A 70,492-nucleotide genomic window follows, 5' to 3' on the forward strand; every position below is an offset into this window, starting at 1 on the left:
TAGTGTTCAAAAGTTTTTGATCAAACTCAATATTGTAGATTATTGATTCCAAATTAAGTAAAACAATGGGTTAATTCCATTTTTAAGCTTGCTCTGTATGTTTATCAACAAGAAAGCTAAGTCAGCACAATACATACATAAATCATAAATTAAAAAATACTAAACTATACTAGTGTTCAAAAGTTTTTGATCAAACTCAATATTGTAGATTATTGATTCCAAATTAAGTAAAATAATGGGTTAATTCCATTTTTAAGCTTGCTCTGTATGTTTATCAACAAGAAAGCTAAGTCAGCACTTTTAAAGTTACTTTAAATCAAATACAATTTTCATATCAGTCCGGTATTAAATGAATAGTGCTTTTCATGTATTGCTATTTTTGTACATAAAAGTAAGTATTGAATGAATTTCTCAATTATAATAATATTTAGTTGAAATACAATTTTAAATATTACTAATCTGTTAAAATTACTAGTTAGCATAGGTCTTGCCTATTTAATTTCAGAACACACATAAATTGTAATTTTATGTGTATACTATTAGTTTAATATTGACACTTGTTTTTATAGAATTTGTTCTTACATGATCTGACATATGAAAATAAGAAAGTAATATTCAACGGAGATGAAGGCAAAGATTCAAGTTTATCCGAAAAAGTTTACATCTACGATTAAATATTAAGAAGATTAAAAGTTTTAAAATCTAATGCAACATATATGTTAAAAAAAATGAGAAGGTTGACCAAAAACCACTGCACGCCAGAGTAAATATTTCAAAATTTTGTCTCAAAAGATATTAAGAGGAATATTTACGAATAATAAGCATTCATTCCAATATGCGTCAATGCAAAATAAGCGCATTTTCATTTATTTGCATGCATTTGTCATCTCTTTGTAATTCAGATTGCACGCTTAAAAAAATATTTTTTTTTTACAAATGAAAAATTATTAAAAAAGTTATTACATTTTTTTTAAATTAAATTTTTCAGTATTTTTGTTTTGTAGTAAAAATTACATAATTTTTCAGCTAAATTTGTCAGCCATCGTAGTTTAAAACAAATGACCGAAATAACGTGTTTTACTTTGCACATTATCTGTTAGGTTTTCTGTTCCATTCTGTCTTCTTAATGCAGATTCTTGGCAAGCCTTTCACTCTTTTGTCACGGAAGTGAAATAAGTATACAATGGAAACAAACAGACTAGCTGTTCTTTGAACCTTGAACTTCTGCTGTCTTTCACAGCTTTTGTCGTGTATCATACTACATCACGCATCGTGTATTTACTGCATCACGTAGTGCATCATCACTTCTAAATTGTGAACCGAAATTAAATTATTTTGAAATCGTGGGATTACTGAACAAAAAGTTTTATTTAAGTAAAGTTTTTAAAAAAAAGTGCTTTCTTATTTTTATCTTTCTTTCCATTCTTTTGTAGATCCCTTTCTCTAACTTATGTGCCATTTGTTATCCGTCTTATCTTTTATTTCTGCACCTTTTATTCATACATAAACAAGAAAAGAAAATAGATTAAACGTTAATTTAAAAAGATATAACGTTTTTTATATGAATAGGATAATATATATGAAATATGAAAACGTATTTTATATGAAATATGATAATATATTTAACTAATCCATGTAATAAACATAAGTTATAATCCATGCCTTCTTCTTTTTACATTTCATGGATCAGTTAAATATATTATCATATTTTATTATATCATATTATACATTGGTGTTGCTGTGAAGATTTGAGAAATTAATTTTTTTAAAGAGTCTCTTGTATTATTAAAAATGTAGCTACGATTACCATCAATAAAACTTGATATTTTATTGCCTCATTGAAAAGTGCTTGGTATTATTTTAAAGAACGACGCACGTAGAAAATACTTTTCCAAAAAATAGATTTTGAGATTAGGAAAATAATTTTTCAAGTGAGATAATAAAAATAATAGTAAAAATGCAGCAATGATTCCCTCCATAAAACTTGTCATATTCTTGCTATCTGTGAAAATTTTTACATATTAATCGCAAAGTATATGACATTTAAAAGAGCGATACTGTTAAAACATATTCCTGCTCCAAGAATGTAGATTTGGCGGTACAAATTTGAGAAATTAATTTTTTAAAGTGCTCATTGTAACATTAAAGATGAAACTATGAGTTCATCTGTAAGACGGTATTTTATTTGAATAGAGGTACACTACGGATTGCACAGTGTATAGTAAAAAAAAAATTAAGTCTCAAGAATATAGGTTTCGCATTACAAATTTTCAAAACTAATTTTTAAAGTGCCCATTATAACATTAAAAATTTAACTATGATTCCCTCTATGACATCATATTACCGATCGACAAGCGAAGACATATTTTTACCCAAACATTTCGTGATACAAGTTTTCAATATTAAAAATTATGTGAAAGCAATTTTATTCTCTTTTATGAAATATATTTTTATGACTACCAGCATGTATTATACAACACAAATTAAATTTCTGGTTCAAAATTTATAACTTTTTTTCAAAAACTATATTATTTTTTTTAAAAAGGAGAATAAAGGATTGTCCAAACATAGAAGAAAATGTCATTTTCAGTTTTTTCTCCTTTATTCACAAATTTGCTCAAAAAATTTTATTATCTGTTTTGGCGCTTACGGCATTATTTTAAAGATTGATGCCAGTAGAAATAATGTTTGAAACCAACATGTCTTGGAAATTTAAGTTTTGCGATAGAAATTTGTGAAATTATTTTTTAAAGTGTGCCGTGTAACACATAAAAACTATAGCCACGAATAATTACATAAATCAGAGGAAAAAACTAAAGTTGAAATCCATAATGTATGGTGCCATTTTTATGAAATGACATTCTCAAAAAATAATTATGTCCCTAAAATACATATTACGCGCTACAAAGCAGAGCAATTTAATTTAAAATGTTAAAATAGAAGGCCCGTTTTAATTCTGTAAAATTCTATATAGATAACTCTTATAAATAATTATTATTAATATGCAAGTTACTAAATAACTCTCTTACTTATTAAGGATTTCTCTGCTTCCTTCCTTATATATATATATATATATATATATATATATATATATATATATATATATATATATATATATATATATATATTCTAATGAAATAATATTATTTTATTAAAATAACATTTGATAGATTAAATAACATCATTTTTGTAAAATAACCATAATTTTATGAAACAAAAAAAGTTGAATAAGAAAACGCATAGAATAACGATTATTTAACTCAATAAAAGAAATATTTAACAACTCGTACTTGTTCCATGAACCAGATGGAGAAAATAGAACAAAACTTTTCGATTGATCTAACACCAATATTAATTGATATATACACTAAAATTACTTAACAAAATTTGTATTAAATAATGAAAAGAAAAAAAATTGTGAATTTTTAGAGATATTTATTACGTTGAAATAATCAATAAAATGCCTTTTTTTGCCGATCTGGTGTTGTGTGATTCAATTTACTGATAAGAATCTGAAAATCTTTTTTTCCCCACACTTGTTCACTACAAAAGAAAAAGCGTTTCATTGAACAACTTTTAAATTGTAGTCGTCAATTAGAAGGAGTCAATGCCCGTTCATCCGACAACTATGTGCCCATAATGACAAGGTTTGCAATGACAACTTGTAATTTGATTACGTTTACAGTCGCTTACCATAAGGGACCGTGTACAGCTGCTATTTTTAGATGCCATTGTTCATTCAAAATTGCTCTATATTTCTTTACATGTTTCACTTTTAAAATGCAAAGCTTTAATGCGTATACTGTTATTTTGTTTCACACTCTTTCCTCCTCAGTAGAATGCAGAAAGGGGGATAACGGCGCCAGTCATCCAGAGAAAGGGGACATCCATTTGACCACTAATAGCACTAAAACTTCAAATCCATTACAAAATTAATTTTATTAATAGATAACGTATAAATCAAGAAAAATATTTAACGAACAACAAACTATGAATTTCAAACTAATATAATAGTGAAGTTTTTGGTCAGTAAAATTCAAAAAATCTCGACACTTATGAAAAACTTAATACTTTGTTTGAATCAATAAATGTTGTAATAAAACAAAACAAAATAAAACAAAAATTTAAAAAATTTAAATAAAAACTAGCTTAAGATAGAGATATCTTTCTACTGTTCTATTTAAAATTTAATTTATTTCCTCCTTTTTTTTAAACTCTTCCAAAGATAACATTTTTTTTTCCAGGGACTATTTTTTTTCAGGGAGATAGACCTAGTCATCACTGCAGGCTACTGTTCCGCATTCATGCATCAAAGCATAAAACAAACATCAAATATATTTATTTGTATATCACCTAATCTGCAAAGCTCAATATTTTTTGATTTCGTGTAATACATATACGATTAGTTTTCATTATAATATGCATACACCGTATGATTATCGTTATAACATAATTATGTGAATCATGTCATATCGTTATGCATATCGTGTTATGCAAACACGATATAATTTGATTAAAATATAATTACACATAACTCTGCAACTAACCGTGTGGGACACCTATTGGTTGGTTTTGGACTATACCTAGACTATACAACTCTGAAAACAAGACAAAACAGTAATTTAATAAAACATACTTTCTTTAAAACTCCTATTTTAAAGTTAATTAGTTTTACCATTATTGCCAGGAAATGTTAATTTAATCATTAAATCATTAATTTGAAAATGAATATCAATTTTGAAGTTAAAGTATTTTCAAGGGATTTTTATTACTTCCATTTTTTGCTTTAAAGTATCAGTTAATTTTGATAACTAAAATTTTACGTTTTCGTTTTAATGAATTTTAACTAAATGATAATAATTAGAAAACTTGTCATAATTAGAAACTTCATTTTTGAGTTTCAAGTGCGTTTTTTCCCTTCTCTTCAACTTCGATTATTATTCTTAGAATTACCTATTGAATTATTTTCATTGCTATTATTAATATTATTATAATTATTATTGTACTCATTATTATAGCTACAACTATTATTATAATCATTATAATTATTATTGTACTCATTATTATAGCTACAACTATTATTATAATCATTATAATTATTATTGTACTCATTATTATAGCTACAACTATTATTATAATCATTATTATAGTTATAATTATTATTATAATTATTATTGTACTCATTATTATAGTTGCAACTATTATTATAATCATTATTGTAGTTACAATTATTATTATAATTTTTATTATATTTCAAATTTTCTATCATTACAGTTGAGTAGTAATTGAGATAAGTGCATGACGTTCTTTAAATAACTGGTATGATAAATTTATAATGTTGACTGTTTATGAAACATTTTTTTCTTATTTACAATTACCCTACTTGAAAGAATTGGCATCAAAAACTAATATTCTATGATTGCTTTAAATTAAATATTAAAGAACTACAGTGGTTCAAGAGATAGAGCGTTCGCCTCCCAATGAGGTACCCTTGGTTCGAATCCTAAAGGTGGCTGATCGGTACGAATTCTTCTCTCGGCTCACATCGACCACATTGCTGAAGCAAAAATATCTTCAGCGGTAGACGGATAATTGGTAAGAAATCCCTTGCCGTCGAACTAACCATGGGTGATTTCCATGGTTTTCCTCTCAATGTAAAGTAAATGCTAGCTAGTTCCATCAAACAGCCCTCGATGATGACTATTTTGTCCAGAAGTTCCCTTGTTTTCTGAGTCAGGGTCATAATTACAAATCTACGGAGTTGAACATTGATAGTCGTAAATTTAGAATCATGTCTACTATTCAACACTGGTAAGAAAAAGAAAAAAATTATGTATTAAAAATTTACAGAGATAGTAATACAATTGTTGATTTGCACGTAATTAAACCAAACTAAACCTTGCTCAAGAAATTATTAATAAGTTAAATTTTAAGAAAGTAATAGTAATTACCAATTAATTAATGAAAAATATATAAATTAATTTATTGATAAATAGAATTAGGCTTATATCCTCAAAATTTTGAAAAATTCATTTTAAAGGTTCACTGTCTCCTTAAAAGAGCTAAAAAAGTGATGCTTATTTTAAGTAACATTACATGATAATTTTTTTTTTGATTACATGATAATCAACTATTCTATTTGATTATCCTAATTTAAAAAATTGGAAACAAATTCAGACCCTTTTTTTTTTTTAAGAAAGTTCGAATACAAAGTTTTTCTATACTTCAACGATACAAAAACAACCTTAAGTCGACTTTAAAATCAAACCGGATTTCATTTTACAACTTAAAAGGATAACCAACTCGATTATCCTACCGTTCCCTTACATCCTTAATCAGTGGTACCCAACATTTTTCGACCACGAAACCCTGAACGATCGAACTTATTTTGGTATAACCCTGACTTTTAGAACACTTTCATTTGCAGGTGTAATTATGCAAACGAAAAATTAACTTCAAATTAACTCAAATTCAGAAACACTAACGTGAATGAAGTGTTTCATTGTTTCGTGAATAAGTCTCAAAATTATGTTTTATGCTAGGCAGTTAAATTCGTAAGTCTACAGAGGATATGTTTTTGCTGTATAAGTTAAGTTTAGTAGTTTTTCCCGTTTAAGTTAAAATTGAATAAAATAAGCTAAATTATAATTTTTTGAAAAGAACTGTTCTAAACTGGGAGGAAGGTCATCAGAAAAAAATAATTCTCCATTCTTGAATTTTGTTATTTTATTTTGAATTTCAAAGTTCGCCTAGAAATTCTGATGCAATAATTTGTAAATACATATCGTTTATTCAATGGAATTATTAGAAAAAGTATATTTTTTAAAATTTCCTATTGCGACTTTACGTAAATAATTTCATAAAATAACTTTAATGTTAAATAAATATTGGATTATTTATTGGAAAACAAAACTATTACAGGTTTCAAAAAATCACTACTGTTAAAAAAAAAAAAAGTCCTAACTCACGGAACCCTAGTATTCCACGGAACACCATTTGGGAACCGCTGTCCTAAACATTCCCAATTAACAACTGACCAATTCCAATGAAGAGAAATAATTTCTTCGGAGTCATATAAAAGAGCGAGAGAGACGCACCCACGCCTTCACTCTCCCCATAAAAGGTGTGTATGACGGAGCGTCTTCTGAAAACAGAAACATGAGAGTGGGGACTCAACAATTTGGGATTTAAGCCCAAACAGAGGTGTGGGGGAGTTTCACTCCATCTTCCGTCCTTTTCACTAAACTCCGACTCGGAATCTTGCTCCTCACATTCGTTGTCCTCCTGCATCACACGTCCTCTTGTCAAGAGCCTGTGCGATTACAAAACCCCGCGCTGATTACAGTTTTCTTCTTCTCGACTTGACCAACACACATCCACCGATGTCTTCCATTAAGACTTCGAAATACGTGTATTCGTCCACTGCTGGAGGTCGGGGGGACCTCAGCATCGAATATGGAACCGATATCGGAGCCCTCACCAGATTGGAGGTAAGATTCCCATATTTGGTGTTATTTTGTCGAATACATGGTGTGGATAAAAATATATGGATACTTAGATTTCAATTCAATAGAAGAACCTTTGAGGTTTGATTAAAAAATTTTTTTAACATAAAGTCTTCCTTTGTCTAAATTTTGTATAAAAGTTGAGAGGCAAGCTCGCCCTTGGAAATAAAAATAAGTGTCTAGACTTTTCAGAATCAGTACTAAAAGTAGTTTGTTTTGGTACTTATATAGTACATAGTACTGCCAAATATATTATTGTATATAATACTGTCAAATTTCGAAATCGCTACTTTTTTTCTGTACTTCGAAATAGTTAATGTTCAGTCAAACAGTACTTATAACATAAACAGAAGTGGTTTCATTATTGCGCATATTTGGAAGATACTAAAAATAAAGGCTTCTAAAAGGATTTTTTGTAATGACTTTGTTTTATAAAAAATATATATATAAAGCAAAGTGCGGAACGAGGAATAACCAAATTTCTTTTTAAAAAAAGTTTTATATCTATCTATCTATTCATATATATAGTATTACATCTACATTTAAGTATTCTATTTTATTCAATCAGTTATTTAATGCCATTATGACTGAATTCGAAATTGATATGAATTAAATTTTTATACTAAAATCACTTAACTTGTTTTATTTTACATTTAAGTTAAAATCTTACCATTTTAATCAGTTTTCTTTCATTATTCAGTTTAAGTTGAGTTTCAGTTAAGTTGAGTTTTGTTAAAAATTTAAGCATGCATTTTTATAATTTTCAAGTATATTAATTTTTGATTATGTCTGTCTAACATTTTGCATTCTCTTACTCATATAAAATTATTATTATGATTTTGAAAAAATAATTTTGAATTATTTCTGCTGAGCCCAAGTTTCATTCTACGAAGTGAACCAAAAAACAATATATGTATGGTATAATTTATATTTTTTAGCAGCTCATTAGAATTTTCTAGTGTGACGTCTAGTGTAACCAAATTAAACCCAATAATCATAATTTTTTTTACTTTTATTTATTATTTTTAATAAGAGCTATTAGAAAGCATCATATTGTTGTGTGAGTCAATATATCGATAGTCATATTTTTAAAAAAATCAACATTTTAATTCCTATACCTCCAGAAATAGTTATTAATTGTATCTTTATTTTTTGTTTTATTTCTTCTTTAGCAAAACTATGAGGTAGTAAAACAGAGGGTTTGACAAGATTTAGTTATGTATGACGCATTTTCGTTAATCTCGCTTCAGGCGGTTTCATACATTTCTGCGAATCTAATATTACTGCTGTTATTATTCAAATAAAAAAATAATAATTTAACTATTATACTAATTTTTTACCCATTATTGAAAACAAAATTATTAGTTTATGGCTACACCACAAGTTTCCTAAAGTTATAATTTAATTATTTTATAATAATGTCACTATAAATTAGCATAATTTGAATTTATATAACATTTCAATCATTCTTGATGTAAATATTGTTCTTGCGCAAAAAGGAATCAAGTTTAAATTTTTTCCTATTTTGCGTACTCGTACAAGTTTGTGAAAATTAAAATGTCGTCATGTCACATTTTTGTCATTTTAGAAATATTTTAGTTCTTTCAACCAAATGTACGAAAAAAATTTATATATAAGCAAACAAGAAAGTTTTTCAGGTTTGGCAAATATCAAAATTTTCAATTTTTAATCCATTTAAAAAACGTTAAAAATATACTAACGTTAATAATATACCATTAATAATATATCCATTTAAAAAACGCTGAAAATATACTAACTAACGTTAGTATGGTTGGCTTATGGTACTATGGTTGGCCCGCAAGAGTATATACTAACGTTAATAATATACGTTATTGATATACTAATTTTAATTTATCAAATAAGAAGTAGTCATTCAAACTTTAATGATCTGCGATTTCTCGATGAAGTGCCTCGAATCGATTAACTTTTGTCAATACTTAAATATTTTGATATACATAAAAAATGTATACAAAAACAACGTCTCAATTATTACAGATAAGAATATTCTTCGCATGGCATTTTTAGTTCACCCAATTAAACAAAAATAAGTTTAAAGTGGTCACTTTTGATTTAGTATTTTTTTACTATCAGGTTTTATTACTCGCTTCCCTGTCTGTGCGAAACAGACAATTAAAATTTAGATCACTTTCCTACGAACTTAAGTGCCCAAATTTCATATGGAGCTTTGTTTCTGTTGGCAATTTAAGTTTAAATCCTCTTCTGAATGTTGTAAGAAGAATTTTTCACCAATCGAATACTTTTCGACTGTAATTAGAAAAACTTTATTTGCTTCAAAAATTATAAAGATGGAAAGAAGCAAATAAAAATTTTACATTATCAAGTACAGTCGGATTTCTATTTAACTAACTTTTCTTTTAGATTCACTTTCCCTATTTCTTAAAATATTTAAGAACATTTCAAACTTGTTAACACATTTCAAGGGGAAAATGAGCTTGAATTGATCTTCGCAGCTACTTAACTTTTAGAGAAAGCAGTAAAATCCCTTTCCCTTTTTGTTTGCATTTCAAACGAAAAACTCGGACAAAATTAACTGATTTTATCAGTAGCAATTAAGCTTAAGAACGCATGTGGTAATGTATGTTTAAAATTACTTTGATAAAAAATGCAACTATACATAAATTTAGCTTCTTTTAGTTGAAAATGTATGTCGCATGATAGTGTAACACTGGATAATGTTTTGCTCTATTCTTGTTTTCCATGGATATTTCTTCTATGATTAAGATTTATAAAATAAATAGTATATACCAATTTACAAGATAAAGGTGTATCAATTGCTATTTTAATTATGCCTAGTGTTTATGAATTTAAAACTTGTTTTGCGTTGTTTAAATATTTCAAAAGGTGATTTTCCATTTAATGAATTTTCCATATAACGAACTTATTATCGGGATTTAGCAACTTCGTTAAATAGAGGTTCAACTGTATATCTTACCGCTACAGTTTCTTGGGATTATTTACTTTGCTTTTCGATTATCCAGAATAACGACATTTTCATTGAAGTTCTTTACTTATTGACAATACAAATTACAACAGTTTCCTGATAGCTAACATTTGTCAACAAATAAAATTTATCATCGATTTAAATTTCGACCATTTTCTGACTTAAATTAAGAGATACAAAACTAAAATGTAGGAAAAATTAGAGGGAAAAAACCATATTTCTGTAATTTATAAGGAAAATGATCAAGGTAAATGACTTAAAAAAAAAAAAAACTGAATTAGGATTATATTTGTCATTCTTACGGTATTATTCTCATCTGATAAATTAACGAACATAAACACAGATAAGCAAGAAGTTATAAGCTATTAAAAGCATCACAAAACATTAAAAAAAAGTTTCAAATGTTCAAACTTTATTTTTGGCATAAACTTTGAAATTTCTGATTTTCTTGTAATTCAAAAGAAGGAGAAAAAATAGAATTATTCAGAGTAAATAAGCATTAATATGTATATGAATTGGTTGATTGGTTGGTCATAATCATCATTCTTTTATAAAGTATCATTTATTTGTGCCACAGATCTCGAAAATTTACTGATTTTGATGTTTTTCAAATTTTAGACACAGAGTGTTTGGGATTCACCTCTCTTACTATACATTTTCAAGTATTTTATACATTAAATAATTTTTCTTGACAAAAATAATGTACTAATAAAATTACATCCATTGGGTGTCGCAAATTAATATTTAGGCGAGGAGAAAAAGGTAATAAGCTATCGAAATTTGATGAATCGCATTTGAGGAAGGCGAGCGTAAAAATAATAAAACTTGTTTGATTTGCAGTTGGAGGTGGTACTAATAATCAATTTTTAATTCTTCTCTGTTTCGTCCGGCATTCCAAACAGGTTTTGATTTGATGTTCTTAATCAATTCCAACTCAGCAGGGATTTGTGAGATTTCGATAATGTTTCTGTTCTTTTTCCTAACAATATTTATTGTAAATATTATTTCAAAATTTGAAGTAAGTCGGTTGAAAATTGTACGAACTAGCCACAGCAAGTAAGAGAAATATAGTTTTGAGTTAATTGCATTTAAAGTTTTGTGACCAATTATCCTTATATATATATATATATATATATATATATATATATATATATATATATATATATATATTTTCAATATATATATATATATATATATTATTGAAAAAAGAATTCAAAATATTAATGCAAACAATTAATATAAATAAAATTAACAAAAATAAAAATAACATCCAAATGGAAAAAATGCACTAAGCAGCAGAGAAACCAAGAGGAATAAAACACATAAGACGAAGAAAAATTAGTAAAAATTGAAAAAATTAAAAAATATGACAATCAAGGCTGACTGTCACAAAAATACAAAACTCTTTCTATCGACACAAAAGCTTTTTTTTTTCATTTATACTATGAAAAGAAAAAAACGTAAGAAGTCGGCGTAGCTCGGTAATCAGACGCGTAAATAGATAAATATTAAATAACTGCACTTTTCATGCTAGATAAAATCTTAATAATTTCTAAATCATTATTCTTTTCGACTAGCATTTGATTGCATTCGATTCAGTATAAAAATACATTGTAAGCACTAGCTTACTTGTCTAGATAATAACGTTTAAATGTCCTCCCTTTTCTATGAAGCAAAAAATCACTAAATCTATAAATAAATAGACCAAAAATGGAGTGAACCAACAGGTCAGCGAACTAATCAGTGAATATATCAGAGATTCAATGAAACTAATCAGAGAATCAATGAAAAAATGAATCAGTGAGCAAAATAATCAATTTACCAGTAGATGAATTAATCACTGAAAAGTGAATTCATGACAACGAATCGGTGATTTTGAGACTTCCTGTTTCGAATTTTCTTTACTCTGCTTCAATAATTTGTTGACCCCTTGATTCATTGATTCTATTCATTTCATCAATCGTTAACCTGCTAGTTCGTTTATTCACCTATTCGTTGATTCAATGATTTTTAATTCAATTATTAATGGATTCTTTGACATGTTGATTTATTTGTTTGTTTTTTAGCTACTTATTCAACTATTCGTTTATTCAACTATTCGTTTATTCAACTATTCGTTTATTCAACTATTCGTGAAATCATTAATCCTTGGTTGACACAATGATTCACTTATTCATTGATTTTCTGAGTATTTGATTCGATCCTTAATTGGTTGAAGTTCTATTCCTTTTTTCTTTGATTTGTCATGATTCTCATTCGTTTATTCATTCATTCACTAATTTTCGCCTTCAAAAATTCGCTGATTTGTTGGTCTTTCTAAACTCATTAGTTAGAAAATTTGATTAAATTATTAAATTATACATTTCAAATTATCGACTAATTCGCTTATTCGCATTATTCCACATCTCGTAGTCAATTTTATGTATTATTAAGTTTTTAATCTATGCACTAAGAACGTGTTTTCGCTGAAAGTTACAGTTATAACGGAAATAAAACTTTAATTTGGGTCTTTCCTAATCCTCGTAATAAGAATACTAATTGACTAATACGAACACAAAATTAAGGAGGCTTCACAGTTACTCTCGACAGTTACGCGCAAAAACGAATTTTGCCTATTTATAGAGACATAGATAATTCTGAAGAAAAAAAAACTATCTGTCTGAAACATTTCTTTTAGAAGCTGTTAAGTATTTTCTCCTGTTCAGTTTTGATTGCTAACTTGCATAATAAGAAAAATTGAGGACACCCCCAAAATAAGAAATAGAATATTTCTTCCCTTCTCAGTAATGTATTCTTGGTTCAAGCCTAAACAGTTTACATTCTCAGAGAAGCCATTAAGGGAGGACAACACAATAGAAGCCTGTGAAAAAGAAGGATATTTTTAGTGAATTTTGAAAACAATATTGATTAACTTAATGCATATTTATTTGACTTATTGTATATATTTTAACCTTTATTTTATCATGTTACAAATACAAAAATTTAAAAAATCAGCGCTTATGTAATGCAATGTTTGTAACTTATTTTTTAAATTATCCATAACTGGCTGTACTTATAAGTTGAACAAAAATCATTCAAATTTAATTCTTTTATGATTTTTTTACGCTACATGAATAAAGTTTTCGTTGCACATAGGATGTTTTAGAAATATTTTTTCTTCACAAAATGGCGACGTTATGAATTTTTTTTTTAAAACTGACATAAAATAAGTTATATGTTTATGGCCATCTGAAAACAAGCCAACTTAATTTTTTTAAAAAATCGTTCGATGTAATGAAAACAATATTTTTTGTGAATATTGTGTCAAAATTTGAAGTAAATTGGTTGAAAATTGTACAAACTAGCCACAGCAAGTAAGAGAAATATAGTTTTGAGTAAATTGCATTTAAAGTTTTGTGATCAATTATCCATATAACTAAAAAAAATTGCAACTAACTATAATGCATCAATACCAAATCCATAAGCTACTCTATCATTTTAAGCAATCGCAAGCTTTTTTCTTATTGATCTACCCTCATGTGACCCCTCATATGTTTTTAGAGTAGCAGCCGAAATTCAGCGATCATCTTTATTTTGAGCATATTCTTTGACTGCTTGCCCTACATTTACTTTTAATTGTTCATAACTGAAAATTATCGTGTTTAACCATCATTAAAAATTATTACAGCTAAATACGTTGCAATTTCAACTGTTTATATTCAAGATACTATCAATTATTTTTCTTACATAATTTAAACAAATTATTTCAGTAAAATGGTTAAAATAATAATATTTCATTAGAATATTTTGATAGGAGTGAGCAAATCCACTTAATCAACTGAGAGCACAAGTTCACATGATCTAACATGTCACAGCGTATCCTAAATCTCGCGCTGCGCTCGACATATTATGCTGTAACTTTTACATTTTTTACGAAAATCAATTCACTATTTAGATACAATAATCTAAACTATCGAATAAGCTTTCATGATAAACTTTTTTCTCATTTTTTGAAAATTTTAATGTGTTGTTCTCTCTTAAAACAACTTTCCTTAAAAACGAGCAAAACTTCCTAAAATATTTAAAATGTTTTTAAATATTTCAGACAATTTTCGTATATATTATTGTTCGCTGAGAGCATTCTAAGAAAAAATAAATTGATATACATTCTGTATTTGAGTTTACGCAACAATTTGCTGCAAAATAATAAAAAAGAGGAAAATGTTTTGAAAAAAAGAAAAGGGAAAGAAAGGAATTACACTGTTGAATATGGCACTTGTTATTATGGCATTACTGAATATTTTTTCCTATGATGTTATGAAAGTATAATGATAAAAACTGAGAACACCGCATTCGTAAGAAAAAAACATACCACCCTACTTCGAATCTTTTTTTAACTTAAAGAAACTATATTTTTCAGAGAAATCATTACTTCGCAAAACTTTTTAAGAGATTTTGAATATTTTTGATAATTTTCGCGCATCTCATAGTTGATTTTAATAACATTCCAAATAAAATAAATAGCTGTGTCACGGAACATTTGTTCTAAACCGATGAAGAAAAATGGAGAAATGTTTTGAAAGAAGGAAAAATGTAGGGAAAGAATTTATTTTGCCAACGTCAACCATGAAGCTTATTGGATGTTTAAAATTGGAAAGTAAACGAGAGGGTACAACAGTTACCCACATATACAGGCATGTTCTTCAGCTCATTCTACGTGGACGTATTTCATCCTCCTGTTTCCAATTTCGGCTCAGAAAGAGGAAAATTTTTGCTTTATTACCGGAACTTGGAAGAAAAATGAATATTGCTCTAGAATGAGCAACCCTCTTTTCCTTGAAGCAAATAATGCGAAAAAAAAGTGTTGTTTGTGTTTTTCTTTTACTTATCACAATTACCTCACTCTCTGAAAAATAGGTTCAACATTACGTCATAATAACGAGCAAAAATGCTGCAGCATTAATTGAGTGTTAATTTAAACCATAATTTAATTCAAGTTGTCAAGTGTCATCAAGTTTACGCAGTACTATCATATATAGTTCAATTTGACACCGTTTTAAAGTTACAGCGAATTTGAGGGATATAATTGTTCAACCCGTAACGAAATATCGAGCAGTATTAATCTGCGAATCATTATTTAGCTTTTGCTCTTTTTTGTGCATGAATATAAATGATGAGTCTGATGCGTAACATTTATATTACTGATTAAGCTTAGCTTCGTACAGTCATTTGTATATTTGCAAATACGTAATTTTTATAGTTGTAAGAGCTGGTAGATGTTAGCTCAGAACTTACATAGAAAGAAAAAACAACTAACTGATGAAAAAACAACAACTTAACAAATGTTTACTAAATAAAATATAAGTTATTAAACTGAACATTTTTGTGCTATCTTAAACTATACTAGTACTGTTAAAATTAACAACACTTTTGGTAAAATTACTAAATCTTCAGGTAAAATTACTAAATCTTCAGGTAAAATTACTAAATCTTTAGGTAAAATTACCAACGCCTTAAGTAAAATTACTAAATCTTTAGGTAAAATTACCAACGCCTTAAGTAAAACTACCAAATGTTACCTCATCAGCATGATAATAAAGCTATGTTTTATTGTTAATTTTTATCGAAGTCACTATCAAAGCGCTTTGGCAAAAAAAAAAAAAACTACCGAATTTTTTGGTGCTCCACTAATGCCAGAAACACGGTAAATTCTACCATATTTAGTAGTTTTGGCCATACTTTTCTTCTTAGAGCTGAACTAAAGTACTATTGGACTATCAAGCACTAACTGGGCTATAGATTATAATAAAAGATTAAGCGCAAAAAGAAGGAACAAGTATGCAAGTGCGCAAATTTAATATGGAGCTCTGTTCCAGTTGGCAATTTAAGTTTAAAATCCTCTTCTGACCGTTGTAAGAAGAATTTTTCACCAATCGAATAGGTTTCGATTGTAAATGTAAAAACTTTATTTTATTTGCTTCAAAAATTATTAAGATGGAAAGAAGCAAATAAAGATTTTTTTTATCAAGTGCAGTCGGACTTCTATTTAACGAACTTCCTTTTTGAGAATTTCCTTATTTTGCGATTTTTTTTCCGAAGAATTAAGAACAATTTGGAAATTTCTTCGTAAAAATAACTTCCAAATAGCGAAGTGAATTTTCTATTCAACGAACATCTCTTTTAGATTCATTTTCCCTATTTCTTAAAATATTTCAGAACATTTCAAACTTGTTAACACATTTCATGAGTGAAATAAAATTGAATTGATATTCGCAGCCACTTAACGTTTAGAGAAAGCAGTAAAATCGCTTTCCCTTTTTGTTTGCATTTCAAACGAAAAACTCAGATAAAATTAACGGATTTTATCAGTCGCATTAAACTTAAGTGCTCATGTGGTAATGTATTTTTAAAATTACTTTTATAAAAAATGCAACTATACATAAATTTAGCTTCTTTTAGTTTAAAATGTATGTCGCATGATAGTGTAACACTGGTTAATGTTTTGCTGTATTCTTGCTTTCTATGCATATTTTTCTTTTATGGTTAAGATTTATAAAATAAATAGTAGATACCAATTTACAAGATAAAGGTGTATCAATTGCTATTTTAATTATGCCTAGTGTTTATGAATTTAAAACTTGTTTTGTGTTGTTTAAATATTTCAAAAGGTAATTTTCTATTTAACGAATTTTTCATATAACGAAATTATTATCGAGATTTAGCAACTTCGTTAAATAGAGGTTCAACTGTATATCTTACCGCTACAGTTTCTTGGGATAAATTGGGGTAATTGGGGTAAATTCTACCATATTTAGTAGTTTTGGCCATACTTTTCTTCTTAGAGCTGAACTAAAGTACTATTGGACTATCAAGCACTAACTGGGCCATAGATTATAATAAAAGATTAAGCGCAAAAAGAAGGAACAAGTATTTTCCTAAAAATTGGTGATTTTACATGATGTTTTAAATTATTATAATATTTTGAAAGAAAAAATTTATTTTTTATAATTTTTAACCTTTTGCATACGGTATTTAGTTTGCCAACAGTTGTTGTACTAGCCGTAAGCATGAAGTTAAATATTCACGTTTTTTTTAATGTAAGCTTATTTTTATAATAACAAATATAAATAGCATTTGGAGTCATTTTAGACCATGGTAGAGTAGGAAGAAATTCAATACCACTGTACTGTACAATTTAGTACCACTATGTCCGACAGAACTAATTTTTTTTAAATTTTTGACTCTTTCACCGGCTCTGAGTAACTCTTAATTTTTGCTGCATTTCATTTAAGTAATTAGTTTCTTGTATAAAATGGATAGTCAAAGATGAAGTAGGACTGAAAAGATGCACCAATTTATGCACTAAAACATGCAACGTCACGGGAAAAAGGCCACAACCTTGTACTAAAAAAAATTTATAAATAAATAAAATTAAAGAAAATAAAGTTTGAGAATAAAAGTCGATTGACAGCTCTGAGAAAAAAAGTGCGGTCGAAACTGCCAGAATATGGTAAAATTTAACGTGTTTCTGGTTCTATGGAAACACCAAACGAGCTCGGTAAATTTTACTGAAGCGCTTTGGTAATGATTTTGAAAAAATTAACAATAAACTATAGTTTTATACTAATATGTGATGAAATTTCGTAAATGCAGTAAAATTTAGTAATTTTATTATAATATCTTAGAGCATAACATAAAAACACTTATTCGATTAAATTTACTTCTTAGTTTTGTATTTTTTACTTAATGGGTGATATTAAGAACTGTAATTTTTCGAGATCCGACCTGGTGGCCGAGTGGTTAGCGCGCCTGACTGCGGAGCCGCTGGTCGCGGGTTCGAATCCTGCTCAGGGCATGGATGTTCTCCTTTGTGTGTGATTGTGTGAATGTGGCCAGCCCTATAAACGGGTTTGTGGGTGTGTGACGTGAGCGACGCTGCTCCACCGCCGTGGCTTCGCCACAGGTGCCCACTGGGTAACGAGAAGAGAGTAGCAGTTCTGGCATTTCTGTGGCCAATGGGACAACCCCCAAGTGCCCGCCATTTAAAAAAAAAAAAAAATCGAGAACCAGGATTTCCGATAAAACACTACCGTGTGAACCGAAAAAAATATCAAATGAATTATGTAAATACCGAATATTTTGCTTTTATTAGTCTGAGTTGTACTTATGTTTTTTTTTCCACCCAGAAATGTCATTATCATACAGTACGATAATTTTATTGGAATTTTTTCTTATATGTGGGATAATTTCCCCTGTAGGGATAATAAAATTAAATACAATTTGAGTGATAATTAGCCCTTCGGAACTGTATATTGTTGCAAAGGCAACGAAAAGGGCAAATATTAATCACTGTTCGCAACATTAGTAAAAAAAATTAAACATACGTACTAAATACAAATGTAAGATCTAAGAAAATACCCATCTAAATTTTATCTAAAATTAGTATCTAAATCAATCTAAAATTAGTATTAAAAAAAAACTATACTTTATTTTGAAATTTACTTTCTGTTCATACAGATTTAATCAACAATAAGCCTTATTTTTATTTCAAACATTGCCAGGATCAACAAATAAATTTTAATACTTCAGCTATTTTACCACTTAAATATAAATACAGAATGAGATTACTTTTTATACAGAATAAGATGAATAAAAAATAAATTTACAAAAAAATAAATACTGATTTTCCCAATGTACTGCAAAAGTGATATGGATAAAGTTGTATGATCAATGATCACATAAATTTAATGATTATATAAATAAATTACTGTAAAAAAGTTCAATTTAAAATGTAAAATTAATGTTATGTAACATATGAAAACTCAGAGTTTTTTTCTATCTGAACTGTAGAATAAAAATTTCATTTTGAAATGTCTTGTGTAATTAAATATTTATTTCACTGAACAGTTTCTATTTGCCCTTCAAAAATCTTTTTACACTACGGTCGAACATTGTTTTATGAAAAATGTAAGTGCACAAATTTATATTAATGATAATTTTTTCCTTTTATTCATCTCATTTAAATTTTTTTTTTTTTTACAGGATAAAATTCGACTTCTTCAAGAAGATTTGGAATCTGAAAGAGAATTTAGACAAAGGGTTCGTACAAAATTATATTTTTCTTTACAGTTTGCAAAAAAGCTGTTAAATGTAATTCTTTAAATTTAAGAACTTGCAATAATGTACAAAATGCATTTAGGAAATGCATTCATGTTATGTCATTAATGCTTTGCATACAAGTTGTTTATTCAAGAAAAGTGTGATGATTTTTTTTATAGAACATATAAATCTATTGGAAGTAATATACAATAATCGGTAGAAATTATTTCGAAAAATCTAATGATTTTTATTTTTTGCAGTAATAGAAATGGCAAAAAATAATCTAATTCTCCATAACACTAATTTTAAATCAGGAATGACAGCTGTATTTTTATTAAAAGGTATACGTAGGCAACAAAGGAAGAAAAAAATATTAATTTTATTTTTCATTGATTCAATTTAATGAATCTATTTAATATACTTCGAATACATTAAATTTATTGACTTTAAGTTACTGTAAAATTCCACAACTTTTTAAAAAGGCATAAATCTTAAATTTTTAAAATTTTTAAAGTTGTAGTTATTTTTTTTTATTCTATTAATTTTTCATTTTTACTTTAAATTCTTTTATTGTTTATACTATTGTTTTTGTATTGCCAGAAGACCGAAAATGTTTTAAAATTTTTATCTACTGGCATTTGCGTCTTCAGAGGTGATGCTTGGGGTCTGATCTAAGTTTCGGACTTCTTTAGCAAGGGTGTCTGTGCTCCCTCATTTTCCATCCATTCGAAGGTGCAAGGCTTTTTTATATGTTCCAGGAAGTAGTGGATGCTCTGAGTTAAATTTGAGTTACAATGCATAAATAAATAATATAAATCTTACGATTAGTTAATGAAATATAGTTGATGCATATTTGCAAAGACTCATAACATAATATTAATGTATAAAGATTAAAAAATAATTTTAAAGAGCTCAAATCACTTTCCTACAAAGCAAATTCTTTTTCTTAAAATTTGTTAAGAAAAAAAATTTAAAGTTAAAGAGGATAGCAACTTTATTTGTCTTTTTGACTTCACTTTTGATATCCCTTTAGGTGTTTAAGTAATAAATAAACAGCTTTTTTTCGAATATTAGACTGCGTGTATCAATTATTATTATAATAGAATATATAATGGAACTTAAATAAATGACCTTGACACAGTTTTAAAATATCGTTTTTGTCTGAATATATAGTTCAGACAATTAATGATTTTGACGAGAAAGGCTAAAAAAGAAATGTAAATATTTCACAATTTATAATTCTCAGAATTGAATGCGAATTTGAAGCTTGTCTTCATGAATTGCTCCGATTTTGACATTATAATATTTTCACTTTACTTATATTGATATAATACGTTCTGTTTAAAAATCTGAAATTTCGGCAAAGCTCTGGACTATATATTTTTATGAAATGCGATATAAAAAAATTACGATCGCGAAAAATGTCAAAGACATGAAAATGGAACAATAAATCTGTTAGTACATTATTGTAAAATCGAAAATAAGAATAAGAAGCTTGTAAAATTTGGTTCTGATTATTCGGATCGGAATAATATTCACGTGAGTCCATAGTAAAAGAAACTAAAAAGTTTCCGCCCCTCGATGGCATTTTGCATCATTTTCATAATCAGCATAGAGGGCGCTGTCTAAAAATGGGCGCAATTTAGCTAAATAGTTATGAATAACTGTTACAAGTTTACCACAGCGCATTTATTGGCATTAAAAAAAGTTATTTCATAAGATAAAAGATATGATTCGTCTTACATTCTTAACGTTTTTCTTGTAGAAAGAATGTAGGATTTTTCAATGCTCTGAGCCATGAATTAGTTAAATATCTTAAACGTTAAACAATGTAACTAAACAAAAATTATTTGAATTTGAAAGAGATCACAGGGAACAAAGCAGCAAATATATCTGAATATGAAATTTTACACCGAAGTTAGGTGACAGTAAGCTTTTAATACGAAATAAGCGGAGCTTCATCAGGAGCACAAAAAGTCGCCATCCCCAGCTGCTTTATTTGATGAATACTAAAATCTCTGCCAAGTCCTGATAATGTAGCAGAATTGGAAATCCAAGCGTCAAAATGATGCTCCTTCATGCTTCAAGAAGAAGACAGACAATTTCTTTTTGCTCTAATGATATTACAGTTGTGTGCCAAAATTCTTATCCTCGGAGAATGTATTCTGGGATGAGATGTCATCAACAAGTCTGAAACATCGGTGTTGGGGGAGGTAGGGAACACAAAATGCCTTGAAATATCTGATCTCCACCCTCATAGAGCCAGGTCATATGACCAAAATTAGAAGCAACGTTAGGAACTGGAAGTGATTTTTTGACATGTTTATTTTTCTTTTTTTTCCCCGTTCGAGCCAATAAAAGCAAAATTGGGAGCTTTTCCAAAATGTTGTGAACCTATTTTGTAAAAGGAAACATTTCAGGAAGTTTAAAAAAAATGAAGTTGATCAAGATTACTCACTTCTTTAAGCATTCCTCTTAAAAATGATTTCACCTCTCTTCAGACACATGAGTGATTAAAGAGGAAATAAATCAAATTATAAGCTTTTAAGAACCTCTCTAACTATTGACGTACAAGGAAAATAAATTTCATAAAATTTTTTTTCACAAAAATATGCTTTTTTTTAATCTTTCTTAGGGGGAGAGTTCAAAGACCGTAACTCCCGATCGTTTCAGTAGAGTTCAAAAATATTTAAGCAATCAACAACAGAAAAACGCTTCGTCTTGAAGATGAGAGGAAGATATCATTAAATCCATACCGTTTCTTGTAGAATAGAGGGTGTAGTGGGGGGAAAAATAACATAAATGTGGTGTAAGTGTCCATGCAAAAAGGTAACTCTTAATTTGGTAATTACAGTACACATCGTTTAGTCTTGAGGAATGCGTCAAGAGCGAAGATTTTTCACGTAGGCTAGTTTACAATCCAACGACCTTTAACAACTCGCCTTCTTTTTGGTGATTTTTCTCCTGACTGTAGTTGGTCGCAATTATAATTTAAGCTTTTGTTTCTTTTAAAATGTGTTACCTAAACTGAAAAAATAACCAAAAATCTTGTTTTATTTATTTATTTGTTTAAAATTATCCCAAACAGAAATGCGAATCGTTAAAAGTAGCTGGATTGGAATATTGCTTCCCAAGGCTTGGGCATTATGTAAATTTTAATATGTTATCTTTATTTCTCTTTTTATTACGGCCCAAGGTCTTTTGTTGGAGTAACAGTAAGTTGGTTGAGGGAAATAACTTATTTAAAATTTATTGTAAAATGCTAAGGGATTTTGTCTCACTTGATAATACATGCCATATAACACTGTGTCAAAAGCACAGTTCAGAGATTATAGCCAACAAATACGATCTGAAATCGAGTCTGTTTTTTTAAAATAATTTTATTTTATTTATTTATCGTTGAGTGGCTTCGAATTTAGAAGGAATTTAGAAATACTTCAAGCATCGAATTTAGAAATCGACAGACTAGAAAATAAAATAAAAATATTTTTGCAATTCTGCACCATTTTAAATTATATATTCTCCTCTCTTTCGCGTGAGTAAAAGAAATAGTTGGTGTTGAATTTGCCCATCAAAGAGTAGCATCCTTTAAAAATGATCCTTGAATTGCTTTAAGCGATTAAAAGTGACAATCTATAGCAACATAATGATTAATTTATTATCATTTATATGGGTGAAAAAAAGACACTCTTCTAGGACAAGATTAAAAACGTAGTTGAAAAGAACAATTTTGTTCTATTTAATAGCAACTTTACTAGTTTAAAACGAAGCATATAAATTTACCACCCTTTTGAAAACTATAACTGTAAACTTTTAACCATAAACTTTTAATTTTAAACTTTTAACTGTAATTTTAACTACAACAACAAATATTGCATTTCTCTAAAAATGCTAAAATGAAAGAAGACTAAGCTAGATAAAAGTAGAATAATCTACGCAACATATTACGGACTACATCGAAACAAAATATTATAACCAATGAAAAATCATATATTTAGCTTATTGAATGCAACTTATCAAAGATAAGTAGCCTCATTATTAGTTATATATTTTATTCTCTATGTGATTCTATTGTTCGTTTTCAGATTGAAAGAGAAAAATCCGACCTTACAGTCCATCTAATGCAGATTTCTGAACGACTTGAAGAGGCCGAAGGGAGTAGCGACAATCAGGTATAAAATAATTATGTTCTCTTTGGATGTATTTTTCAATTCATCAGCAAAGTAGAACATATACTGTTAGAAATTTCTCGAAAAATTAATTTTTTTATATTTATTTATTTGTTACTTTACCACATTCAACCAAAGCAGTAAAATAACCATAAGAAAAAGATGGTATTCAAACTGTTAGATGTAAAAAAAAAATCGTTTATTGACTGTTTTCCCTCAATACTATAAAGCAACAGAAATTTTATCCGCCTTAACTAGGCCCACTTTATGAAGCCTTTTAGTTTATTGCATCCGGGTACATAGGATAGCCGAGAGGGCGAATCTGCCACTCTTACGACCAGCTAAACGGTGGTTCAAATCCCAACGTTGACGTCACAATATTTCTCCCTTTCCTTCAACTCATATAAAGTTTTCAGCATTCCCAGTTGGTGACTATTGGAATACTAAACTCTCATAAACTCTACTTCACGCATAGATAACAGCACCACGGAGCTGCTTAATATAAAGAAGTCATCACTAATGATATATAGTACCACCAGATAAACTTATTAAGTCACATTCCAATGTTCATTTGACAAAACACCCTTATTCCAGTTTTCATTGCACAATGAAAAGCCTTACATAAAATAACTTCAATGTCTAGTTAAATTTCATTTTTACGCTTTTGTTTGAGTCATATTATAGTTGCACGGTTATAAAACCACTTAATTTTTTTCGCGGTTTTTTAACCATACCAGATGTAAATGGTTCCAAAACCCAAAACCGTAAAGGTAAGGAAAAGTTCCCAACCGTAAGGTTTACAATTGATCGTTTGGGCAGACTACTGTCTGTTATTTTAGGTTAATTTTAGAACGAAAATTCTAACAGTTTATATCACTAAATCCAAATTATGTATGTATGATATTTCGCATACTGATACATAACCAAACATGTGAATTTAATAACCAATCTAGCATACATCTAAACCGTATATACATAACCAAACGCTTCAGAATTCTTTTCCCCTTAAATTTATAGCAATTTGGAATGAAAATTATTTTTAAATATTTGTTTAATAACCAGAATGTGACAATGTGTCAGTTGATAGTATTTTAACTCTGAAATATTTAAATTTCTTGCAGTTTTTAACCATTGCATAATATTATTTTCGTTACTTTCAACGCAATAAATTGTTATTAAGATGAATACTTGGAACACTTTATTCTTGTTTGAAAATACATTAATATCTTTGTAACTTTTTTTAGTTCACAATATTTCTTTGTTAAATTTTTAAAATAAATTTTAGGAATATAGCGCATCTGCAAATAGTTGACGGTAATTTCTTTATAAAGTCAAATATTCACCGTTTTGACCGATTATTACTTTTGAACAAAAACAAAAATCAACCCCTGAAATCTCTTTCATTAAAATGTTCTTATTAAAAATAATCTTTAGTAACTTCAAGTTTTTTTTCAGGTTTAAATTTCGTATAAGTTAGTCCCCATTTTGGTCAGAAAATATTAAAAAAGACAATCACCAACTCATTAGAAATTAACACTATCTGTAATATTTAGTTGAACATTTACAGTTATATTGTAACAGGATTATATATTGAAACATAAGAAACATCATTTAGTTATCAACTATGCACTAATCGCAAGTTTGTGATTCGCGTGTACAAATCTACTCTTGAATATAACCATTATTTAAATTTTGTTTTTCTTTTGAGTCATGCTATTCTAATGTTGGAGTAGTAATTTTTTCTTAAGTTCGAAATCCCTTTACTTTAGCTCGAAATGAACAAGAAACGAGACACAGAACTATCGAAGTTGAGAAAGTTGTTGGAGGATGTTCATCTGGAGAGTGAAGAAACAGCACATCATTTACGAAAAAAACACCAAGAAGCCATTGTTGACTTACAAGACCAGTTGGACCAATCCAACAAAGCAAAAGCCAAGTATGGAACTTCTTGAACTGGATTCATTTTAAATTTTTACTTTAAACATTAAACTTTTGTGCATTTGCTATTTTTTATGAACTTTTATATGCAGTACAGAGATTTTTTAAAAAAAGGCATACTTTTATATGTCATTTTTTAAAAATATTTTTTAATTCTATAATATCTACTGATATAATTTAAAATAAAAACGTGTAATACAATTGTCGTTGCTGATAAAAAGATAAAGAAAATAAAAGTTATCAAAATGGCATATTTCAAGTAGAATAAGAAGGAGAAATAATTTTATTAAAACCAAAAGCATTGGTCGCTTTATTTTCGAATGACATGGAGAGTTTCGGCGTTACGCAACACCTGCCTTATCTCAGATATGACAAAAATAACTCTCTCTATTTTTGTCTATTTGAATAAAGTGGTTTTCAAAATTTTCATTTCATTTTAATATTCTCTTCATTTTAGTTTTGTGTCTGTCTATTTTTTTATGTCATTAAGTGACCGAAATTTCGATTGGGGATACAAACAGAGATAAATTTTACCTAGCACCATTTTGAAAATAATTGGATATTTGCAAACAATGACACGCGTTGGTCATCAAATCAGGTTCGATGCACATGCGTGACGTCGCTTGTAGGTATCCAATCAAATTTGATCCGAAAACTGATTCAGCGGGATAATAAATCCAAACTTAAAGCTGTAATGTTAACACCTTATGCACAACCAATGAGTTTCGGATATTGATTGAATATTTGATTGAATACCTACAGGCAACCAGGGCCGTAACTACGCCGGCCCCCTTGACCGTCGGGGCCCCCATATGAAGAGACCACATCATGTTTTTTCAAAATACAGTACTCTAATTATATATATGTAGGAAAAAAATTGTGTTAAGATAGAGTTGCTGAAAATTTTCTTTTTTGTAATTACGTACCTACTATAACATAAAGGAAAGGGTAAAAAACGGTATAACAGCTTTTCGCGAATTATTTCCCTTTCTCATAAGAACAAACACGCTTGTGGCGTGCCAACCAGAGGGAGGCAGAGGGCCCCTCTAAAATTTAAGTGATGGGGCAAACGATGCGTTTCGCCCCTCCTGAAATTTAGACACTCACAAAAATAAAGTAAAATTGGTAATTTAAAAAAAAAATTCAATTTTGAAGCTATTTTTGAAATAAGAAAACTTTATATTCCACTAACATTTATGTGCTTTGCCTCTTCTGATATTTAGTTATTCGCCAAGACGAAATCCATTAATAGGTAATTTTAGAGAAGAAAAAAAAGCTATTCTTTCTCAGCTTTGAAGTTATACATCAAGTAGGAAACTTTATTTTGTTATGGGCGATTAATGTGTTTTTTGACTTTTGGAAAAGTAAAGTGAAAGTGGAAAATGAGGGGGCGAACATAGTGTTTCGCCACTTTTGAAATTTCAAAGTGAAAAATAATAGAAATTGGTAGCTAAAAAAAAATTGATCTTTGAATCTATTTTCCAAATAGAAAACTTTATTTTCTTCTGAAATAAAAGTGAAGGGGGTGGGGAATTTGCTTCTCATCTTCTGAAATTTAGACATTAACATTAATAGAATAAAATCAAGTGAAGTAGGAAATTTTTTTAGAAGAAGAAAATTGCTTTGTTTCATATCTTCGACGATATTTTCCAAATAGGAAACTTAATTTTCCTCTTAAATTATAGTAAGGGGGTAGGAAACTTCATTTTCTTCTGAGATAAAGTAAAGGGGGCTAAAATGTGTTTTGTATCTTCTGAAATTTAGACATTTGAAATAATAAAGTCTAGTAATTTTTTTTTTTAAAGAAAAAAAAAATTTGAATCTATTTTCCAAAAAGAAAATTTTATTTTCCCCTTAAATTAAAGTGAGGGGGCGAAGAATATACTTCGCCCCTTTTGAAATTCAGACATTCGCAGGAATAAAGTCAAGTAAAATTTATATTTAACTCTTATTTTCGACTTTAAAGCTATTTTCCAAATCGAAAACTTTATTTTCCTCTGAAATTTAATTGAGATGGAAGATAATGTGCGCCACCCCTTCTGAAAATTTGACATTCGCTACAATAAAGTAAAGTAGAATTGAGAATTTTAGAAAAAGAAACTACTTTTTTTCCAATTTACTAGCTATTTTCCAAATTGAAGTAGAAATTGGTATTTTATGATTAGCATTATATTTAGAGAAAAAGGAGGCTACTGTGGACATGGGGGACAGGATTAGACAGCATGAATATTTTCCCCCTGGTCATAATTCCTCAGTGAGATATCGTAAATTGGTAACATTTACGTACAGTGAACCAAAAAGGTACCACCCTGAATAACTTTTGATTTAATGATCGGATCTTCACGTTCTAGGACTCCATCTTAATAATTCGAGGGTGTGACACCAAATATGCAAATTAATTAGTGCACGATATTTTATTTTAAGTTACGCAATCAGGCGCAAAAACATACTTTCTCTGAATAAACATAACTTTTGTTCAACAGATTCGATTTTCTAACCCCCGTAATATAGGAGGTAACTGTAATCTGGGGAATATGGTCCCAATAGTTGGGTCGGGTGAGCTATCCAAAGTTTGGACCCCCAAATGTTAATTTTATTTTTTTTGTATTTCACTACAGATCGAGAGCTTTTTAAGGGAATTGAAAGAATTTTGCACATGATTATAAAATTCTGTTATCTAAAGATAATTCCACGCAAGAAGTAACTTTTAGTAAATATTTATTATTTTTTATTTAATAATAGTCTGATGTTGATCATTTACGTCGCACTAGTGCTGCACAATAGGCTATTGGCGACGGTCTGGGAAACATCCCTTGAGGTTTGATCCTTTGTAGAGGGGATGGCTCCCCGCTTCGGTAGCCCGATGACCTGCACCCGAAGTCGAGCAGTCGAAGTCCTTTATCGTAGAACAGTTTAACGAAGACCAATACCGCACAACCTCGGTCCCTACGCGGACTGACCCAAGTTGTCACCCATCCGCACACTGACCGCAGCCAGTGATGCTTGATTTCGGTGATCTGCTAGGAACCGTGTCTTAACGATCAGTCCCTTTTGGGACAATAATATTCTGAAAACTTTTGAATCGTAAGGCATATAGTTTTTTTTTTTTTTTGTATCATTTTAAAGTATCTAATTCCACATGGAAAATACAAATTTGAGCGAAATTGGTTGAATAGTGCATTAGTTCCTGAGAAATCGAGTTTTATAAGTACGACTTTTTTAAAATTTAATTTCTCAGAATTAATCGATTTCGCTGAAATTTTGAATTTTGTCATGTTTAAAACTTACAATGTTTTGTAATCCAATTTATATGCGAACAAATAACTTGTTTTCATAAATATATTCACTAACATAATACATAAATAGCTAAAATGACAGTTAGAGATGAAGTACGGAAAGTTTTTGAAAGGGCCCCCGCCAAAAATGTTTGCCCCAGGGCCCCGAGGAGTGAAGTTACGGCACTGCAGGCAACGTCACGCTTGTGCATCGAACTTGATTTACTGACCAACGCTTGTCATCGCTTTCATATATCCAATTATTTAATACCTATACTAGTTTAAAACGAAACACATAAATTTACCTCCCTTTTGAAAACTTTAAATATATATATATATATATATATATATATATATATATATATATATATATATATATATATATATATATATATATATATATATATATATATATATATATATATATATATATATATATATATATATATATATATATATATATATATATATATATATATATATATATATATATATATATATATATATATATATGAGTAAAAGAGTTTTTTGATCCCATTGAACAAAGATTTTTTTTTCGTTATGAGTTCGGATGAATATATTAACAGACTTATTCCATTACTATCTTGTTTGATTATTTTCGTTTCTAAACATAAATATACATTAAAATGACATAAACAATTTTCCATACACTTTTATTTTGTGAGTTCAGAATTCAAAATAGGAAGAACGATTTTTATTTCAGCAATTTTGATTGATTTTGTTTCCATTTTTTTTCTATTGAACTTCAATTTGATATATAATTTTATCAACTTTAATCGATACAAAATCTTAATTTTCAACTTAAATGTTTAGATGTATAATAAAGATATTTTTTTCAATTGTTAAATAAAATAATCATGTTTTTCTTTTGCTCTATTTAATAGGATTGAGAGAGAAAAACAGAAATTTCAAGCTGAAGTTTACGATTTGCTGGCACAAGTGGACAATGCTAACAAAGACAAAGTAAGTATTTTAAAGTTAGATTATTAATAACGTGTTAATCCTCTTTCTACATTGAAGAACACAATTAAGCCAAAATTTATTGGAATACATGTGAGAACATTACTGATTTTATTTTGAATGCTTTTCTTTTAATTTTTCAGTATTACTTGATCTAAGTTTGTTAAGTTGACACTAAAATTTTATAATTTTATAATTTGATTCTCTACCATTGACATCAAAATTGCTGCTAGTATCATTTCATGGATGTATTCGTTTGCTTTTTGACATTTGTTGTTCTTAATCTTTTATACTTTTCTTATTTAAGAAATTCCATAAAAAAATTTGTTAAATCAAATGTATAACTAATAGCTGTGTTGTAGTTTAGCTATAAAAAAGAACGTGTTAAAAAAATTTAAATTATAATTTTATTTAAGAAAACAAAAAATAATTATTCGACATTGAAGAAAACTGAATAGAATAAAAATTATTCAGCTCCTATTACTATGATATTGATAAACTATTTTGTGTCATCAACATATGTGATCCAGTATGTATGCTGTGACAGAAAAGGCTTATATCTCAGCTTTCTATCTTCTTTTTTTTTTTAAATTTAGTAACAAAATAATGTTTTTTGACTTAAAATTAACCTCGAAAATAATTTTTAAATTTATGAACTAAAGATGTAGATTTGTGGAATTATTAGCAACTATACAAATCATTTAGAAATTAATATTCGCTGCAATGTTGAAAATCACTAAAATCGTTCATACTTGTGTTTAATAAATCATACTATCTATCATTGCAACAGGTAATTGCTCAAAAGACAGTTGAAAAGCTGGAAGTCTCCATCCACGACTTGAACATTCACATTGAGGAATTGAACAGGCAGGTGACAGAAGTAAGCTCCCAGAGGGCCAGGCTTAGCTCAGAAAATGTTGAGCTCATGAAGGAAACTCAGGAATACAAAATGCAGTTAGACAATGCCAACCACATCAAAGGTCAACTGGCCACTCAATTGGAAGAAATGAGACGACGACTCGAGGAAGAAGAAAGGGTATGTTTCGAAAACTTGCATTCGACAAAGTTAAAAACAAAAAGACAACTTCACTTTTCTTCAACCATTGTGCTTTTCCATAAAGTATTTAATAAAAAAAGAATGTCATAAAACTCTAAAACAAAAAAGTAACTGCTTTTTAAACTTAAACTCGACCAAAAAATTTAAGATTTGTTAAAAGCAAACAATTATTGTAAATATTCGATTTCTGAAGCATTTAATAATTGAAGAGACCATCGTGGATTTAGGAGCGCTAAGGTGGAAAGATTTCCGCCTCAACATCCTTTGAATTGCTTCTCAATTTACCATAAATTGATTTGCAGTAATTAGTTTACTGTTTGATTCTTAAAGACCTATTTTAAGGAAAACATTCTAAACGCAGCAAGAATCTGGTACCAGAAAAAAATAGGTAAAAAACTTATCCCTCTTAAGAAATATGTTATAAATAGTTTCTCTCTTATTCGATCAGTAAGTGCAAATATTTTACAAATATTTCCCAAAAATTCAGCTCTTTTGGGTGTTGCATTACTGAAAAATCAGGGACGTGGTAAAGGTTTGGTTTTGCTTCAACTTGTATTTAAAGATAGTTACGCTAAGATCTTAAACTACAAAAAAAGATTTTATTCAAAAGATCATTTAACTTACTATAAACAGTTTTTCAACATTTTAAACATTTTAAACGTTTTTTTTCTACTTATCTCTTTACTATGAAATTTTAGAGGAGATCTGCCTTGGAGCAGCACTCTCACACTTTGGAAATCGAAGTGGAAAGCCTGAAGACACAACTGGACGAGGAATCTGAAGCTAGGATGGACTTGGAGAGACAGTTGTCCAAGGCTAACGGAGAAGCTGCAACTTGGAAGTCTAAATATGAAGCGGAATGCCAGGCTCATGCTGATGAGGTCGACGAACTAAGGTTAGGATTCCAATTGATATTTTCATAAGATTGGAAGAAAGAGTTACTTCGACAGCATAATAACATTTCTGTTTCATGAATAGTTACTGCGATTAATGCAGGAGAGTAAATCAAAATGTTAATTTTCGTTTCATCAGAGTGTGTCTAAAGGTCGATCAAAACTAGATCGATCTTGGAAATAGGAACATCCACTAATGCTTTCCTGAACGTTGTGGTCTTAAAAGTAAAACGGTCATAGAATCAGCCCAAAAACAGCTTGGTTTAGTGACATATATGTAAATAAATCGAGAAAATAGGCTTCGTACGTTTCTTATAAACGTTATAAAGTAGTACCAATATTATAATAAAAAATTAACTAATATCTTTTCATTACCTTTCATTTTAAAATTTAAAATTTGAACCTACATATTTCAAAACAAGATGTATGTATTTGGAATTATCAAGCTTGGTGGTGATTACGAATTTGTTAAGATACATCTCTTTTTTTTTAATTTCTAAGTTTTCTAAGGACCGTAAGAGCCCCGGTAAAACAGGCAGTGTAGATTTATGAGCTTGACTTTGACTACTTTGACTTGAAAAATCAAAAACATCTTATTAAAGAATAATCATAATGGCCCAGTGTTCTCCGATGATTCGTAGAGCAGTATTTTCATACCTTGTATGTAGTTTTTGATGCAGAACATATAACTGAATGGAGGATTGAATATTCCTGTAAATGATTTACACTCAACCTCAAGAAAATAAAAATTGCACGTGGCTTTTAATTTGCACGGATAGTTTTGAAGACGGTTTTCGGTAATATAGCCCAGTGAGCAAAATTTAAAAATATAGTTGCGTTCATAAAAAAGAAATTCGTATTAACATAAAATGGATAGGAAAAAATTGCTTCTTCATTAACTTATTGATTTTTCAATTATTTCAAGTTTCAAGTATATAAACTGTTGATTTTAAAGCTTGGATAATACTATTTCAGTCATTAATGTTAAGTGCGATTTTTTTGCACATTAGCAACACGAATCTCATTTTTTGTTTCGAAAAATTATATTATAATTAATTAATTAATTCTAAAAACAATATTACGAACTGTAATTATTAATTAACTGTAACTTGAGGCAATAGACGCCTAACATACATAACATAACTATTTTTACGAATAATACAGATTGAAAAAAATAAATATGTACAACATTTTTAAGTAATTGCGTCTTAATAGCCTAGAATAATAATTAGAAAATAAAAATACTATGCTCTGTCAACACTATTAGAGAATCATAAATTATATAACATTAGGCAAGTTTTACCGCAAACCTTAATAAATTGGAAATTTATACCATACTCCCTTGCAAATTATTCCTTCTCAATGACTTATTTTTATTTAATTTTAATCTAAACAAAGTTCAACTTAACATTTCGTTAAGGTTTGAAAAACTTGCTAATATCATAGTTAAAGGTTGTAAATTAAACAGAACTTTTTTCTTTTAAGAATGTAATTAAATATTTTTATTTTATTATCACAGCTTTTATTCTTATTGTATGAAGAAACTAACATGTTTCATCAAGTTACATACGGTTTTATGCTTTTAGATATTTTTTTAAAAATGCGATTTGTTTAAAGTACTATGAACTTAAGATTGTATTGACAAAAAAAATTGAGTCGACGGGACAAATAAATGTTTTTATTAAATGTAAAACTCTAACCTGTTATTCAAACTCATAATTTTTTCATTAAACAGAAAATGATGATTATTTTAAAATATTAAACTTATAAAGAAAATATATATTTTTTTTTGTCAACCTGTAATATTGTTGTAATTTTCAGACGCCGCATTGCCCAAAAGACTGCTGAATACGAAGAACAACTCCAGGCCCTTCTGAATAAATGCAGTGCTCTTGAGAAACACAAGTCACGCTTACAGAGTGAAGTAGAAGTTCTGATAATGGACTTAGAAAAGGTAAATAATTATATTAAGTTTTTTATTTAGTTAGCCAGAGCTTAGCTTCTTATTTCCTTATTTAATCTTCCTGTAGACGTGTCTATGTTAGATATCCCAAATTGTACACGGATCATGGATTAAAATCCACTCGCCATCATGCTAAACGTGAGAGGGTTTTTTTTTCATCTAGTAAAAATGCGGGTTTGTTTAACTAAGACAATTCTTCAAGAAAATGAGTTTGTCCCAATGCTTGATTTAGGAACTCCAACGCCTTTTTGGTTCGTTTCAGAAATACAAGGGAGGCTATGAAGCTGAACATTGATAGCCGGAAATTTGATGTGTGTTGTTTGTTAAAGGGCAGTTGTAAAAAAAATCAAATCCTATATGCTTTCTCAGCATTGTGATCTTGCAATTTTGTATCAACCGATAACCGAAAGACTCATTGGCTGTTTTAAGTTACACATACGATCCTTGCTGTTAATATACTATGTCATTGGCTTGAGACAATATAGGGATAAGTCACACCTTCTCCAAATGTGACATTTTTATATTAGCTTGTTCCTTAATATTTTCCCCAGACAGGCAAATAACAAGCTTTGAAAAAAATATAATATAACACCACAATGCTCAGAAATATCTTACTTATTTCTAAAAAACGACCCTAAAAAAACTTTCCTGAACAATTTGAAAATTTGGTTTAGCATAATATTCATACTTACCCCCCCCCAGACATATTATGTTGATTTGATACAAGGAAGATGGATGTTGTTTCAATGCAAGGAAAATGTTGTTTCAGCATTAATTAATTACAATACGAATCAAAAAATAGTAAACTATATACCTCATTAATTCGTTTTATCGATGCCAAAGGCATTTACAGTTTTTGAGAAACGTTAAATGTGAAACTTTTCCCCTTATACAGAAAACCTTTTGAAAAGCGAATTTTTAATGTAACCTAAAATTAAGCTGTTGTGATTAATCGCAATAATCCATTGTCTTTCTATAGGCTACAACTCACGCTCAAAATATGGAAAAGAAATGCGCACAGCTTGAGAAGATGAATCATGATCTGAAAACGAAGATGGACGAACTCATCGCTCTCCTGGAAGCTGCACAAAGAGATTTCAGGGCTAAAGTGGCTGAATTACAAAAATTGCAACATGACTATGACAAGCTCAAGGACCAAAGAGATGCACTTCTCAGAGAAAACAAGAAATTATCTGGCACGTATACATTGCATGACAAAAATAATAATACAGAATTCTAACTTTCTCACATTTGTACCTGCGTACTTTGACATTTATGGTTCAAATCAACCTGATTTTAACTAACATATCCAGAAACATTAAACACAAATTAAAAGAATAATCTTTAGGAAGAAAATTTGTTGAATAGAAGCAAACTTATATTCGATTGAAAAATTAAGGTTGATATACATATTGCACATAAAGAAATCTTTAAACCCACTTTAAATCGAACATTTACTATGACATCATTGCTTAAAAACTAGAAGGAACTTTTTGTTAAATTTTCTCAAAATTTTATCCAGTATATCTACATATCTACGTTTTTAACAAAAACTAACATTTTACTTTTATATTTAGGCTTTTATAACTATGTAAACACAAAGGAACGCGTTTTTCTTCATAATTGATCATATCTCAACAAATTTAGAAATTTTCAATAAATCTTCAGTTTAGAACTCAGATAAGGATCTAAATAATGAATGAAAGAAAGAATATTTATTTAATTGAACAGGATGAAACATGTCTTGCGTAGGAACAAAAATTTCTTTTTGTATCTGTAATCATCAAAATTTTCCAAAAAAAATTCAGAATACATTTTAATTTATTGACCTAATTTTGTATCACACTTAAGGAAAGTATAAAAATGTATTTAACAATATTATTATTTTTCATAAAGCACATTGCTTACAGTTGAAGGAACAGGCAGAATTTCTATCATTTTTTATATTTTTATTAAAAATATTTGAATTGCACTTTTTATTTAATTTTAAAATGAATCTTGCGTTTTAAACTTGCATCAATGTAACTGTAAATCTCTTTCCGAAGAGCTTTTATTTCTATTATTAAAAGTTGAGGCAAAATATTTTTTGAATACATTCTTGGTTTAATTAATTTGATTGAAAGTTATTTTGGCCACCATTTTATGAAACGAATTGAAACATGCTTATTAAATTGTATCGTAAAACTTGTGCAAGTTAGCCAATTGCGGTGCATCTCTTTAGTAGTCAATGTATGGAAGGAAGTGAGTTTTTATATATCATATACAAAAATAACTCTTGCTCATACAAAAATAGCGAACATAACATACGATATTCATAACATAACGTAACATAACATAACACAACATACGAACAGAACACACCAATACGATGTAGTACGTTAATAGTATCCCCATATGTCCAATATATTTACCAATTCAACGAAATTCAGATTCATAACATAATAGCATAGAAGCTTGCATAGAAAGTTTCTTTTCTTTTCTTTTTTTTGTAATCTTTATCTTCTCGAGAAAATAATACAATTGCCTAAATTAAGCCAAGATGGCTCAAGGGATAGAGCGTTTGCCTTCCAGTGAGGTGAATGGGGTTCGAATCCCAGCGATGGCTAGTCGATAGGAATTTTGCATCAGGCTTGCACCAACCCCAGTGCTGACTAAAATACCCTCAGTGGTAGACGGATCAAGGGTTAGAGTCCCCTTACCGGCAGGCTAACAGTGGGAGGTTTTAGCGGTTTTCCTCTCCATGTAACCCAAATGCGGCTTAATTCCATCAAAAAGTCCTCCACGAGGGCAAATTTCTCCCAATACTTGATCCAAGAGTTCCCTTGTCTTCTGGATTGGGTTCAAAATTACAAGGTTACGGAGATGAATAACGGTAGTCGTAAACCCAAAATTAGATCGGCTGTTTAACGACGGTTATTAAATATAAAATTAGCCTAAATTATAATATTTATCAACAAATATATAGTATTTAGCTAAAATGCAAATTTGGAAGTTTAATCTATTGCACTAATATTGTTAATGATTATGAATTTAGATTAACTTGGAGAAACTGCTAAATTTTTGACTGAAAATTTTTTTTTATCGTGTCTGAAATTCATCGAATGATGTTAGATATCGTAAATTATGATTACATACTTTATCCAATTAAACGAAATTTTTAAATATAAGTGCAAAATAAGATGTTTAATCTACTATACCAAAATAACTTAAATAATACTGCTATTAATGAGTTGTCTCTTTTAAGTTAATGTTAACTTCGAGAAGGTACATTTTAATCAATATTTAACGATTACGTTCCACTGTAATCTTTGACTTAACAATAACAGTAAATCTTTCCTTAAATTTAAAATTTGTTAGAATTTAGAAAAATAAATCTCCTTTCTAAGTTTTCGAAATGCTGAATATTTTTACCAAACTAAAATGTAGTTAAAATTAATTTTATAATAATCTTGATTCTGTTTGCAGATGATTTGGGCGATTGCAAGAACCAACTGAGCGAGGCTACTCGCAGAATCCATGAGATGGATCTCGAAATCAAGAGGCTGGAAACAGAAAGAGAGGAACTATCCGCTGCATACCGCGAAGCCGAATCACTCAGGAAGCAAGAAGAAGCCAAGGCACAGAGGTTGGCACAAGAATTGGCTCAACTCAGACATGACTACGAAAAGCGATTGGCTCAAAAGGAAGAAGAATTAGAGGCACTTAGGTAAATGCATGTAGTTAATACATTTAGATTAGCAAGAAATAGATGTTTAGGTCACAGAGTTGGTGGAAAGCTAAAGTCGGTTTGATTATGGTGGTTAGAGTCGGTTAAACGACTGACGTGTACAAGAAGAAAGGTGCACAAAATTTGCCGTGGCTGAAAGTTCTTTCGTTGGTGTGGTGTTTGGAGTGAGGGGAATCAGATCAGACTCTGTCCACGTCATCTGAACAAAATTAAGTAGTGCTCCTGTCACGGTCATTATAAGATAGAGTCCTGAAAAACGGGACTAGATGCTTATCTGTTTTTGCTTCATGCCTGAAAAATCGGGTATTTATCTGCATATTGAAATTATCTCCCGGTATCTGTACGCATACCTAGGAGTAATTAAATACACGCTTTAAAATTTTTGTTAAGTTAATTAACTAAAGAATTCTTAACTGGATCACTACTTGCAGATATTAGGAGGACCGGAAAGTAATGTCGTTTCTGCCATTGTCGTTCATTAAATATTCATTAGTCTTAAAAACCAATTCATCTTTTTCTATCCATTTCGATTCATTTTCGATCTCGTACTGAAAGGTTGTTGCCAACGAGGGTGAATACATTATTGATTGAAAATAAGATATTGTTATGAAAAATCTAATGCACCAAAACGACATTACTTGCCAATCCACCTAATACTTTGAATATTAATTACTTCTCCGTTTATGTTAGAAAAATATTATTTTAGTAAAGTATATTTCATTATGCAACTAGTTTTTAAAATCAAATTTTCCTTATTATGATTTTGTAAGTCATTTCCTTAGTTCTTTCTATTCGTGTGGTGAATGTAATCGATTCTTTTTATATATAGCTTCACACTTTAATTTAACGCTTCAATAACTTTCTGGAAATATAATGGGAAATGCATGGAAAAAAAAATTCATTGTGGCAACTTAGTTTATGAAGGCATTTTCTATAAAAATTTATTCATAAATTACTAAAGGATTAAAGAATAATTATCTCCATTTCATTTGAAAAAAAAAAAGAATATGTAGAAACTAAATGATAAAGGTAATAATTTTCAATTAATTTTTTATGAGTTCAAGAGCAGTGTCAAATTTTTTTATGGTCACGATCAATATTAAATTCTATAAAACTTATTAAACCCTTATTGCGGATAAATTATAGTCCAAAAATTAATAAAAATTTTAAAAAAAATTTCTATGAATTAAAAGACAATTTTAATTTTGGTTATTTTAAAATTATAAAGTTTTTAATAATATTGTAATTTCTATATTATGAAAAATTTATAATTAAATAAGTTTCGAAAAATTTTAATAATGCCATAATTATAAACTTACGAAAAATATACGTATAACAAATTATAAAACCACTTATCTAAAAACAAATTCTTGTGACCAATTAAATAATTATCTTGCTTTGTCTAAAAACAGATCAAAAAAAAGTTTTGGTCCTCCCCTTTCACTCATAACCCCAAACACTCAGCTTTTCATCAAAATTACCAGTTGGTCGAGTCGATGTTTTCCATAACTACAATCTGTTAATTGGTCGACGATGAACAGTATCTAAAAAAGATTCAAACGACATCAGATGATCGCATAGTATAGCATGATATTCTGTAGATTCCAAACGTCCCAAAATTCTTCGTAAATCACATAGTTTGTCATGATTTAATGCTATACTTAAAAAAGGTAATTTTAAAAAATAAAAAACGAAAGTTCGAATATTTTAATCTAAAGTATAGGGGAAAATATGTCCAGAATTTGAATATTTTCGATTAAAAGGGCAAGTTAAAGTATTGTGGAATACGAAAAAGCAATGATTTACATAAAATAATTAAAACTATGATCATTAATAAACTAATTATTAAAATGTAATTATTAATTAAAAGTAAGAGTTTTTGAGAAAAATATTATATCATAAATATATATTATTTATAAACATTCAAATTTTTGTTACACAAGTTTCATGCTCATAGTAAAGATGCTCTAAAAATGTTCGTTGATCTATTATTTTACAAGGTGCTCGAGAAAGACCACCCTTAATGACATTTTAGAAATCTTAACAAAAATAAAGTAAAAAATACACATTAGGATTCGCAAATAAATATTTAATCGAGAAAAAAAACGAGCGCAATAGAAATTTGTCAAATCACTTCTGAGGAAAAATGAATGAAAAAACATAAAAACCAGTTTGATAGTCTGATGAGGTTTGGATGTGCTTATAACAATTATTTTTCAACTTATCTACAAATGCAACATGCAACAATGCAAATGCAACATGTAAACAAATTTTCAAAGTAACCACATTTGGTCTTAATGCAGAGCTATAAGCGTCTCACGAAATTTTTTGCTGCAGTAAAGAACAAAGAAAAAATTTGAGACTTTTAAAATTATGCATTTTTTGGATTCTTGTCACCATTTTGTTTTTATGTATAAAAGATGTTATAAGGAAACTTAACTGCTAAACACACGAATACGAATGCTCAAATACGTATCAACGTTTTTTGCTTGAAAATATATTTCATTTTAAACATTTGATTTGATTGAAGAATTATATCCAGACCAGAAAGGGATAGAAAGAAGATTTGATAAGCTCGAACAAATAGAAAACTAATAGAAATGAATGGAAAGAACAGAGCTATAATTTTTCTCAAGAAATACAGTCTAAAAAATAACGAAAAGGCTTAAAGAAGATCAAGCTCTGAAGGACCACTCTTTTTCTCAGTTAATGATAGGCGTAAGGTATCATATAGTATACATGAACGAAATGTGTGTTTAATTTAGTTTACAAACTAAGCTTTTAAATTTCATTTTTCGCCATGATTTCATAAGATCATGAAAAATAAAAATCAAGAACGCTTGAACTTAAATTTTATTTTACGCCGAGCAATTTTTAAACTCATTAAGTATAAAAATGTGAGAACTAAGATATTTTTTTTCCGCCTCAGAAAAAGATTTTTTACTAGTAACGTTTCCTGCTCGTTTGAGTAATTTTCGATGTCAGTTTACTCTTCAAATTGCTTTTAGAGTTTATTTACAGAAGCACGTTTTGCAGCTCTAAGCATGAGATATATTTAATATGCAGTGTGGAAAGTGGACGGAATCTGTTGCAAAATAAGCAAACCGAAAACGGTTTCTATAAATTCAGCATTTGCCCACAGCTGCGAGGTGCTGCCATCAGGCGCCTAAAAAGAACCAGCTGATTCATCAGGATGTCAAGGAGTCCACAGAGAACGAAACTGATTTTTCTCAAGTCGAAAACACACACTTGCGACGGTTTTCTGAAGAGAGGACAAACGAGATAGAAAAAGTCGCAAGATATTTGTGATATTCTTTTTCGTGCAAAATCGAAATTTTTCTGTGATAAAATATGAGTTCGTTAGAATTGGATGTGCATCATGCAAAACATCAAAGAGAAATGGAATCTAGAAGACTGGAACAAGAAACAAGAATAAAATTAGATCAACCACTGGAAGTGAGGCTTCTCGGGCCGACTGATGACGTCATAGTGAAAACGGCCTGTGTTCCTAGAAATGACGTCATTGTTATAAGCGAGCACCTTTCTAGAGATGAAAGGTATTATATGTAATTTAATAATGCGTTTTTTTTTTCATATTAGAGTAATTATTAAATTATAAAAATTCGCATATTTAATTTTTTTAAAATAATCAATGATTTAACTATAAAAAAATAATAGTGATATGGTTTATATTCAATTTCTCATTTATGGCTATTTTCGAATTAAAAATAAAAATTGACAAAAATTATAAGAAAACTGTAAAAAAATATATTATAAAAGTAGTATTAAATATATTATAAAAGTAGTTTGCAAATTTATTTACAAACTCATGATTAAAAATTCATTCATGATAGTTAGATTTTTTTTCTGTATAAATTTAAGTTTCATTATTATTTAATTCATTTAATTATTGATTTTTATTGATAATTATTGATTGGAGAATAAAATTTATGTTCCACAGAGGGGTTGATAGTTGGGCCCCTTACCTTTTTTTATTGAATTATTGCTCAAACCTTGATTTTTAATTGCATTAAAAAAAGATAAAATAACTATGACTGAAAGGTAATTTTTTGTCATACAAAAAAGTTATTTCCCTGGACATTAGCATTTGTTTATTTTCTATCGGGCTTACTGATAAACAAAGCAACACCTTGACAATTAAAATAAATCAAACGTCATCGCTGTTTAAGGAAATGCGCCTATCTGCATTTTAATTTTTTATTGTAAAGTAAAGATATATTGAAATTAATATGGTCCATAAATAATTATTTTTGTAAGTTAAAATATTTAGTTTAAATAATAAATATTACACAACAGCTAGTTTAAAAAATAAATTTTATTTATTTTTTTATTTTTTTAGCATTAAATAATTTTGTTTAAAATTTTTGTTATTAATTTTTGAGGAAATTAAATTGGGCTTCGAGCTAATTTGGATAGTGCATTTAGACAAGAAATAATATGGACACACAATAATTATAGTGCTTAGTAAAATATCACAAGCAAACTTTCAAATTAACACGATAACAATACTACTGGTGACATTTTTATAAGTTGGTGAACCACATTTGGTTTGATGCAGGGCCATAAACGTGACACAAACTTTCTGCTATGAACCGGAAAGTTTCTTTTGTGAAGCCAAAGTCTTTTGAGGCTTAGCACAATCCCCTTGTTTCCAAATGGAATAATCCACCGATTTCAAACCTGGTGAATAAAGCGGCCATTTCTAAGTAGTAAAAAAAAACAGGAAAAATTCTTTTTTAATGTCCTTAATTAGTGTTGGAGCAGATCCAGTTGGAAGGTCCATCTTATATTTCTAAAAATCCTTAACTATCAATTAAATATTACATTTACCAAGATGAGTTTGTAGAAACAACCATATAAGTTGTGATCAACTTATTTGGTAGTTTCTTCTCATCTCGTATTTAACGATTCGAATAGTTTAGATTTATCTCATAACCACAGCACAGTTACCGAAAGTTAATTTTTCACAAATTTAATACATTATTCAGAGCTGGACATAGCATAGCATTAACAGAACTGGCTTTTCTTGCAACTGAGCATCAAACTCTGCAATTATGTGACATTTTAACTTTATACACTGATTTCAGATTTGTCGTACCTTACAGAGATATTTATTATTTTGCTTTTATTAAATAGTTCATGTTATCAGAAAGAGGACTTAACCGATTATTTAAATGCTGTTCGCTGATTGCAAGAAGAAATAAATTAATAAAATTCTTGCAAAAGAAGATAAGTAAATGAAAATTAAAACAGAAAAGCTAAAGTTTGTCTGTTCTAATTTTCCAACATTAGAGCAGATAAAACAGATAAAACTAAACTTCTTTCATCATCATTAAGAACAAAATTGTCGAAGCATTAATTAAATTTACATATCACTAGCTTAATTGATAAAAAAAATTGTGTCCCAATGTCGAAAGTTTCTAATTATAAAAGAAATTTCACATTATTTGAAATTTCTATACCATTTGTCATATTAGCATTAATAAGACATTCTAAAATTACTAACAAATGTTTTTTTAAAAATATATGCATCAAAGTTTGCTAATAAAATATTTTATGCGATTCCTATGCTTTTGAGGGGGAAACTTTCTTAACCTTGTAAAATTAGTTACAAATGAATATTTATGTCATTATTATTATTCAATTATGCAGTATAAGGATAAGTACTTTCCAAAGTAAATAATAACAGTTTAAAGAAAAGCATATAAATTACCCATCTTGAATAAAAATAAAGAAACAATTTAGATTTTTCAGAAAATAACAAAAATAGGTATCTTAGCATCATAAATTTTTAGTTAGCAATTAACTTTGATAAAATTGCTCTTTTAAATTCAAAATTAATTATTATTAATAAATAATGCATTATAAAATAACGAACATCAATTCATGAAGAAACGTATGCAATAAAGTCGGTTAGTAAAAATTATGATAAGGCTCTCATATATTTTACAGAAATATGAGAAAAAAATATGATTCCGTAAACTTTTGGTTGTCAATATATATATATATATATATATATATATATATATATATATATATATATATATATATATATATATATATATATATATATATATATATATATATATATATATATATATATATATATATATATATATATATATATATATATATATATATATATATATATATATATATATATATATATATATATATATATATATATATAATGGCAATGTATTAACTATAAATCAGTATTTTATATTTAATATGAAAATAAACAAAAGTTTTCAGAAAAATATAATTAGGTTAGTTAATAAAATTTATGTAGCAGCTCATGTTTATCAGAAAATGAATAAAAAGTTTCTCACTATTAATTTTAGCTTCTGCTGAACATCTGTGACATTAATAAATATTAAGTACTAAATATAAGGCTAAATGGAAGTCATTTGCAATGGGGAAAACAATTTACACCATTTTAACATTTAAGATTCGTCTTCTAATAAATCTAGTCAGTAGCGTTATAAATTTTCTGCAGTAGAAAACTTATATGTTTCAAAGTAAATTGATTTTCCTCTCTTTTTATTATTAGCATATGTGAATTTTTTATAAAAAAAATTGGCAGTAAAAAAGTAGTTTTTAAAATAAGCAACTTCAATTTATTTGTAAAAAGTAGTAGGTAAGTAGAGCAACTAAAGCAGTCAGTTATTCTCTGCTTTATCTTTTTCACCTGACTTTCTTTAAGGGTCATTTTTTTAAAGACTTGATCTGTGGTTTATATTTATCTTTCGAAACTTGGCACTGGTCCTTGTTTGAAATCTGCTGCAAGTTCGCCCTCATTTCATTTTTTGTCTGTCTTTTTGGAAAGTTTTAACGTTTTTCATTTATTACTTTTTTTAAAAATTATTTCACATAATTTTTAGAAAAAAATTGGGTCTCAAAGCTATTCAGTTTCCAATTATAACTTGTTGGCAAATGATTTATTAAAACTACATCATTATTAGGCAAAGAATAGCAGTAGAGAAAACAACGAAAAATTACCTAAAACTAAATTCACGTAAAACTCACCTTTAATAATTTGTCATTTTTACGAATTTAGAAAAGTTATTATTATTTTTTGGTGCTTATTTAGAAAGAAAAAAAACTATTCCCATTGGATTACAGTATTAATTTTGAAATTTTTATTTAATTCTTTCGTCAAAAATGCAAATTATATAACAATAAAATTTAAGACCAGATAATTTGTGTAAAAAAACTGAATTGATAATTATTTTATTGAAATATTCCAGTACAAAAATTTTATCTTAATAACATAATTTGGACAACATTAGAATAGGCAAACGAAATAATAAAGTGTATATCTGTGAAATAATATTAGTCTATGGCGAGCATACAATTATATTAAGTGAAAGGTTTTTGTAGATATAGCAACTGGGATAAAAGTAGTAATTTAAAGGAAGTATCTTTTTCCTCAAATCAGTTGAACTTAGTTTATTATGGTTCAAAATATTAATAGTAACTAGAATTATTTTACAACTTTATTCCTATGAGTAATAAGAGAAATGAGAGATAACATTTAAAAACACTAAAACATTTAAAAACACTAAGCTAACGCATTTATGATTTTTTAAAAATGTGTGAGTGTGTGTGGGGGGGGGAGGAAGAATTAGGTTGAAGATAAATTTGTATAAATTCTCTTTGACTCCAAATAGGAAATAAGGACATGTTAAAAGTGAGAAAAATGCTGTCGAATTGAGTTTAGTGAGTTTCATAAAATGCACAAGGAATGAAAGGCTTGGGTTAATATGATGATAAGCCACAATTGTCTCAAAGATAATATTTTTACATATTACTGTTCCTTAGTATGATTTATAGATAGATTCCTTACGAATGTCTGAATTTCCACTTGGTAACACACGGAAAAAGAAGTTCTGGTAATATTACCCAACTGCATGAAAATGACATTTCTCGTTTAAAAAGAAAAAAATTAATTCTGCTAATAAAACCAAACTAAAATATACGGTATTCAAACCATTCATTTGCTAATTCTTCCGTTCATATAATAACGGTTCTATAAAGCCGTAATTTCTTGTTAATTTTACCAAAATCAATATCAAAGCGCTTCGGTAAAAATTTTCGAGTTTTTTTGGCGTTTCCATAGAGCCAGAAGCACTGTAAATTTTACCGTATTCGGAAAATATTGGCGATACTTTTTTTCTCAGGGCAGAATAGTACACAGAAACATCATATTACTTACATATATAAATCAGATTTTATCACTACAAACGCTTCCCCGTTAATTTACAAAATATGGCTTCTCATTATATTGACCCAATCCCTTCACATTGTAATGCTTTTTGTGGTAACAGTTTTTCTACTTTAATCACTTCACTTCCTGAAGATTACAAAATTTATTATTCTGAATACTATATTATAAGTAAAAAATATTCTTACAAAAATAAAAGTAGCGGAATATTTCTTAATATATTTTTTTTAACTTAACAGAAAACAATACCAAATTGAAGTGGACCAATTGAATCAAAGATTAGCTGAAGCAGAAACTAAACTGAAGACAGAGGTAGCACGAATCAAGAAGAAGATGCAAGTACAAATTACAGAACTTGAGATGTCTCTTGATGTAGCTAACAAGCAAAACTTAGATCTCCAAAAGACAATTAAGAAACAGGCTCTCCAGATGCAGGTATGTTTTTAATTCCTCATAATATTTCAATTGAAACTCTTCGTCATTGGTTATAACTAAGGCCCGGATTTTGATGACATTTGCATTTTTTGCATTTTTGGACATTTTTTGTCTTTTAGAGCAATTTTTGAGATTTATAGGGCATTTTCTTTGAATTTTGGGGCGTATTTTGCATTTTAAAGCATTTTTTAAATTTTTTGTTAATTTTTTCCAATTTTTATTATTTTTTATTATTTTTTATTATTACACTGGCTTCCAAACAATGAAGAAAATCTCTAGGATATTAACAGGTGAAGCAACATCTTTTCAAATTGAAGAAGAATTGTCAGTAAGTGTGGCCGTCCTTTTCAAGTACGCACCAATAACATCAGTAGACGTTGAAAGAAGCTTCTCCTGGTATAAAAATTTGCTTTCAGACAAGAGACGCTCGTTTACATTTCAAAATATTAAAAAAAATTTAATAATCCACTGCAATTCTGATATTTAGTAATATTATGAGACGGAAGTTGTTATATTCATTTAAGTTTCTGTACAAAATGAAAATGTTTTGGAGTCAATATATTTTCCTTTTTTTGTTATTTTAGGGTATGAAACATATTTTTCAAACTTTAATGAACGCAGAACAAGTATTGCATTGCTTTATATTTTTCGAAACGACTCATAATAATTTTAAAGAGTAAAACATTGTTTTAGTTCAATATTTTTACTTCTATTTAAGTCATGTCATAAGGCATTTTTAGCGCAATTTTCGCATTTTAAGGGCATTTTTTGAACTTTTTAAGGGCATTAATTGAGGTTTTTTAGGTCATCAAAATCCGGGCTCTAGTTATAACAAAGTAGTTTTACTAGTTCATTTGTGAAATTCCAAGAAAAAAAAATCGACACAATAAAATAAAATTAATAGACTATAGGAAAATCTTTTATGCTTAAATTTTTTTATTGTATTTTATTAATAAAATAATAAAAAGTTTGAAAATGGAAAAAATGATAATGCTTTCGAGAATTTCGTACGAATTCAAACATTCAAATTTGTTTTCTTTTTAAATTTGCGTTTCAAACAAGAGAATTTTATTTCATGGTTTCTGATAGTCTTATCTGTCTTAAGATCTATAGCTAAGTTTCATAAAAACACGGATGAAAAGTCTTTTTTATTGTTAGATATAAATATTTTAATCGAATTATGTGAACTGATAACTCTTAAGTATTTGTATATGATAATAAGGATACGTCTAAATTAAAAATTAATCACTTAAAAGATCCAAAAATGTTATTGTATTAACAAGGAATTAGATTTTTTTCACTGATTTACTTCCCAATCCTATTGAGCTAAAATTACACCTAATCATTTTGCTTGGTTGCTATTACAGCTTCTACAATTTTTCTCTAAAGTTCCTTTTTAATTTTTAGTCAAATAAAGAACTTTTCAAATGTTTTTGCCAAAAAGAATAATCAAAAATCATGAGAAAAGAATATTGCCTAATCATCTTTAAATTCCAATAATCTTTTAAAATTACATGTATCTTTATTTTATGAAAACGATCATCGCCTTTATTAAAAATATTAACAAAAATACTGTAATTTAAAAATAAATAAATAAATGCTTAAAAAATAAGAACTTTTCTACTAGGATTGAATATGCCAGCAGCAATTTGTGCAACAATTGCATTGAGTTTACTTATTTCAGGAGCTGCAATCTCACTATGATGAAGTAACTCGCCAATTGCAACAATCCATCGACCAATTAGGTGTAGCAACAAGACGATGCCAGACTCTGCAAATGGAATTGGATGAAATGAGATCAGCCCTTGAACAAGTATGCATGATTTTTGGTGCTCGTTATATTTAAAAAAGTAGTCAATTTTTCATTGCTAATTCTGATCATATTTATTCCTTATGGTTATAATTACTATCATGAATCATATACCTCATTTTTAATAGAAAATTCATTTTAATAGGCAACTCAAATTAAGGTAGTTAATTTGCATTAGAACAGTGATCCATCCTTATCTTAAGTTTGACAAAAGTGTGTGTTAGGTAAACGTTAAAAAAAATTTTTTTTGAGTCTTATTTAATCTACTTAGTGGTCTTAAGTAGCACACTACAAGAAGTGAAACTACTGTAGTCGCTATGTTTTTTCGTAGTTTATAGTGGAATGTACCACTATTTTTTAAAAAAAGTAATAGTGCGATACAAAAAAACAATAGTTGGTAGCGATTTCTGCCTACTACTTCGTACTTTAGTTCAGTATAGGAGCAGGGTTCTAACGCAATTAATTTTCAAATTTGATGGGTACAAATCTTCGCGGGTCTGTCAAAGGACGCAATTTAAAATATCCCTGCGACTTTGAGTTAACAAGAATTGCAGATTTTGAGTTACGTATAACTAATATTTAAGCTAGTCATTATGAATGATAGATAATTTATTTCTTTGCTCACACTTTCACATGCGAATGTAGGCTCGTAAAACATTGATGATATTTTAAAGGAGGGAAGCATATTTTCGATAAGATCGATAGTTTCTTAGAGGAAGTAAAAGAGCATTAAGCACTTAACAAAATTACAAATACTTGATAAGTTCTTACCATCTCTTAAATTAAATATTCGCTGCCAAGAAGGGCATAAAAAATTGAAGACTAAATAAACAAATTCAAAAGAGATGTGTCAGAATACCAAGCTGACTCATGTAAACAATAAATATTTCTGAATAATTCATCATGTTTAATATAAGCCTATATTTTATTCAAAACCATTTCGAACATAATGTGTAAATTAATTTCCCCAGAAAAATTCGGTTCCTTAAAGTAGTGAAGAAGTCACTACAATTCCAAAATAGTTTAGTTTGTAGTCACTACATTTAAAAGAAAGTAGGTGTAGTTGTTAACTACATTTGTAACAAAGTAGTTGTAGTTGTAGTAAACAACAAAAATAATGTAGTTTTTCCGACCACTGAATCTACTATATATACTTATCAATTACAAAGCATTTATATACTAATTGTACATTGTATATTTTAAATGAAAATAAGTAAATTATTAAATTAATTAATAATAAAACTCTCATTTGACAAAGAATTTATTTTAAAAAAACAACAAGAGTTCAAATATTTAAAGAAATGGTAAGCAGTACGAAACAAGTTCTGAGAAGGTGACGTCTGAAGCAGAACCACAAACTTTAAGTCATTTATATTCGGACAGTAATTTTTGAAAAATAAGGTTTATATGTTATCATGGACAAAAGCAACATTCTTTTTCGATTTCTGAATGCTATATTTAACGAATGGCATAACTTCAATTTATTAATAAGAATATTACTCGATATTTACTTTACTCGATACGTTTCTTATAAAGAGCAGAATTAGTCACGTAATTGGAAAATCGTTTTAATTTTACTGGAACAACTTAATACTTTAAACGAATTTTTAAAAAAATTTAACCACTTTTATATTTAGAAAAGTTGTCAACCTTTTTAAATCTAAATCAAATCAGTAACCTTAAATTACATCTATTTTTGGGGGACATTACGTATTTAAAGAAAGTATTGAAGGAAATAAAAAACTTAATAATTCATATTTATTAATTATCATTATAGGCCATGCGAGCTAAACGCCATGCTGAGCAACAATTTGAAGAAGCCCACAGCAAAGTGAACGAACTAACAACCATTAATGTGAACCTATCATCAGCTAAAAATAAACTTGAGAGTGACTTCTCAACTCTGCAATCTGACTATGAAGAAATCCACAAAGAGCTGCGTGTAAGTATTTCATATTGCTCTATACGCATTTAATATAGTTTTTCATGTATCAAATCCACTTATAATATTGTATACCCTCTCTTTTCAAAACTAAATACATTCTATAGATGTAATAAGCTATCAATATAATATAAACTAATTCAGGCGGATGAAGAACCTTAAGCAATGTAATTATAAACCACATTTTCAATCATTAGACTTTTCAAATTGTTCAATTAATAAGAGTGAGGAATTTGGGTGCAAAGCATCGCGATTTACACGTAGGCAATACTATGTTTCTGTGCATCGTGCTGTTATGCTGCTGTATGGATCTGTAAAATATCTGTAACTGGAGATCTGTCAAATATCTATCTAAAAACAGTACTAAGGAGTAATTTAATGTAAAAGATGTATGAGTAAGTGTGGCTTATCATTATAATTCAAATCTTCCAATGTAAAGAGGATTACTAAACGCTAAGATATAATTACAAAGGAGCAAAATAAATTTTGGTAGCGGCTTCATTGCCAATTAATTAGAAGAAGGTAAATCAATTTTATTTCTATTAACATAAAATGTGGTTTAGTACAAAAGAAAAAATACATTAAGGACGTTCGGTCTGAGGAACAGTTGGCTAATGTTCTTCTAAGTTTTGTATGCAGCGAGTCGAGTCTATTCTCTCTGAAACGCTTCTTAAAGTAGCTAATCAAAAATATTTAATATTTATTTAATATTTATTGAATACATTTGTTTCCCAACTTGAACTGAGCTATCATAACTTTAAATGAGTTTATTATAACTAAAACCCGCTTTGATCGCAGCTGTCCTAAACTGCTTTTTTTATTTAAATATAATTTTTATCTTGTTAACCTAGTTTAAATATATGTTGCCTATTTACAATTCGAATGGCAAGTAATTAGAAAACAAATTTGACTCATTAAAAATTTGGGATAGATTGCTATAAATGTTATTAATTCTGCTGAATGTGGAAAACTGAAATTTGAAACATTTATTTAATTCATTTCTAAATTAAATTCGTTATGTTTGTTCGACCGGAATAAAAAAAAATTCAATGATTGTAATTTGTTGTTTAAAAAACATTACATTAAACGGATTAGACTTTTTTTCAGTTTCTAAGAATTATTTTCAAAATATTTGTTTTTGTTTTAAAATAATGAGTTAATATATATGCATAGTTTCGAACACGAAGTAACTCTAAAATGCCAATTGACAATAGTGTTGAAGCAATCGAACGGAATAGAAGTCAACTTTGCAAGCAATTTCCTACTTATATCATTGGAATATAAAATTTTACTAAATTCTTTTCAAAATTTTGAATAATTAGGACACTCGATATATATTTAACGTAAGCAAAAGTTTTAACACAAAAGTTAGTATCTATTAGATACTACGGTTTGAAAATGAATCAAATTGCAGTGTGTTATATTATTATAGTGTAATGTATGTAAACAACTTGCAGGTGATCGACGAGCGATACAACAGAACTATTATTGAGCTGAAGACCGTCAAGGATCAACTAACCGAGGAACAAGAAAGATGCGTCAAAATTGAATCCATCAAGAAATCTCTGGAAATGGAGGTTCACAGTCTCCAGGTTAGAATTGAAGAGGTTGAAGCCAATGCCTTAGCTGGAGGTAGGAGAGTCATCAGCAAGCTCGAAGCCAGGGTGAGGTTTTATTCATTTGTTAATTGGGTATACTATAGCCTACGTCACAGGTTGTGTTATTCCTACTAAATTTAACCCATGAACGGCATTTTCTGCGAGCCTAACTTCACGCCACAAATAAACAAACGAAGTGTTTGATCGTTTAAATAGCTGCTCGCCAGATTTTATTGCATTATAAAGAAAAGTAATTGATATTCGATTTTTGATTAATAATTGATTTATGTGGATAGTGGCATAGAATTTAGCATTGCGTCATGGTAAATGTTATTCCTACTAAGTGGAAGTAGTTGTGTTTTTTTTTTATGTTATACCCAATTTTAATTTTTTTTTCTTCTTTCCTTATTTTTTTATTTTGAAGACTCTTTGTTGCAAGTATTTTTATCAAACGATGGATATTATTGTGGAAGACGCCAGTGACAAACGGCCACTATGATGAATATTTGTTAAATATCACCAGTTCTCATTTACACAGACAAATGTCAACACTCAGCATGCAGTGATGTCAACATTGTAGAACAGTGGTTACCGCCTGGCGGCCAACGAAGCCTTTTTTTGTAGCCCGCGAACTAAAATATATTAGTTTTTTGCGGATAATTTTCGTAAAAAAATCTATACGGGTTTAAAAAACTTTTCTTTCGTTTAAAAAAAAAACTAATTTCGTTGTTTCTGGGAAATTTAACATACCAACGATGCAAAACAATTTATTTCTCGGGTTTTGCCTCCAAGAAAATATTTATTTGAATACAAAATTAATCCTGTGTGTTGCTTAAAAATTTACTTCTTATTTTAATTTGTAATTCAATACGTTTGTTTTGTACAACTTGATAAAAATCTGACAGTAATATTTAATGTTCCTTCAAGCATTATATGAGTTCTATATAAAATTTTAATAAAGTTACGGCCCGCCATTTGACTGGTGTTTTACTTGCGGCCCCCGGCATCATGAAATTGGAAGCCCCTGTTGTAGAAGAGAAATAATAATAACCCTTTTTATCATTATTACCCCATTTACCATATGGTAAAAACTAAACTATAATTTTATAACACAGCATTTTATAATTTTACATCACCAGATATCGACATTCATAGTAACAAAAACATTGAAAAACACAATAAGGCTGTTTTAAAACTCATAGTTAATTTGTGTGGGTACGATTGTGTTTGTTTTGAGTGGAATTAAATATAGCCTTCATTAGCCCATCCGACCATAATTCAACAAATTATTTACTACAACGAGTAAAATAGCAATTGAAGTGTATTAGTGGCACATAAACGCTTCTAAAATGCATATAAGTGATAATTATTAAATTCTAAAGATTCTAAAACGCATATTTAAGAGTTATTGCTTAAGTTATTGCAAGTTATTAAAATATATTCAGAATAGAAATTTCAACTTTAATACGGTATTTTCATAAGAAAGAAATTTACTTATTACCATAAAAAAACTTTGAACTATAAGCTATGAATGTAATATTTGAAACATTTATTTTATAACTTAAAAGCATAAGTAGAATTCAGGAACTGTTTATTTTAGGGCGTAAAATATGAAGCTTTGATAAAGTAGCAACTTACAGTATTAAAATTTTTAGTATATAAGTTCCAATAATACCTTTTTTTAACTTTACGTAATTTTTCATTTAAATAATCTTTCATAATATTCTTAAATTTTATAAATATTTTAACTTTTTCGAATTTTATAAAATATTAACTTGCACGATTTTGGATAATAGTTTACAAAAAAATTTCAAAGCAATTCATATTAGTGTGCAAAAAATTATTTTACTAAAATGCAACTTGCGCATTAATATGTTAATAAAAATGCTTCATGAAATATTTAAAATGTAAAAACGACAATTAAAATCGGTTTTTACTGGTAATACTCTTCGAATATACCTCAAATAAAATTTTTAGAAAATGCTAACTTCTAACAAAGCTGTTTTAAAAGTAAGATACACATTGAATGCGGGCGTTGACTGCCAAGAATAGCTCTTGGCGTAGGAAAAAAGAGAGGGTGGCCAGACATTACCATCTTTAAACTCGAACACTTTCAAAGAAAACAGAGACGCTCAGAGCAAAGTTCCTCTTAAAACAAATGAAGGTCATTGGGTCTGAGTGTTCTATTTAAAGAGTAATATTAGAAATGTCAATGATGATTGTATCTAATATTTTTTTTCTCTCTACAATGCAATTTTGAGACTTGAATCGATAATATAAATGCTAGTCAAGATTTAATTTTAAGCGATACTTAATATAATTATTTAGTTTCATACATTACGATGTTGCAAATTAGGACATAAAATTTTACTCTCACTACGTTTTTAAGATTACTATAAAAATAACAAATAATAAAACACATGCATATACATTTAAGAGTCTTTCAGTTCCAAAACTTCGTAAATGCCAGTCAGATTTTTTTTTTATTAAGTGAAAATAATTTTGATCATTGACTTAAACCACGAACTTAGTTACAGAGAGAGAGGATAACTATAAGTGAAAATAGCTTCGGTTACCGTTAGATTTTACTTATACAGCATTTGCTGTAGACGGATGATAACATATCTATGGTAAAATTCTGTGTTCTTTACACAAGATGTAAAAAACAATTTTTTTTTTTAAATGGCAAGCTTTAAAATCTGGATGGCGCTTACGAAGTCTTATGACTGAAATACTCATAGATGTTAACAACAATATATGACATTATCAAGCAGTGGGTAATTAAAAAAAATTACTCGATTTCTTTTGACATGAAAATATCAGTTTGAAAATTAAAATGTTCCTTGTTTAATTACTAAAACAGCTAAATTGTACGGTTATTTTTATTCCATGAAAATATTGATTACTATATTTTACGCATGTAGATCGAAGGTAGAATTCTAGTTGATAGATCGTCAAAGGATTGAATTCAAACTTTTTTGACCATGTATAAAATGTTATTGAAATATACACGAAAACAAGTCATATTTTTATATTTTGAGCATTAGAGGACATAATTACTTACTTTTAAAATATAAAATCATTATATTATAACTATTTAAAATAAAATAAAACTTATCTCTGCCTTTTTCTTGAAAGATGACAGCATTTAATTTAGGAGTTTTTATCATTTAGATCAAGGATGTTGAGATAGAAATGGAAGAGGAGAAGAGGCGTCACTCCGAGACTCAGAAGAGCTTGAGGAAGAAGGAGACACGCCTCAGAGAATTGGTCTTGCAATGTGAAGATGACCACAAGACAATCTCCATGCTAAATGATGCGACAGAGAAACTGAGTGAGAAGGTCAAAATGTACAAGAGGCAGCTTGATGAACAAGTACTGAATCTTCAATAATTTCTTTCATTAACATAAATCAATTAGGCAATCTAAGTAGAAAAACTATTGTAAAATAATTTAGAATAGCTTTTACACTTTCAATAGTAATTTACTGATATCATACATTTGTTTGTCCTGAAAAAAATGAGAAAGACATACATACGTTAAAGTCACACTCTAGTATGAACTATGGAATTCCTGAAGTTTAATAATACTTTTCTCAAAGTTAAACTTTTTAGAGTTCAACTTACATTTCTAAAAAACTATTGACTACTTATGAAATATCTATGCAATGTTTAAGCAAGTATAGTGGCGTTCGGTTCAGTGGTTAAGGCACTGAAATGCTCTTGTAAAGAACTGGGGGTCCAATCTCCGATGGTGGCTTGAAGCCCACCCGGGTTCAGATCAATGCGCACCAGCTGAGCCGCGATGGTACACGGGATAGAGCGTTCGCCTTCCATTGAGGTGAACCGGGTTCGAATCCCAGTGATGGCTGGTCGATACGAATCCGCATCTGGCTTGTAGCGACCACGGTGATGACGTTAAATATCCTCATGATGTCATGAGTTAGAATCCCTTTGCCGTCAGGCTAACTGTGGGAGGTTCTCGTGGTCTTCCTCTCCATGTAAAGCAAATGCGGGTTAGTTCCATCACAAAGTCCTTCACGAAGGCAAATTTCTCCCAATACTTGATCCAGGAGTTCCCTTGTCTTCTGGATTGGGTTCAAAATTACAAGGCTATGGAGTTGAACATTAGCAGTCTTAAGCCCAAAAATTGGGTCGACTGTTCAACGACGGTTATAAAATATGAAATGAACACCGGCTTGTCTGAGAAGTTAAGGAGGTGCGCAATGCTGACCACATTGCAACTATCATACCACTAGTTACGAAATTGGGGTATCTTAATCCTTATAGCCTTCCCTGGTCCACAATGAATTGTTGCGCAAATGCTTTAATTTCATGCAAATTTAAGATTGAGTGTTTTATAATAGTTTAGACTGACCTATTTTGTATTCATAACATAACTTTTTGATAAAACGTAGCAAACAAAATAAGTATATTTAAAAAATGTAAGTAATATTATTCTAGTGGCATTAAGCATAAGAATATCGTGAGAATTAAAACTGTGCGTATTCTAATTTAAAAAGACAAGCACAGTAACTTTTATATTTATTATTACAAATAATTATGTTAATTTGCAAAAATATTTTAAAAGCTTTAATGGCAATAAGAACCAAATGTGCTTTTTCCGAGGAATTTTATCAATATTATAAATGTTACTTACTTTTTCAATAGTGGTATTGTTTTATTTATTTGTTACATGAAAGTCTGAATATTCACCGAATTTTTACTGCATTATTTAAAAGTCAAATTAGAAGAGATATACTGAAAATTAAATTTTTAAAATAATTATTTCATTGAATTAAATTTACTTAATTCATATAAAGTTCGTTTTTGGTTAAAGTTCTGAAAAATTTTCTTGTTATAGTTATTTAGGACAAAAATTTGAAAGTTGTACTAGTTTTAGTATGTTTCTTCAAGAAAATAGGAATACAGAGTAGGCTTTAGTATAATATCAGGTTAATGTGAAACTCCCTGCCCGATTAGCCAAGCGAAATTCATTATATTTTATTTTTTTTAAAAAAGTAACTATTCATGAATATTCTATTTTCCATATTTTTCTGTCTCTGAGCATTTTACACATTTTTTAAATTCCTTCTTTTTGTAGATATTACATTTTCTTTTTCAAAAAAAGCTGCAAGAATGTCTTAGGTTTTTTTCTATCGAAGGAAATTTTTATAATTTAAAATATTTTACCAAGTGCAGTACATCTGAGTTTGCCAAGTTAGAAATCTGAGTTAACATGATCTGGAGACCACGTTCAGTGGGATGAGTTAACAGTGCTTGTTGAACTAGCAACGATTGATGTGCTTTTTCAATTGACTAATATGTTTTCTTTTTGCTTTTATTTCAGCACTTAGTTAATAAAGTCACTCTTAAGTACTTTTCCCCAATTATTCATTGATCACATTCCTCTGCTATCTCACTGAACGTATAACTACATTTTTTGTGTTGTCTAGATCGGAAACCTTTAAGATCACTTTATATTAGGAAACAGTAGCCTTAAACGTTTATGTTCATTTTCACCAGGTTGCTTTTTTATTACATTTTTCATGTGTTTGAAATTTATTAAAATGATTTAATCTTTTTAGGAGGGTATTTCTCAACAAAATCTTACTCGAGTTCGAAGGTTCCAGCGTGAATTAGAAGCCGCAGAAGATAGAGCAGAAGCTGCAGAAGGCAACTTGTCTATGATCCGTGCCAAGCATAGGTCTTGGGTAACTACCAGCCAAGTGCCCGGAGGAGTTCGACAAGTCTTCGTAACAGAAGAAACCTCAACCAACTATTAAATGTTGCATTCATAACATTGCCATTCGCTAGAACGAACAATCTATAGGCTATAATAAACACTGGAATTATAACAAAAGTTCAGTTGAGTAGGGGAAAAACTATTTATTTCAAAGTCTTTGGTATGCCACGAAATTTTCTGAAGATTCTCACCTTAAATATTTTTAAAATGAATTGTGATATAAAATGTGCCGGTATTCTACTTAATGAGGAATGAGACTTTTAAACTTTTGATTATCGTGTTGTTATTTTGAGAGTCATAATTTAAGCGTTTTCGCTATATCAACTGTTCTTTTATTATAGTACCAAAATCTTTAAACATTTTTGCTTAATTATGGAAGAAATTAAATTCATTTTACTATGAATTTCGATTCCCATTGCTGTTTCAAGATTAAAAATATGCGTATGCTATTATAAATTGCATCATGTACCGTCAAGACAAATTTACCGTTTATATATATGCAAATAAACTATAGAATGCAACCAAATATACTATTATTGTTCATGTTTTTTAATTGCTATATAAGCTACTTTATATGAAACGCCAACTATACAACTATTAGTATTTCATGAAATCATATTCTTATGTTATTATATCGAAAACTAAGACCATGGGATACATGGTCTATAGACCATGGGCACAAGAATACTTTGCCTTTAGTTTAATTATTGAAATACTACTTCTTATGGAGGATAATGCGGTTTTAAAATTCTGTATCACATTCAAACTTGTTTTTAAAACTTTTAGCGAAATTCTCTTGGAAAAGCACGAGAATTTATTGTGCTTAGTTTTACAAGATCAGCTTCAAGCTTCGCTTTACGAAATTTGAGAAATTTTTAAATTTAGACCTTATATTTTACTTAAACTGAACTTGGACAAGCCATTTTTCTTACTTTAAAAATGTATCTGTGAATGAAATATTTGCTTGTTATTTATTTTGTAACACCGAACAATGAAATAAAGTTCAAACTTGTTTTTTTCTGAAAACATTTATGATATTAAATACATTTACTGAGTTGATGAACATTTAATGTTTTAAAGCAATGTATTTCTATAACACACAAAAACATTTAAAATGAAGAACATATCAGGGGAAATTTTGACAACACTCAATTTTCAAGTTTAAGAACATGCTGTGGTGGAATTTAAGCTTAGAACATTAATTTATTCTGCAAAGCATTTAAAATGTTATTCTGTAAACCTAAATAATGAAAAGAATAGAAATTAGCAAGTCTAAAAAAATTTGTAATGCAGTGATAATAATTCGTTAAAACTTCGTTAAATATTACTATTTGTGCTTTTAGAAATTATTTTTGAGAATTACAATCATGATTAATAAATCTTTATTTTCCCGAATTAGCACAAATGAAAGCAATACACTAAGTTCTAATTCAATGGCAAAATGTTTGAACAAGTTTATAAAATGCATCTTATTGCTATTTGCCAAAATTATTGTAAAATAGTAAGTTTATAAAATTAGTACAATTAAGAACAATTAAAAGGAATTTCACACTTTACATTCAGATCACTTAATATCGGACCTTTTCTTACTTGAACTACGCCTGTGAAAGCTGCTATTGATTCATTTTAAATCTGATTTTCTCCAATTTACTTATGTTTGACTAAATTCATTTTTTCACTTGTTCTTCAATTGTAAACAATGGACAACTGGTCAATTCTTCTTTCAGTGACATAACTAATTTAACTGTTAACCGAGGTTAAAATCAAAAATAAATATCTTGTGCATAAAAGCCAGTTTTTTTTTTTTTAAGTTTTTTTTATTCTGAATATGAACAAAGACCGGCTCTAAAGTATGCAAAGAGGTTTTTCCTTTCCTCATTAATACACAATGCAAAATTCGTTACGTATTAGAATGGTTAAACCCCTTTCCTTGCTCTTTGAAGATCAACTTACTTATGAGAACTGATATGAGGCAAACAAACATTCAAAACAAAATAGTTTAGAGGCTCCGCCCCATTTGCGTTAGGTATTAAAAAGACTAGCAAAAGAGAAATTTCATATAACTTGCCATTCTCATCAAAAAAAGAACCAAAAAGAAACATTTTTTTTTACCATTTTTTCTAATAATTCGTCTATTACAAGGTTGAAGAAGTGATCATAATTATAGAACCGAATGAATATCGGATTGGTAATGGAATGCTTTAGCTATCTTTCAAGCAAAGCATTAACCCATCCTCTTGTCCCTCGGTAACTTAATACTAAAATTTGTACATTTTACTCAAGAAGATAGCGCGGTAAATATTTTTCTAAATATTGGTTATAAAAATGATACATTTGGCTCTACGTTTGAAAATATGCAAAATTTTTCAAACCATGCTTAAAATTTTTAATTTAATGTTAAGACATTAAAATTCATATGGATAATTGAAAACTTCAATACAATTGCTCTTAAACTTATTATTATATTTTTCCTACAGTGTTCAGATTTCATAAAATTATGAGCTTCATATTATTTCTTCCTGCTGCATACTTTTCATAAATAATTTCAATCTTTAAACAATATATCTATACAGTATAATCTTTATTAGGATCCAGATATGCAGATTGTTTCGTAATTACCGACCGTAATAAATCGAAAAATAATTTTTAAGAGTGGATAAAATAAAAACACTTTCTAAATCTAAATAATCACATCTGTGAAAGGCAGAACTAAAACATCAAAACCCATAGAATTGCAAGATAAAACAGATAAAAGTTGGAAGGTTATTGTAAGAAGCAGCTTCGAGTTTCATAAAGCTATCTAAATGGTTTTGATATTTCCCTTTCCACTTTTCACACTGGCAACTTCATAAATTTCTTTGTGTACTCTTAAAATGTATACTTTATATAAAGAAATCTATCTAAAACTATCTATAAAGAAATGTTAAGAGTGATGACTGTGTAACACCCTCTATATGAAACCACCAGCACTCATTTCTGAAAAGAAATTAAACAGTTCACTTTCGTGCAAAAACTTTTGAGTTTCGTAGTTTTACCCAAACATAAAAGACTTAATTAAAAAAATATTGTAATATAGATTTTACTTTGAACATTAATTTATAATTTAGCTATTTCAAAAATATATCAGTTTGGGAAATTAATGTAATTTGATTTTTATTCTAATTATCTTCCTTTAAATTCCTTTAAATTGGAATTGATATATTTTTTTCCCTTTAAAAGTTCAGTCAAAATAGGATTTTAAAAACTCTTATAATTAACATTTTCTAATTATCTCTTACGGTTTAAACATATGAAACAATTAAAATATAATCTAGTCCAAAAAAAAAACATCCGTCGAGTTATTTTTGAACAAAAATATAGAGCACATAAACATTTAATGCGACGACGGAAAAAAATTTTTCTTGTTGGTATAAATAAAATAAAAGATACATATGAAACTAAACTGAATATTCTAATGCAAGAAAATTCGAATCACTTTTTTGAAATGCATCAAATCATTTATGGACATTACGAGAGCTTTTTACATTTACCAACAAAATACAGTAGATGTAGAATTAAAGAAAACTTATTATTAAAATTTTCAAGATATATATTTTGGATTAAATTCATTGAGGTAATTATAATATAATCCAATTTAAATACATGAGTCAAGTGTTTTTACTGAAGTCCTAAATAACTGATTATTCATAAAATTTTTAGTTAGAGAGTCTGATTATTTTACTGAAACATACATATATTTATCTGTGCATGATTTATTTTTATCACTACAACTTACTCACAAATTTTTCATTGACCAAAAATCATCGACCTTATTTCTTATTCTTCTCTTGTAGTAGAGATCTCTCAACATAACTGGTTATTAAAGAGAACTTTCTTCTCTATTTTTAGATTTATGCTCTGTGTAAAAAAGGAGTTTCTCAAAATTGAGCAAAACTGTATTAAAATAGCTCCGAAACAAATAATAGTCAAATTTGAAAATTCCATGTTTTCCAAATTGAAACTGCATATACTCATTTTTGAGCAAAATACGTAGTCTCAAAGGAGATGTGGTGGGAGAAATGTGTCAGAGAGTTCTTCCTTGGCTGGATTCGAACCAAGGACCTTCTGGTTCGTAGGAGGATGCTTTAGTCACTGTAGTTATACACACCAGTCCAGGGTGAGTTAGGTAGAAATACTGACCAACTGACACGTCATGACATGCTAGATTCCAATTTAAATTGTAAAGGATTTCAATGGAACGAACTCTGAAGTTTGAATCTTGCAGACAGCCAATGAATATTTCTCTCATACATTTCTCCTTCAACATTACCTTTAAGACTATGCATTTTCCTCAAGAATGAGTATATGATCTTTCAGTTTCGATACATGGGGTTTTCAAATTCGAAAATTATTTGTTTCAGAGCTATATGACACATGTTTTTGTTAAATTTTTAGAAACCCTTTTTTTACAGTGTAAACTCTCTAATTATTCGAGATTTAGAATTAAGAGTTTACGCAACATACCTCTGTAACTACAAATTAATCATTTGTTTCCTCATGAATGATTCCTTGAAAACTGTGTTAATAGCGTGATTTAGCAAAATAAAATGAAGTTTCATTTTTATACTAAGTATGTACGAATTTTTATATTTACTTTCACAATTTATTATTTTTTAGCAGAATAAATATTTAAAATATTTCATTTCATAAATAATGCTCTTGAAAGAAGTATTTATTATTAGTTTCCTAACACAAATATAATTAAGCAAATAATGTGTTCTAAAACACTAAGGAACAAAAAAAGTCAACTCTTTAAAAGACTTAAAATACTCTGTAAGTAATCTTTCCAGCGCTACTGCCGCGTACTCTTAGACAACTTTTCTGTTCTACAATTTTGTTCACAGCTCCATCTTTCTGTCTACAATATCTTTTTCTACTTCGCTATTCAATGGAGAAATTGTGGTTTGAAGAGAACAAACTTTATACAAGGATTAGTTTGATCGTAAATATGCAAAGTTTAAACTAAAGCTGTGTGGTACATTACGCTGTATCAATACATCGTGGGAATGTCGGTACTTTTAAAATATTACAATAACTATATTTTAAAATTGTTATATTCATGCTGTATCGTGAGTACCACGTCTTACGATAGATATAAAAAGCACGATAATAATAATTATTTTTTTTTAATTGCGGGCACTTGAAACTATTGTCCATTGGCCACAGAAAGTGCCAGAACTGCTAACTCTCTTTTCCTAACCCAGTGGGCACCTGTGGCGTAGCCACGGCTGTGGAGCAGCGTCGCCCACGACGCACTACCACAGCCCGTTTATAGGGTGGGTCACATTCACACGCAAAGGAGAAAGGACATAGAACACAGATAGAGAGAAAGAAACATCCATGCCCTGCCCGGGATTCGAACCCAGAACTTTTCTGATGCAAGGACAGTTCCCTGCCCCCTACACAGGCCGGTCGGCGAACGATAATTATTGACAATGATAAAATCATGATTATTATCGACAACAATAAATATTAACTGCGATAATGTAGCGAACATCGGCAACAATAAATACTGAATATGAAAACATTGTGAATATGAGAGCTTGTATTATTGTTAACGAAACTCGTCAATTACGATATTTTCATAAGTCATTCGAGTAACGAAAATATTGACCATTGCAAATAATTCACAGCAGTAAAAAAAAAGTAAAATATCGAGGTGTGTAATATATCGTAAAATATCGATGTTTCTTGACGATGCTTAAACATGCACAGTAGTGCTTAAAAATGCATCTTAAATCATTCCAATGAATCTCAGTTGGCTACATTGATAACCATTAGTAAATAATAAGCTTGGAATAACTCTAGAAAACGATTTTGTTGGAAAATAGGGTAATACCTTCTACGAAAATTATTTTTCAAATTTCCTTTCAAAACTGAGAGATTCTACATAACTGTTACCTAACTGATACTGCCTTAATTTTTCAAGTTAACTATAGGTGTAGATCGTGACTTTGATTCTAGTCTTCAACGGAAAAAAAAAATTTGGAATTTTCAATCTAAAACTAGTTTGATGTTGTAAATGCAATATTTGTTTTGAATTAATAAATGGTAAAATTTTAAGCATTGTTTATTCCGCAAAATTAACAGTCAAAGTAGACAATTGAAGAGTAAACATTACAAATATTACGATTTTTTTTCTCTGTAATATTTTTATTTACTTCTGTTTATTTCATTTTTATTTAATTCTATTATATGATATAGTTTACTTATAACAAAGAAATTAAAAATTAATAGGTTTTTCAAATAGCCTTTAAATAGTAAATGTGAGAAATAAAGGGCACATTTATTGTTTTCCATTAGTTCAGAAAGATTTTTAGTGTTTGCCTTTAAATATGCATTACATTCAACAATAAATCAAAATTAAACTCAAGAAAAGCAGAGAGATGTTAGAAAATTTAAATTATTTAAAATTATTCGTCATAATTTACCTGAGTTGTTAAGAAAACTTGTGCTTTTTTCTTCTTTAACAATTAATATCCAAGCACCTTATAGAATTAAATTTAAAAGATAAAGCAAACGATTACAGAGAAATTTGTAAATTTAATTGAAAATAATAAAAGAAAACGATAATTTCATCATTTAAAAAGTATTTGTGCTTAATACCTCAAGAGGTCGCTGTATGCATTGGGCCAAGAAGTGGCCATTTTTCGCAAGTTTTCCGTATTTAGAAAAAAAGAAAGAACTCATAAATTTTTTGTATGTTTTAGAGACGAATTTTCAATGGTTATAGCATTAGAGTGTTAACTTCATAGTTTGAAACTTTAAACAGATATGTATTTTCATTTTAAAAAATCATAAAATATTTAAATTTAAGATAATTTTGGGGATAAAAATTATTTTTGTTAGAGCTGAGAAAGTTTTGGAAGCTAATTTTAATGTATATCTTACGAAAATTACTTGAATATAAAATATATCAAAATTTTGTGGCAAAATAATGATAAGCGACTTATGTCTATATTGATCAAATCCTTCATATATGTGGATTAAAGCAACATTTTTCAGTAGAACAAACAATGATCAGTTTCTCACAGTAGACAAGTTTTTAAATTTAAAATTTTAAATTAATTTTTTTGTATAAATCTTATTTCTGGTGATTATTTAGGAAAAGAAAAATTTTAAATTTACTTATATGATGATAAATACGATTTAACTTTTAAACACTGCATAACACACATGTAATAATTCAACAGCTTGAAAGCACGAAAATTATTTTGGAATACCTTATTTTATTTAATAATAGTTTAAAGTTTAAGCTTTATTGTTAAGTCTAACTAAACTAGTTATTATAAACCTAAATATCAACAATGGATTACGAGAAAAGAGATCGATAAAGTTTGTTACTGATTCTTTAAATTCATTTAGACAAAATAATGTATAAAGAGAGAGGACAAAAGGTCATTGAAATGCTACGCTGTATGGTGGGTGGTATATTTTTGTTCTAACAACATCAGCAAAAGTCTTATCTTTCAACTGAGACAAATTCTGATACGCTCTTTGTCAACCCACGCCAATGTCATCATTTTATGTTTTGGTAATAGATTTTAGTGGGTATGATTTTTACAGAGAGTTTTTTGACGATTTCTCTTCAAATTTAAATTAAAAATAATAAAAGAAAACATAAAAAATCATTTGGCTAAAATTAGCCATAAATCTTTTGCGCTTCGCCACTTCCTTTATTTCTTAATTTGAAGATAAATTCTAAATATGAATAGTTAAAATAATATTGTAAGAATGTTTTGATTTGAAATTTAAAACAGTATTTTTTTTTAATTCCTGACAAAAATTTGATAAAATGTATTCGAATATACAGTGTGTCCCGTAACATATTACCCTTATTATATGTTTTTAGAATGCTTGTTAAAAATTAATCCGCAAAAACCAACACTTTTGAAATTAAGAGAAAAAAAATTTATGACTGTCAACAGACTTTTGAATTCTATTGACGAAACTTCTTAATAGTAAAATAACAAAGCATGAAACTGAATTTTGTCTTGGTTCATTTAAAACAAAAATTCAGGAAAAATTAAAGATAGAAGAAGTGATAGTGGTATAAGTGATAAAAAAATGAGTTAAACACTATGAATGTAGGCATAATTTGTAGTTCTAAAAAACATCATAGAATGTTTAAAATAAATTGTCCTTTTAAAATTCAAACATGATTTTGCTTTAAAAATCTAGCACTTTGCTCCATTAGCGAACTAACTCAACAGTTTCAAAAAGGTTGAGACGATGCAGCTTATTTCAGTAATTAAGTATTGTCTTGAAAGTATTTCTTTTAAGCAAAAAAGGAAAGCATTGTTCCACTTTTAGCGCATATTTAAGAAAAAACTGTGTATAAGACACTGCGTTTTCTCTGAAAATAAAAGTGGTAGAAACTGTTTCACCAAGCAAGTGAACATCTGGAAAATTGTAAGACATTGAGGAATTGAGTGTAGAAATATAAATACCAGATATCCAAGGAATTTCTTTAAAACAAAAAAAAAGAAAGAAAGGAAAAGAAAATAGATGCCCCTTGTTCTTAGAAATGAAAAGTCCCAATTTTAATATCATTATTTATTTATTTATTGGCTGAATCCCGTTCTTTGTACAAGGTGAAAAAATAAGCATCAACTAATCAGTAGATACTGAGCAACACTACAAAATTGTGTACAAAACATTAAGACAAATACCGACAGAAATAATAAAGTTAAAATAATTTCATTGTTTTTTGTTTATATATATTATTTGTTACCCTTTTTGGTAGCTTTACGTTATTAAATTGAGCCAAACACGTATTTAATAGTTCATCCCATGAAAATACATATTAACTACATTTAGTATCATCTGGCAAAATGCTGTTGCTCGGGACAAGTCATGATATGTATTTAAAATTTATCACCGTCAAGCTAATTTTCCTGTACTTATATCTTCGAAGGGTCTTAAAATATCTATCATAAAAATGTACAGTATTGGTGCAGCTGTAAACGTAATAAGACATTCGGTTGTAAAATACTTTTTACCTTTATAAGATTATATTTGATGTATTTTAAAATGGCACCAATCACCATGATGCCTGAAGTAATTATTAGAGAAATTAATTTTTATTGGCATCAATGATAATTTTGGTATTTTTTAATGTTTATATTAAACGAGTTAGCTACCTTACTCATTCTTTACAGTTCAAACTATTTTTAAAAAATTTCAATTAATGTTATATAATGTTTTATAGTAACATGTTTTAAAAGCATAACTATAAATAAACTAAAACGTGGTTTCAGATAACCAATTTGATCTCGTAGTCCGCCTGATAAGCTGCAACGATCACGTTGATCATTCAGCTAATCTGGCATAGCGAATGAAAAATAAGTATTAAATAACGAGCTGTAAACATTCGATCACAGCTATAAGCTTGCAAACTTCATTAATGTTTTATTTAAAATATTTGACTAAACTGAATCGTTTATAGTTTACATTAAAATAATGGCTTCCGCTAAACTAATCAGAAAGTTCCATTTTTTGAATGTCTCTGAATAAAAGAAAATTAAAAATAGAGAATCGGGCTACGTAATTTGTTTACAATTGTACTCATTTAGCTTCAAGTTGAATGTCTTATTTTTAGAGGCTATGGTATACCCGCAATCCAGTAAACACACGAGCAAATTCTTTATTTTATTATATTAATAAATCCTTTATAGAAACAAAAACAAATATTCACCGAAGAGCGATTACATTATGACCACCCTCCATCTATGCTCGCCCAGGTTTTCATGGTTTCTCGCCTTGGAACAATGTTTTCATGGGGCACATTAGGACCCATAGTCCTCATAGAACAATCCCTGACGTCTGTAAGCTACTTGAACATAGTTGCAGACTAGGTTCACCCATTCATGGCAACCGTTTTCCCTGCGGGGGATGGTGTTTACCAACAGGATAATGCACCATGTCATAAGGGTCGAATCGTCGAGGAGCATTCCAGTGACTTTCAAGTCATGTCTTGGCCCCCAAATTCACCTGACCTTAATCCAATAGAGCATTTGTGGTCCTACTTAGAAAACCAAATTCGTGCTGCCATGCTACCCCCTCGCAATGTGAGGGAATTCCAGGATTAGTTGGTGAGCGCTTGGTACCAGATACCTCAGACTACCTATTAGCACCTTGCGGAATCAATGTCACGGCGAGTGCTAGCAGTTTTGAGGGCTAAAGGTGGGCCTACTTGTTATTAGCAGGGTGGTCATAGTGTAATGACTCTTCGGTGTATATTGATAGTATAAGCATACTCGTAACTTGCGACATTCACGTACATTTCGTATTGACTTTCTACGAATTTTTATGTTACAAAACATATCCGCTGTTGCCATTACATATTTACAAAAAATATGCTCCTACATGTGTATATTTATTTATGTATTGCACTTTTACGTAATTCGCTGTTTTCCAATATTTTATTTTTATGAGCTTTCATTAATTTGTTTTTTTTTTATTTGTCTGACACTTTTTACTAACGATAGTTCAAAATTATACTTGTTTACTTATTGCAGTAAAAACTTTTACACCAGAACTGCTAAAAATTAGATGCATTAAATTAGTGATATTATTTAATTATTTCTATAAACTAAGTTTTTAGCACGCAATTTAAATCGATAACAAACTATATTTTTTACATATTTAATCAAATAAATCCCCGTTGTAGGCTTGCTGCCCACCCAGCTTCAAGTCAATGTGTGCAATCTTGTTAGTGATGTAAAAGTGACCGGTGCGTAAAGCTGACCGCATTACCATTACCATGCCGTTGTTTACGAAATTGTGGAACCTTATCATCCATGATCCCCATGATAACAGCGGGATGAACAATTATAGTTCACAATAGAGCATTCGCCTTCCAATGAGATAAACCGGGTTCGAATCCCACCGATGGCTGGTCGATACGAATCCGCATCCTGCTTGCACAGACCACAGTGCTGACGTGAAATATCCTCGGTGGTAGACGGATCATAAGTTAGAGTCCCTTTGCCGTCAGGCTAAGCGTGAGAGTTTCTCATGGTCTTCCTCTCCATGTTACGCAAATGCAGGGGGGGGGGTAAGTTAGTTTTCCATCAAAAAGTTCTCCACGAAAGCAAATTTCCCTCAGTACTTGATCCAGGAGTTCCCTTATCTTCTGGATTGGGTTCAAAATTACAAGGCTACGAAGTTGAACATTAGTAGTCGTAAACCCAAAAATTGGGTCGACTGTTCAACGACGGTAATACAGGGTGTTCCAAAATTATCTTTACATCACCTGGCTTGAAATTGATTACAGACTGGAAGTGCTTAGGGTCACCAATGGTGCGCATGTTGAAGTGTACTAAACAAAACTTTATTAGTTGCAGTAATACATGCAAAAGACAGAATATAAATATCTTGTTTATTTTCGAAGTTATGAATTTTTGAAGTTGTAAAGAGAATTTTGGAACACCCTGTAAAATAAAATAATAGTTCCCAGTAATGATTTCCAGTAATAGTTGCTGTAAAATCACTGAATCACTCTAATTAAATAAATACTACTGTAATAATTATGGTATAATATTTGAAGAATAAAAATAGATTTTTCGTATGATGCACCCAAAATGCCGGTAATCCCGTAATTTGAACCATAATTTTTTACCGTGTAGCTCACGTATCAGGATTAAAATCCTAACGGTGTTTCTTAGCTCACCTAGAAGTTTGTTACAACATAAGATTATTGTTAAAAAATCTCATGCAACGAAAAACAAAAAAAATTGTTTCTTGCGTAAAAAAATAAATAAATTGCTATTTGCGTAAGATATGATAGTGGATTTACAGTTACACGCATTGTTTTGTGGTATTAATCAACACAAATTAAATTAACTTTTTAAATGTACAATGAAGCATTCTTCAACATAATCTCCATTAAGTAAATATAAATATTTTTTTCCAAAAAAAAGATATATTATATTTCCAAAAACACGTTTGATTACGGTGATTACTGTTATCTATCTACAAAAACTAATCCTCGTGTTTACAAACTTTTCGATATGTATGTAAAGAGGTTTTACGTTGAAATGTGGGTTCCTAGGTTAGTTCTATTTTTATTCGGCAAAGGATTCGGAACGTGTGGGCTGATGTGAAAAATCGCAATCACGTTGTAAGCCAAGCGTTCAAGGACTTCTTAACGAGAGGGGTTACCATAACAAAAATAGTCTACGCTAAAATACATTTAAATTAAACTACTTATGTTAAAAATCAAATAAATGAGATTCAAAAGAAATTAGCCTTCAGTTTATACCATTGTGGGATAGCTTCAGTTACAGTTTATACCAATACTTGCCTTTCTATTATACAGCAGAGTAGAAATTCTGCCATGCAATTGAGAAACACAGCGTGAGTGCTTCACGATAGATTTCGAGAGAAGTAGCTTGACAACTATTTTATACATACTATTTATACTACTATAATATTTACTATATTCTACAAATATATACTATCAAAGCTAAACTATTGGTTTGTTTAAAAAGTAATTTCGTTATTTTTATTTTTTTATTTATTTATTTATTTAATTATGAAAACGAAAACGATTTTCTTATAGTGAATAAATATTTTATTAAATCATATATTGTCCATTCTGGTCCAATACCTTTTGCCATTTTTCTGGCACTAGCATGATTCTACTTGCATTATTTTTTTGTTTTTTCAGGGTTCTCGAGGGCTTGAAAATTTTAAAAAGTGGTAGCGAAAATAAAACATATGTCAATATTTTAACTTCTGTGTAACCACCACTAAAAATTGTTTTCCAAAAAAAGTATATATGCATGAAAATTCCAGCTTGCTAAACCACTTAATAATAAAGTGGTTTATTAAAATAATAAATATTTTCTAGCATTAACCTAAAAATACTACCACTACTAAAATTTTTCACGAATCGCGGAAACCCTATCTTTGCTGGCAAAATTCTGATACAATAGATTTTTGACCTCTTTATTTGGTGTAAAGTTTTTACCGTCAAAAAATTTTTTAGGGAACGCAACATTATTGTAGACAACTTGCTTCTTGTACCCAGGGATATATGTCGAGCTTTGAGATTAAACCTTTAGGCTTTTTAAATTATTATAAACGGTCGAATTCGATGA

At 28.9% G+C, this 70,492-nt stretch overlaps 1 protein-coding gene across 1 annotated transcript; it reads left to right on the forward strand.

The window, feature by feature from the left end:
- Positions 1-7,218: 7,218 nt before the first annotated feature.
- Positions 7,219-58,373, forward strand: LOC107441852 (paramyosin). Its single transcript, XM_043038770.3, has 16 exons — positions 7,219-7,490; positions 19,510-19,566; positions 23,652-23,738; positions 25,505-25,671; positions 29,854-29,932; positions 30,720-30,965; positions 31,685-31,881; positions 33,701-33,833; positions 34,822-35,038; positions 37,308-37,548; positions 46,057-46,252; positions 47,937-48,065; positions 49,840-50,004; positions 51,462-51,668; positions 54,777-54,977; positions 57,190-58,373. The coding sequence occupies exons 1-16, from the start codon at positions 7,383-7,385 to the stop codon at positions 57,385-57,387; spliced, it is 2,628 nt and encodes an 875-aa protein (XP_042894704.1). The 5' UTR covers positions 7,219-7,382; the 3' UTR covers positions 57,388-58,373.
- The last annotated feature ends 12,119 nt before the right edge of the window (positions 58,374-70,492 follow it).

Source organism: Parasteatoda tepidariorum, chromosome 3 (genome assembly GCF_982258835.1).
Source record: "Parasteatoda tepidariorum strain Cologne lab strain chromosome 3, Ptep-v5.0, whole genome shotgun sequence".
Classification (NCBI taxonomy): Eukaryota; Metazoa; Arthropoda; class Arachnida; order Araneae; family Theridiidae; genus Parasteatoda; species Parasteatoda tepidariorum.

What these genes read in the sequence shown, in the direction of transcription:
- LOC107441852 (XM_043038770.3), top strand. Translation starts at nt 7,383, where the DNA reads ATGTCTTCCATTAAGACTTCGAAATACGTGTATTCGTCCACTGCTGGA. An exon ending in GACTCGAGGAAGAAGAAAGG is followed by an intron (nt 30,966 to 31,684) that starts GTATGTTTCGAA and finishes ATGAAATTTTAG; the next exon opens with AGGAGATCTGCCTTGGAGCA. An exon ending in GAAGAATTAGAGGCACTTAG is followed by an intron (nt 37,549 to 46,056) that starts GTAAATGCATGT and finishes TTAACTTAACAG; the next exon opens with AAAACAATACCAAATTGAAG.